The sequence below is a fragment of the Apium graveolens genome, chromosome 5, assembly GCF_009905375.1.
Source record: "Apium graveolens cultivar Ventura chromosome 5, ASM990537v1, whole genome shotgun sequence".
Taxonomy (NCBI): domain Eukaryota; kingdom Viridiplantae; phylum Streptophyta; class Magnoliopsida; order Apiales; family Apiaceae; genus Apium; species Apium graveolens.
Genome location: NC_133651.1, coordinates 186,005,374 through 186,077,462, shown reverse-complemented (window position 1 = coordinate 186,077,462; position 72,089 = coordinate 186,005,374). Strand labels below are relative to the sequence as shown.

Genomic DNA, 72,089 nt, shown 5'->3' with positions numbered 1-72,089 from the left:
ATGATGATAAAGAAGCCATCTAATATACATAAAAATAATAACACAAAAAACAATCAAATCACAATCCTATAACTCATACTTCTAATCACATAGACAAACAGTCCTAACACTCTCACTCTCATCCTATCTTATTTTCCTATCTTATCTTAATCCTAACATTCTTGTTTTCCAAGGTCAATCCTAAGCTCTGATGCCAACTATAACACCCTCCAAATCCGGGGTATAGATTTGGGGCATTATTAACAACAACTACCAACTATACCTGCACAAGCGGAATATAAATATAATAATTACCCCGAACTATCACTACTCAGGATCTTTTAAGGTTTGAGTTTGAAAAACAAGAATCATGCACTATACTTATTACAAACCCAACTAAATAAAACCTGTCTTAAGAACTCTCTTTATTATAAAACTTTATTCTATCTACAATTTCACTACACAATCTTTTATTCAGACTACACAAAACTTTTATTCAACCCAACATTACTACTTATCCTGCTACACCTGATCTGGCAATTCAAAACTCTCTTCGGAAATAGGAAGGAACACTCTTGGTATAAGAGGGTCCCGCTGCTTGACTCGCTTCTTGACAATGCGGGTCCTGATGGGTTTCATTCTCTACCTTAACTGTAAAACAATATGAATGACAATAAAAGAAATGAGCCAAAATTGCTCAACAAGCCTGCAACAATATATATATATATATATTATAAAAAGAGAGAAATAAATGAACCAATAAGCTGTTGGTTTGAACAACCATCTGTATCTGTATATGATAATAATTTGCCAACACTGGCGAGTGCCAAATGAACAAGACTGGAACAAGAACCAACATATGCACTATAACCTGCTGATCAGTCAGAATATAGTGCGGATCTATACCCAACTGCATAGACCCAACCAACATTAGGAGTACTCAGGCAACTATGGCCTATTAAATAATGGTCTGGGTAAAACCCAGCCCGTAAAGTAACCATCCAGTCCAAGGCTTAGCATCCGGAATAATCGAAATGCTATTGATATATCCCAACACCAGGATATACCAGACTATATGTAACAAGGGTAAAGGAATTGAAATATGAACAGGGAATTCAATAAATTGGGTAAATCAAGAATTGAAATGAAATGGAACAAGTGATAATAAGTAGGTAACAGTGTATATGAACAATGATTATCAAAGAGATTCGATACGATAGAAAGGAAATATAAATCACTATTCTGAATTTAGAATAGGGGAGAAACTTGCCTTGCGCGTACTTAACCTGGTTTATCTCACTGCCTTTTGACCCTAGCTTGTTCTGCCTTGCTAACACTGAACAAATCATGGAAAGATAGGTGTTTAGATAATTTACTACATACGTGTATCTTGAATTGATATCACGCAACCTTATCAGTCTACCCATGCGTTTCTATCTGATTCGCATATATATATATACATACATTTATACAGCACATCTATTCACATAATCACATAAAGCACGTAGCACGTAAAGCACATAATTAATTTCTAGATTTATAATTATTTTTAGAATCAATTCTGGGCTTATACTTGCATTACTAGTCGTATCTGATTTTATTATAATTTTTCGGGATTTATTCAACTCAGTTATACCCCTATTAGGCCTATGAACTATTAATTATCACAAGATCACTCTCTTCCGGAAGAAATTATAACTTACAACCATTTTTATTGGATTCGTCTCATTTTTCTGAGTCTAGAGGTCTTCGTTTTGCTCAAATCGGACTAACGGTTTAATTATTATGAATTAAACAAGATTTAATTAATTAATAACTAATTATAAATAATGAATTATAATTAAATAATCCTTAATTATATTTTTAGATAATTATTTAATAATTATTGCATTTTAAAATAATTAATCCCTAATTATTAGGATTAATTACAATTTATTACACTAATTTACTAATTATTAATACTTACTCGATCAGATCGATTATTTACAAATAATCAATCGATCTATTAACGGATACGCTATTTATCGAATATCTACTATGTGCTCGAATTATAATCTAACTCAACGATTAATTACTCGTATAAATACGAGCTACTCGTAATCCTCACATAATTATCGAACTATTACATTATTACTGAAACTTATACGATTCGTTAATTAATTAACTATCGGTATTTAATTATACGATACAAATAATCACTACAATATTATTCGAATAACTATCGCTCGAATACTAATTCTAATTATCGAATTACTATTCGCATTATTAACTAATTATTAGATTATTAATCATATCACTTCATTATTTCTAATTCTTATTTGTTAATTAATTACCTAATTTATTAATTACCCAATTATTAATTAATTAGATAACTAATAAATAATTAGATAAATAATTAAATAACTAATTAAATAAATAACTAATTTTGAATTTCTAAATTAATAAAATAATTTAGAAATTATTAATAATAATTTTCAGAATTTAAATCTAATTTTTCTTAGATTTATGGAATTAATAAAACTGATTTATGTTTTTATATAAATAAAATAAATAATTAAAATTTCAGAAACATAAATCAGGAAATTAGATTGGGTTTTATTGGATCAAACCCGGGTAATTTTTCGGGTTGGAAACCGGGTTCACGGGTCGAAATTCGGGTTATCGGGTTTTCAAGAACAGCCCACCGGCAACGACGCCGGTGAGTTTTCTGACGAATCAATCCGGCCAAAACACGGCGATTCCAGGTCAATTCTTCTGGGGTTTCCTTCGCTAACACTCACAGGCCAACTTCCTTTCCTTCTTCATCGTCGTTCCATCGAGAACTTAGCCGGAAAGCTCAAGAACACAGTGGCGGCGTTAATTCTCCGGCGAGCACGAAACAGGGTCGATACAACGTCGTTTGGTTCGATTCAAGCCTCTAATTCATTCAAAATTTCATCAGCAATCCAACCATATCAATATCATGATCTAATAACCCTCGTAACGCATTCTCCGACCAAACCAAGAACTATTCCGGCCAAACTCCGTTTTGCTTCATTCGTACACAGAAATTTACAATCCATAGCTCAAAATAAAGCTTAAGGTATAAACAATCAAACCCCTATAACCACAATAACCTCAGATTCATACAAATACAAAAACGAACTAATTAAAACTTACATAAACCCTAGAATAATAACTAACACCTAGAGCAATCGTTTGTTCAATTAAATAGCACAAATCAACTGTAAACAAGTATATGAAACTATACCAAGCATCAAATTCAACCCAGAACCCCATAATCAAAAATCCCCAATTTCAGTCCAAGAACCCTAAAATACAAATTGATAATCTAAACAACAAAACATGAAATTGATGGTAGGAATAGAAAGTACAGATCAAGAGCTTTGTTTTGGTTACTCACATGATTGAATTGGACAACAGAATCACCTTCAAATCTAGAGATTAATTCTGCAGTTGTTCTTCACCCACAAACTAATTTCTTGATTTTTTTCTGGATTTTTAATAATAATTAACTAATTAATTAATAATAAAACAGCTATTTATAGTACTGAAAATAATACCCCTAAATAAAATTAAGGGGCTAATTACACTCCTAATAAAAATATTTGGCCCCAATTTTTATAATTTTTGGGTATTAATATTGAATTTTTAAATATCCAATAAATATAAAATAAATACTAAAAATTCCCAAAAATTATGAAAAATACAAAAATACAAAGAAAAATGATATATGATAATTTCATGATCATATAAAAATAAAAATGTGATTTTTGTGGGGCTTTTGGTACCCGAAGGGGTCCGGAAAAGTCGTTTTTCGCGAAAAAGGTCAATTTGTAAAACGTCTAGGGGTTCAAAATAGCGATACGGTATAGGGCATTTTTGGTAAAATAGGGCCAATGATTTTGTTTGAAATACGGGCTTTTAAAACATAGTTTTGAGCTGTACAGGTTTTGATATAATATATATAACTGACGATAGAACACTCAATAAATATCCACAACACGTTTGTATCAGAACAAACAACACGTAACACATAGCAGTTAGGGTTTAATGACTTAACACATTTAATCACATAATAATACACATAATTTATCATTATTATAATATAATACATACGTAATTCCTCGGTCGTTACAAGAATCATTATCTATATACTTCTGAAAAATTTCTCCACTGATCCTTAAAGGCTGTTGTTACCTTAATCCTTTCCAATTCATACTGTCAAAACTCATACTATCCCTTTTAAGGGTGAAATGCCAACCTTTATGCATTCCCATAGGATTCATCTCAAGTTATTGAGGTTATATCCTTAATTCCACCTTTTAAAAAGGTACTTGCTTCCTTGCATGGATAAATAAAGTCATATATCCCTGATAAGGGTACCTTATTCAATCATTTCCACCTCGATAGTCTATACCAAATTTCACAATAGCATCCTTATTTAAGTTGAGGTTAATCCATATGGCCTCCAAAAGATAAAAATGGTTATCCGCTTTTCTTTCCTGATTTGGTAATAATCACATGGATGTTATGGAAGATATTGGTCGTGTTCAACGTGAACTTCTTCTTAATAAATCCTTATTTTCTTTTGTTGTTTATCTCAACAGTCATCTCAATGTGGGGATATCTTTCATACCTGGCGTCTCCCTTTCTGGGTATCATGCCACCGGTCTTACACTTCACATTCTTGAAGGTCACTTCCTTCATCCAATTTTCCTAATTTCTTAATTTCTTGTCTCCTCAGTCTATCCGTGTGTCATTATTTATCCTTCAAACTATCTCAAGGTTTCCTCGAATCCTCCCAACTTATAGGGGATAAAATATATGTATCTCTTATGCCTTTATATTCCTTTCCACTTCAGTTTCTTTTTATTTTCCTTTCTCTTACAATCATTTCATGAACCCACTAATCATTGACTTCAAACATCACGTCGTTCTGGGATTCTTGTCCTCAGAATGAATCCCTACAACTTTTAAAACTTAGATTCATAATTCATCATACTCGTCCGCTTTTGTTCTGGCTCTAAAGCTTTTACACTACCTCCATAACCTTGGGAAGTACTTTCCCGAAAACAATTGAGTGAACTTTAATCAGTTTATTATAACCTCTAGCTCCGTGCCTTTCTTGGCCTTTCACCAGCGGGTGGCCTCTCTCTTAGGAGGGTAAGTGACAAAAACAGTCTTTTGTGATTCGTCCATCATTTAGAATCTCAAATGATTCCTATATTTCCTTTAGCCAGGCTCTCACCTCTACTGGGTTCGCTTGTTCCTTGGAATTCTGAGAGCTTAGTGACTTAAAGGTCCTGAAAGAATTTCCCACCGCACTGTCTCCTCAGGGTGGTGGTTGGGGATAATAGTCTAAGTTCTTTTTAGACAGGTCCATGAATTGCCGTATACGAGTACCATCTCGGGTCTCCTTTCCTTACTCGACTTTTGTTTTCTCAGTCTAAAATATTTCTTCCTACTCCCCATAATCGGGGTCATCCTATATTTAAAATCCTCATTTTCTACTTCATTATGTTCCGGGTCCCTTATATCTTAATTGCGACCTCCCTGATTATCACATTCAGGGTTTGCCCTAAATCTTATTCCTCGAACTATGGCTTTCATCTAAGATCTCGTCCTTAAGCCCTTGAACGTTTGGAACCCAAATTCTGTAGGAATACCTCGTTATTCCCTTATCATCTTTCTTGGTATTAATCTCTTCTCCAGTCATTGACTCTCTGCCTTCATTCATCACTTTTTCCTGGCACAATATGATCTTTTTCGATAATTCGGGCTGTATTGCAATCTCAAACAACATTTCGGTACCGACTCCGGTTACCTTCACTTCTATTTCCATTTTCTCAAAATCTCTTATCAACTCTCCCAAAGACATTTTCATCTTAAGTCTCTCCTTTATACTAAGGGCATTAGCCACTATTTTGGCTTTCCCTGGATGATAAGGAATCTCATAATCGTAATCCTTGATTAGCTCTAACCACGTCCTCTGGCGCATGTTGAGCTCTTTCTGCGTGAAAATGCACTAGAGCACTTATGGCTTGTGTAAATCTCGCACTTCTCTCCATACAAGTAGTGCCTCCAATCTTTAGGGAAAAACTATTGCCACGAGCCCAAGCTCATGGGTGGGGATATCAAATTTTATATTCCCTTAATTGTCTTGACGCATACGCGATTAGCTTGTTGTGCTGTATAAGATCACCCTAATTCCTTATGCGAAGCGTCAATACAAATCACAAAATCTCCTTTTTCCATCCGGCAACGCCAACATAGGGGCCTTCACCAATCTTTGCCTCAGTTCTAAAAAGCTGTTCTCGCATTTCTCTGTCCATTCGAACTTCTCAGTCTTACGAGTAAGCCGCGTTAAAGGGGCTACTATCTTTACAAACTTGAACGAACCTCCGGTAGTGACCGGCCAATCCTACCTCTGGTAGTTTCCCTAACCATGGTCATCAATTCCTCAGTGGTCCTTTATTCATTCTCCATAGGATCCTCCTCAGCAATAATCCCTTATAGGACAACATCCTCAACCGCTACATCCTTAATATGAACGTCATCCGGTCCTGCGTTATGACGCTCTATCGGATCCACAATGCGATCTCCAATTACTAATAAAACATCATCGCGTTGTTGCTCCTTAATCTCAGGATTCGGAGTCCCGCTACCATATACGATAACGAACTACGCTTCTATCACGATATTTATAAAGGTTCCCATAAGGGTTTTAACTGTCAGTACTACGTTAGGTAGTCCGACTATGAACTTGGCAAGAGTTCTTATTATCTTAGTGAACTTATTATCTTAACGTCACATCATCTCTGAGGTTTATAACGCTTAGCTCTGATACCATTTCTGTAACACCCCCAAATCCGGGGTCGGGGATCCGGGTTGTCACGAGTTCCATTTCCCTTAATAACACTCAATCTTTATAAACGACCAACGACTGCGTACTGTGACCCCAAAATATACACACACACCACAAGTTATAGTCTCAGAGATGAATACCAAAAATAACACAAGTCATTTTATTCCACAATTATAAACCATTACACCTTAAAAGGGTTTCTGAATAAATTTACATATTCTTTGCCATTATTACAATTCATAAGTATGCATAAGTCTGGTACATCAAAAGTTGAAAGCCTAGCCTATTGGTAGTTCCTACCTCAGCTACAATGGCATCAACGCCTACAGGAAACTGCAGAACGTTTCCTATCCGCTCACGAATTGGGAGCTTGGTCATGTTCATCTTGTCTATCTATTGTTGTGTGATGAAAGAAGAAAGCAAGGGTGAGCAACAAGCCCACCAAAATAATATGTATAATGATTTATAATATCTGAGCATCCTCATAGTACTCATGAAAGTCTTGTTCAAGTAAAAATGAACCAAGTTTGATATCTTATCGCGACCAAGTCGCAAAATATTCAGTATATATGTATATATACTTTTCAAAATCTTGGAAGTCCTCTTCCATGCATAATATACACAGAGTTCGAGTTTATAACTATATAAAAATATCATTGCAAGGTGATCTCATATATCTAACCTTGTCTCAACATTTTTGTGAAAATCTTTGTCATGCATAAGAATATCATTAACCAGATATAAGTTGAAAAGATGAAGTTACAAGATACTCCAATATACTTATATCTTTTCCGAATACTACTTGAACTACCACCGTTCAAGATATAATCAGTTTCAAAAGTTCATCACATAGATGAGACTACAAGAAAAGACTTAGATAGATTCAATCTTTGAAATATCATTATAAATAATGAAGTTACGCGATACTTCATTAAGTCCCGATATATATATACACCTATATATATATACATTTCATACACTCCTTGAAAACCTCTATTATGAAAATTATAAACAGAGTTGTAATATCCAATGAATTTGGAAAGGAGAAAACCTTGGCATAAACCTGTTATCTTGCTGATCAGGCAAAGATACCAATAAGTAACCTTTTCTACTAGTAGATGGACGAATTCCCCACTAGTCATCACCCTGGCCGCATTAAGACCTATGATGGACTGCCACTCAGCCACTTATGCATTGATGGACTCCCACTGAGCCGATTACACTTTCATGGACGCTCACTGAGCCCGTGTTGCTTATGCCGACTCAAATAAATGGACTTACTTCCCGAATGTTGGGCAAGTAATCAAGATGTTTTCTCAAAACAACAGCCTTGTTGTGAATATATAATACACCACAGAGCTGGATCCCTCAGGTTTTGAGCGAGTATTTAAATCCCCTTGAAAGGAAGATCTTAAATATAAAAATGAGTTTTGGGATCCGCTCTAACTTTTAAAAATCATTTTGAAGACTCGAAAACATTTTTAAGAATGTTTGGAGTAATGCTGATTTAATGAAACAAATCAGTCTCGATATATTAGAAAATATATGAATATTATTATTTAAATAATATTCCCATAAAGGATAATCTCTATATAAATAATTGAAGTAGAAGTTTTAAAACTCATACTTGAAATGAATAATAAATAACCAAAGATATACTTATACGAAAGTACGATCTTTATTTGAATAATCGAAAATAAGTTTGATTATCGAACATTATTCTTTAATAAAATAAAGAATTTTACTTAATGAATAAGCGGAGTCATAAGTCCTCGAATGAATATTCAAAATAATATTCATTAACTAAAATAAACGGAGTCATAAGTCCTCGAATGAATATTCAAAATAATATTCATTAAATAAAATAAACGGAGTCATAAGTCCTCGAATGAATATTCAAAATAATATTCATTAAATAAAATAAACGGAGTCATAAGTCCTCGAATGAATATTTAAAATAATATTCATTAAATAAAATAAACGGAGTCATGAGTCCTCGAATGAATATTCAAAATAATATTCATTAAATAAAATAAAGTTATCGAATAAACCTTATTCGATTAATAGTTTTGAAAACTATATTTATATATATATATATATATATATATATATTAAACTCGGGACCATCGACTCCCGGTTTAACAATATGTTCACCTTTGGGTCCCCTATACTAAGAGTATACGCAACTACTGCTTATCTCTAGCATAGGTATTATGCAACTTATAAACAATCGAATCAACAATTAGATATCAAGATTACAAAACAGACATGCATATATACCATATCAGCTTGCTCCAATATATCGCAAAATTTGCTAATAACAATCATGCACTTATCACAAGATAATGTATATACATATATTTACATCACAACAACAGTATAATGGGTAGAAAACTTGTCTGAGTGTTCCCGGGTTCCCGGATAGACTTAAGCTTAGAGTGGGTCCGATAACCTATGAATAACAACATAAGTCGGAATTAAACCTAGGTCGCTTAAGAAACTAGACTTTAACCAATTGAACCCTAACGTTCGCTTATGGTCACTCCTAAGCTTCGCGAATCACATAAGTCTTTCGAGTACCCTCGGCTCCACCATTTTTAATAAATTAACCATTAAGAATTTTAAGGCGATTCTTTTGCGAGAACTCTACCAACTGCCTAATCCACTTTACATAATTGTTTCATACTCCAATTAGTCATTTAAGGGCCTTAACCAAGGTTTCAAAGTAAGGCGAGGGGTAATGATTCGTTCACGAAATGACGTTACTTAAAATGGTCGTTTCTCCTAAACCGTACATCGGATTCAAGCGAATCACACATCAAAACGAAGCTCGTAACATGAACTATCTAAACATGGCAATGGTCAAAACATAACAGTGAGTTAACAGGTCCTGATGTTAAGAACAAAAGTAGTCTAAGGTAAATCGGGCATTACGACGACTATGTTTACGTGATTACCAAAGTTTAACTACTCCAATCATCCACAAATCAACCACAATTCAACCCATAACCACCAATACAAAAAAACTTCATCCAAACCTTAATATATCAGTCCATATCCTCAAGATTTTCCAATTTATTCAACCACAAACATGAATTACTAACTATACTTAAGTTTCATTGACTATAAACAAGATTCAATCATCCAAATCACTACAAACCCAACCAAACTTTAAACACGCAAGAATCATGCTTCTCATGAACTATATTAATCAAAACTACTCCTAAATATTCAAAGAAAAACTAGGGTTTGAAGTTTTATACCTTCCTTGAAGCTTTTAATCCATGAAAGATCCTTGGAATGCCCATGGAAGCCTTTATCTATGCTTAAGCTACCTTGAATTACAAATAAAATCAAGAATCAAAAATTTGTTCTTGAAAGTTACTATTCACCCTAAACTAAAATGATTTGTTTGAGATAGAAAACCTTTGATTCAAGCACTCAAACTACTTGCTCTTCTTAGTTATAAAATATAGGATCCAAAGAAACAAACCTCTTGAATTATGATTGAGTGGAGCTTGGGTTTGGAAGTTTTTCTTCTTGTTTTTCTTCAAAAAACTGTGAGAAAGGAGATGGGGGGAAGAGAAATGAATGTGTTTGCTTGGTTGCTTCCTTTTTGTTTGTTAATTAACCTTTTACCATGGTAAAAATTGTGTGGCTCACAACACTACAAGAAATTTGCAATCAGACAACACTTGACAAACAACGGTTAAAAAAAAAACCGTCGTCCTAAAAAATCATACAACGGTGAATTGATTTTACAGAAAAAACAGTTGTGTGAGCTCCAGAACAAACAACGGATATTCATCTTTTTTAAACAGTTGTACAAGTTGTATCCTCTCATCGAGTCAAACAACAGTTTTTTAAATATAGTGTTGTTGTAGATCTTTAACATAACGATTACAAACCGTTGTTACTATGTTAACGTATAGGGATATAAGACAACGGTTTTGACATTACATTGTGTAGTTGAGACAACGGTTTTTTAGAAAGGTTGTCCTCTAAACCATCAAACAATGGAATGAAACCGTTGTCTGAGGAATTTCAATGGGTACCACGTATTGAGGTGGCAGTACGTGATAGGTGGTAAATCATTCACAAGGATTGCTGACGTGGCGAAATGAGAGCCCTTCATTGATATGAGATTTGATATTGGCCGTTAGATTGAAAAATAGCCGAATTCTTATACAACGGTTTTATGTTAAAACAAAAGTGTTGTCTTAGTTGGTCTCATACAAGCTTTTAGATATTACGTTGTGTAATTCACACAACAGTTTTTACAAGGGTTGTCTTAGAAAACTTCATACAACGGAACAAAACAGTTGTGTGAAATAGTTATTTTATAATTTTAATGGGCACCACCTGATGAGGTGGCACCCCATGATTGGTTGTAAACATTTTACTCGGATTGCTGAAGTGTCTGAATGATAGCCCTTGATTGAAATGAGATTAGATATTAGCCGTTAGATTGAAAAAAGCTGATATGCTCACACAACAGTTATTATAATAAAAAAAGCGTTGTCTTATTTTATCTTTACACAATGGTGTTTCAAGGAAACCATTGTAAAAGTATTACTCTATAAATGAGATTTCCGGTTTACAAGATTAATTTCTAAAATCGACGATCCAACCGTACGGATGTTAAGATATATCAATTTTAGTCATATGAAAAAATTATTAAAAAATATGAACTTCATCTTGCATGTCAGGATTAGAAAAATCCGGTAAAAGTACCCCTCCCGACAACGAGACTCGTTCCCGATTTACAAGATTAATTTATAAAATGATTTTTTCGATGATCCAACCGTAAGGATGTTAAGATATATCAATTTTAGTCATTTAAAAAAATTATTAAAAAATATGAACTTCATCTTGCATGTCAGGATTAGAAAAATCCGGTAAAAGTACCCCTCCCAACAACGAGACTCGTTCCCGATTTACAAGATTAATTTTTAAAATGATTTTTTCGACGATCCGACCGTACGGATGTTAAGATATATCAATTTTAGTCATACGAAAAAATTATTAAAAAATATGAACTTCATCTTGCATGTCAGGATTAGAAAAATCCGGTAAAAGTACCCCTCCCGACAACGAGACTCGTTCCCGATTTACAAGATTAATTTTTAAAATGATTTTTTCGACGATCCGACCGTACGGATGTTAAGATATATCAATTTTAGTCATACGAAAAAATTATTAAAAAATATGAACTTCATCTTGCATGTCAGGATTAGAAAAATCCGGTAAAAGTACCCCTCCCAACAACGAGACTCGTTCCCGATTTACAAGATTAATTTTTAAAATGATTTTTTCGACGATCCGACCGTACGGATGTTAAGATATATCAAATTTAGTCATATGAAAAAATTATTAAAAAATATGAACTTCATCTTGCATGTCAGGATTAGAAAAATCCGGTAAAAGTACCCCTCCCCACAACGAGACTCGTTCCCGATTTACAAGATTAATTTTTAAAATGATTTTTTCGACGATCCAACCGTACGGATGTTAAGATATATCAATTTTAGTCATACGAAAAAATTATTAAAAAATATGAACTTCATCTTGCATGTCAGGATTAGAAAAATCCGGTAAAAGTACCTCTCCCGACAACGAGACTCGTTCCCGATTTACAAGATTAATTTTTAAAATGATTTTTTCGACGATCCGACCGTACGGATGTTAAGATATATCAATTTTAGTCATATGAAAAAATTATTAAAAAATATGAACTTCATCTTGCATGTCAGGATTAGAAAAATCCGGTAAAAGTACCCCTCCCGACAACGAGACTCGTTCCCGTTTACAAGATTAATTTTTAAAATGATTTTTTCGACGATCCGACCGTACGGATGTTAAGATATATCAATTTTAGTCATACGAAAAAATTATTAAAAAATATGAACTTCATCTTGCATGTCAGGATTAGAAAAATCCGGTAAAAGTACCCCTCCCGACAACGAGAATCGTTCCCGATTTACAAGATTAATTTTTAAAATGATTTTTTCGACGATCCGACCGTACGGATGTTAAGATATATCAATTTTAGTCATACGAAAAAATTATTAAAAAATATGAACTTCATCTTGCATGTCAGGATTAGAAAAATCCGGTAAAAGTACCTCTCCCGACAACGAGACTCGTTCCCGATTTACAAGATTAATTTTTAAAATGATTTTTTCGACGATCCGACCGTACGGATGTTAAGATATATCAATTTTAGTCATACGAAAAAATTATTAAAAAATATGAACTTCATCTTGCATGTCAGGATTAGAAAAATCCGGTAAAAGTACCCCTCCCGACAACGAGACTCGTTCCCGATTTACAAGATTAATTTTTAAAATGATTTTTTCGACGATCTGACCGTACGGATGTTAAGATATATCAATTTTAGTCATATGAAAAAATTATTAAAAAATATGAACTTCATCTTGCATGTCAGGATTAGAAAAATCCGGTAAAAGTACCCCTCCCGACAACGAGACTCGTTCCCGATTTACAAGATTAATTTTTAAAATGATTTTTTCGACGATCCAACCGTACGGATGTTAAGATATATCAATTTTAGTCATACGAAAAAATTATTAAAAAATATGAACTTCATCTTGCATGTCAGGATTAGAAAAATCCGGTAAAAGTACCTCTGCCGACAACGAGACTCGTTCCCGATTTACAAGATTAATTTTTAAAATGATTTTTTCGACGATCCGACCGTACGGATGTTAAGATATATCAATTTTAGTCATATGAAAAAATTATTAAAAAATATGAACTTCATCTTGCATGTCAGGATTAGAAAAATCCGGTAAAAGTACCCCTCCCGACAACGAGACTCGTTCCCGTTTACAAGATTAATTTTTAAAATGATTTTTTCGACGATCCGACCGTACGGATGTTAAGATATATCAATTTTAGTCATACGAAAAAATTATTAAAAAATATGAACTTCATCTTGCATGTCAGGATTAGAAAAATCCGGTAAAAGTACCCCTACCGACAACGAGACTCGTTCCCGATTTACAAGATTAATTTTTAAAATGATTTTTTCGACGATCCGACCGTACGAATGTTAAGATATATCAATTTTAGTCATACGAAAAAATTATTAAAAAATATGAACTTCATCTTGCATGTCAGGATTAGAAAAATCCGGTAAAAGTACCCATCCCAACAACGAGACTCGTTCCTGTTTACAAGATTAATTTTTAAAATGATTTTTTCGACGATCCGACCGTACGGATGTTAAGATATATCAATTTTAGTCATACGAAAAAATTATTAAAAAATATGAACTTCATCTTGCATGTCAGGATTAGAAAAATCCAAAAGTACCCCTCCCGACAACGAGACTCGTTCCCGATTTACAAGATTAATTTTTAAAATGATTTTTTCGACGATCCGACCGTACGGATGTTAAGATATATCAATTTTAGTCATACGAAAAAATTATTAAAAAATATGAACTTCATCTTGCATGTCAGGATTAGAAAAATCCGGTAAAAGTACCCCTCCCGACAACGAGACTCGTTCCCGATTTACAAGATTAATTTTTAAAATGATTTTTTCGACGATCCGACCGTACGGATGTTAAGATATATCAATTTTAGTCATATGAAAAAATTATTAAAAAATATGAACTTCATCTTGCATGTCAGGATTAGAAAAATCCGGTAAAAGTATCCCTCCCGACAACGAGACTCGTTCCCGATTTACAAGATTAATTTTTAAAATGATTTTTTCGACGATCCGACCGTACGGATGTTAAGATATATCAATTTTAGTCACACGAAAAATTATTAAAAAATATGAACTTCATCTTGCATGTCAGGATTAGAAAAATCCGGTAAAAGTACCCCTCCCGACAACGAGACTCGTTCCCGATTTACAAGATTAATTTTTAAAATGATTTTTTCGACGATCCAACCGTACGTATGTTAAGATATATCAATTTTAGTCATACGAAAAAATTATTAAAAAATATGAACTTCATCTTGCATGTCAGGATTAGAAAAATCCGGTAAAAGTACCCCTCCCGACAAGGAGACTCGTTCCCGATTTACAAGATTAATTTTTAAAATAATTTTTTCGACGATCCGATCGTACGGATGTTAAGATATATCAATTTTAGTCATATGAAAAAATTATTAAAAAATATGAACTTCATCTTGCATGTCAGGATTAGAAAAATCCGGTAAAAGTACCCCTCCCGACAACGAGACTCGTTCCCGATTTACAAGATTAATTTTTAAATGCAGCTACTTGTAAATTTGATATTTTTTTACTAAATCATGACTAAGATTAGGTTCCCTCCATCGGCCAATATTTATAATACGATACGATAAATGTATAATACGATAAATATAATAATATAATAATATTTATAAATTAAAAAATTTATCAACAAATTTTCACATTTTCACCCAATTTTCCATTTCCCTCTCATTAAATTTTTTCCCCCTTCTTCCAAATTTCATTTCCCCCCCTTATCTCCCCCTTCATTTCCCCCTTATCTCCCCCCCTTTTCCCAATCAGACTACTTCCTTCAATTAATTTTTTGTGTGCTCCTCTCCTCTCTGTGGTTGTTTCTCTGCCGCTCTTCATCTCCTTTCCTAATTATTCAACATCACTCTCCGCCAAAGTCACAACACAAGTGAAGGGGCGTGTAAACAGCTGCAGTCCCGCAAGGAGGTCGGCAAGGGGCAAAACAGAGACGCAGAGAGAGGAGTTGAAGAATTGGTGAAAAAATACAAGGTGGATGGGAGAAACTAAGCAAAGATTGGTGAAGATGACAAAGGGGATTATGGGTCAAAATGAAAACCCAATAACCAAATTTCAAACCAAGTTTAACAAATTGGAAATTGGGTTTAAGAGGAGCCCAATCTTTAATTCGCTGGAATTAGTAAGTTAATTGAGTCCTTTACAATTTTATGTTATATTTTCAGATGGGTTTTGTTTGTTTTTCTGTTTAATGCTTTTTAGATAAATCTTGGGTTGCTTACAGGCTGATTTTTTAATTAGTTGAGGCTTTGATTTTTTAATTACTTTTCAGTAGTCAAGGATGTGGGTCAAGTAGAAGAAAAAGATTGCCTCTGCTCCTCTTCCTGTTTCTATCATCGCTGAAGTCGATCTTTATAAGTTCGATCCATTGGAATTGCCAGGTGATTTATAAATATGTGATTATTTGTGTACAAGGTGATAATCATTTAATTATGAGGATGATGTGTTATGTTATTATATTGGAGATTGGTGATAATGTGTTCTGGTTTGAAAAATACAGCAAAGGCTTCGTTCAGGTAGCAGGAATGATACTTTTTCAGTCCAGGGGATCGGAAGTACCCTAATGGCGCCTGGCCAAATCGTGAAGCAACTTCAGGGTATTTGAAGGCCAAGTTTTGTGGTATGTTTTTTATGACTTGCTTGAATGCTATATGATAGTTTCCGTAACATCTCTGTATAAGGTATTATCCATCTGGATAAAATCATGTATGAGATGCTGAGATCATACTGCCATACTAAAAGGTGAATTTTTCGGAGTGATTAAATCATGTATGACCTTTGTGACAAGTGATTTTGTTTCTAAACTTATGAATTTTGTGTATTAGGCCAAACGATTCTACTGAAATGGTAAGCCTTGCTTGCAGTAGCCTCTCGGGCATGGCCTCTTCAACAGGTATGTTAAAATGATAAACTGTTATAAGTCCTCTCTGTTCTTTGTTTTATTTTTTTTTGAAAGTAAGTCGAATCTCCTTACCAATTCACTCTATTTATGTTCTTGATATTGTTCAGTATTGTATGATTATTGGTGCGCTTAATGTAATTTGTATATTGTGTGTACTTTCAGTTATCTAGAGTATCTGCAATCTCTTGAAGAGAAAATTGATCTTGATTGGAATTAAATCTCATCATCATTGGAGGAGATCAGTAAATGCCTATTTTCAAAGGAAGGCTGCCTGATAAATCTTACTGCTGATGGAGAGAACTTGACAAAGTTGGAGAACTATGTTGCCAATTTTCTTGATTCTCTTCCACGATCTTCCCTTGCAAAATCAGAAAGCTGGAATGCTTGACTTCCTCTAACTAGTGAAGCTATTGTGATTCCTACCCAGGTACGATAGAGAGAACTTTACATGAAAACCATTTTTTTGTCAATCTTTTTTTTCTAAAATTATACTCTCTATACAGGTAAATTGTGTTGGAAAAGCAGCAAACCTCTATGAAATATGATATGAATTTAAGGGGAGTGGATATGTCATTTCTAAACATAATTGTAATACATGCTTACGGGACCGTGTACGTGTCAGTGGTGGGGCTTATGGCGGTTTCTGTAACTTTGACACTCATTCAGGTACCTATTATTGTCATGTGTAGATGTAAACATTGACCATGGCATTCCCTTAAGTGAAGAGCTTCAATGGTAACTCAAAACGAACATTTATGCAATACATGTACACAATAAGGTCAGAGTCTAAGAATCTCAACTGGTTAATGACCAGTGATTATCTACAATTACCCGAAAGAACTTAAGCCATTTTATGTGCGACTGAATGATGATGGGAAAACAGTTGTAGCTTTCGATTTGATTGTACCAAAGGTAAGCTTGAAGTAGATAGTACTCTGACAAGATTTAGTGCATACAACTTCGTTGTATCTTAAAATTAAAAAATCAATTATTTGCAGGCTGGAACTCTGATCAGAGGCAGTTAAAATGAGGAGCGTTTAGATATGCTAGAATCAAGGTAAATACAATATGTATCGTTAGTCATTTACCTTTCCATACTCATCGTTCTATGTAACTTTGATGGTGGTTCCATGTTTGAATATTGATTAGTCTGATGATTTTACATAATGTTTAAGGTAAGTAGCTAGCAATTGAATGCTATTACTGATTTAGCGTTATATTTCAGGATTAACGAGTTAAACTTGCCAAAGCATCAGTATGAGTGGTACTTGGATCTTCGCAGGCATGGTACTGTCAAGAACTCCGGCTTCAGTTTTGTCTTTGACCTCCTAGTTTTATATGCCACGGGTCTCAATGATGTTAGAGATGTTGTGCCTTTCCCGCGGAGCTTTGCCAAAGCCAACTACTGATTAACATACTGTAAATTTCTGCTTCATATGTATGCCTGTAAATACTCAATAAGGTATACTTTTGAAGTGAAATAATATATTGAAATTTGTCCAGAGATGCAAATACATTACAGCTCATGGCTTTACTATTAGTTATCAAGGCTTATAGTTATAATTCTTCACTTAAGGGCTTATAGTTGTAATTCTTGTAGAGAACCTTTGTATTATAAATTTAATTTTAATTTTGAAATAACAATTGAATTAATATAATATTATTTTATTTTAAAATTGATTTATTTTAAATAATGAGATTAATTTTGTAAACAGTTGTGTGAAACCCACTTAAAAAATGATGAAAACTGTTGTATTTCTCATTGCTCATTTTTTTTATAAGAAAAACTGTTGTCTTTTGATATTCTTTGCAATGGTTTAAATCATTTACACCATTGTCTTTTAAATAAAATACATTCATGACAACGGTTTTAACGAGTTAAAAGAAGTTTATAAACTGTTGTTTATGAAAATATCGAATAAATTAACAACAATGGTTTTGACGAAAAACCATTGTTGTTAAGTTAGTTAGACAATAGTTGAATAAAAAAACAGTTGTTTAAAAAAGTTTCAACAATGGTTTGTTTAGAATAACTGTTGTGTCTTCTATGTTAAAACAAGTACTCTAACATGTTGTTTAACCTCTCTTTCTACAATGGTAAAAACAACCATTGTCTGAAGTTCAATCACACGAGTGTTGGATAGACAACGGAAAACATACTTGTCACATAACGGTAAAAAAACAGTTGTATGATTGAAAATATGTTGTAGTGCAATCAACCAACCCTTCCCATTTGGTCATGCTTATACCATCTACTTATGTCATCTTGTTACACTTGTCCTCCTCTTGTTGGTGTGATGACATCATCCTCCACTAACCCCTTTGATGAACTCATAATTACTTGGCTAATGATCGCTGATCTGTTATACGGTTCGCTTAACTTTCGTTCTCGTTTATCGTTTGAGGGATCATACCCGGGATCTTATTACTTGGGTTCCCCTAAACCTTTCTCAATATTTTATATTCCTTTTATGATTCTCTCTTATAATCCTTGAATTTAAATCCTTTTAATCATGTTACCTTATACTCAATTCTTTCGGTATCTGGTGGATTTTCGGGAAAAATCAAAGTGTTCGAATTTGGATTCTGACGATCTTTACATACACTTATATACCATATAGAGTACTAATAAGATCTCAGAATAACAATAAAAGAACCTCTACAAAGTGTGGTATGAAAAGTTTTCTTATTCAGCATAATCAGCAAAATCACTATTCATAAGGGTTACAAAAAGTTCAAAATTTTTGGGGTTATTACAATATCGTTTTCTTGGTGGATACCGCTGGAGTGCTTCACACTTGAGGAGCAGGTGCTAAGGATCTCCGTTCATCGTTTTTGGATCGCCATTAAAGACCTCCATCTTTCCATTAACGTAAAGCTTCTTAAGGTAAACATACTGTACTACGAATTAAATATTATTTTTTGCATGGATCCTACGGAGGGTTTCATTTTTTTTTTTTAGATTTAAATTTACATTTTCGCTGCGTTTATGTGCTAAAAACCCTTCAATGGTATCAGAGGTACTTGCGAAAAGTTTTTAATTCGTTTATGTGTTTAACTGTTTTCGATATATGAGCATGTACGTGATTCGCCATGATTTGATGTTGATATAATATGCTTATATATGTATGGTTTTGAATATATGATATTCATGTGACTTGTATACTCATAAGATGATTATATAATCTGTATATATACTGATATATACATGATTTATGTTTGTTCTAATTATGAGAATCATATTAGATACGGATTCTGAATTGGCTGCTGCAGATTTGCTGAAATCTGGGTTTGGTGTCCGATTTACACAAACGAATACCCTATTCCATAGGTAAACAAGCTTCTGAACAAAACTGATAGCTAAAGCTATCAACGACTCGTCTGTAAGGCGTTTGACGTCGTTTACTGCCCGTAAATAGTGATTCTTGTTTTTCTTATTTGATTCTGATTTTTCTGATTTTTGTCATATTATCTTTTTATGATTAGATCATGGATAATATGATATGTTAAGATCAGATTATATTTTTTAACATGCTTTTATGTGTTGTATGAGCTTGGTGTATGGTTATGGCCTTTCGACCTTAGTGTAATGGTTTTGGTTTTGGTTTTAAATACGACTTGCATGTCGTCAATCTTTGTAATCATAAATCTCGAATGTAACTCAAGTTATTCTTGTAAGTTCATTAGATTAGTTTTACTTTCAATCATGTAATGCAATTGAAGACTCAAGAAGGCTATCCAATGGAGGTGATACAAAGAAGAAGACGAGGCATACAAGAAGTCTAAACAAAGAAGAAGACTTATGTAATAAGTAGTTGTATTTATTTCTATCACCATATTAGATTGACCTTGATCTTTATCATGAGCTTGATAAAGATCACATAGGATGGGGCCATAACCAAACACATTTACTTTATTGCACTTTACATTTACTTGTTTATTTAATTTTATATATGAGATATATGTCTATGTTTACCATGCGATGATAGATTTAGGTGAACTTAAATCAATATAAGGCGTGCTCTAGAAAATCTAGAATAGGAATCATTTCTTGCCTTAAAAATAAATATTATGAATACGATCATGAGATTCTTGTGTTTATGAAACACGTAATTGAATATGAATTTTCAATATTGAGAGAAAGGATGATTCTGTCAACAACATATTTCTATATGTAAGAAAGGGTTATTAAGTGATGCCTCTTGACAATGCTCCACCCGATCTGGGAATCATCTGATTATCGATTATTGATTTGAAATATTTAATTTAAAAGGAAGAATCTCTTTATAATATGATTATGATTGTAACGTAATATAATCCCTCTAAAATTAAATAATATCAAGTAGTAATTGGCCAATGACACAACGGGCTTGTGTCGGTCATAGCCTTCCAACATGGTAGAAAGTGGTTCTTATTTTTAAATCATTGTCATTTCGTGCTATAGCCGAGGGCTTTGATTTCGAAATAAGAAATACTTGTCTATTACATAGAGATGTGGACATTGAATTAGAATCTAAAGGTCGGTACGTGCTACAGCCGTGGGCCGTTGGAGACTGATTCAATTGTACGAAATGTTGGGTTAGACTTGACTTAGAATATTGAGTTTGTCATGCCACAGCCGTGACTCAATTATTCAAGAGGCTAAACTTATATTAGGGAATAACATAAGATGTAATTGACAAGAGTTGTCTGCCTATTGAATATCACATGACGTTTCGTGCCACAGCCAAGGTTGTGTGATGGAATGTAGGATCCCTATTCCCACTAGCATTATGAATGCTTAATTTTCACTTAGGGGTTAAAAAAATTAGATAAACTAGTGGGAGACACTTATGAATAAAGACCCAATTCATATAGTGTTTTGAAATGAAATTGAATATTTGCTAAGTGTTGTTACGTGTTTATCATTTACAGATTTACTATATTCGTCATGTCTTCTGCACTATCACTCCGGAGCATACTAGATGCTCACAAGTTGACTGGTACTAATTTAGCTGTTTGTTTTCACTGTAACAAGTTGGGGCACTGGAAGAGGAACTGCAAGGTTTACCTTGCAGAATTGAAGAAGAAGGGTAGTGAGACTACCGCTTTTGATTCAGGCATGTTCATGATCGAAGTTAATATGTCACTAGGTCAAATTTTTACTTGGGTATTAGATACCGCCTGTGGTTCTCATATTTGCAATTCGTTGCAAGAACTAAAGGGAAGTAGGACTCTTGAAAAAGATGAGGTGATTCTACGTATGGGCAATGGAGCAAGGGTTGCGGCCATATCTGTAGGATCATTTAGTTTACATTTGCCTACGGGCAAAACTATTATTTTGAATAATTGTTATTACGTTCCCTCTATTGTGAGGAATATTGTTTCTATTCCGATGTTGGATGTGGATGGTTTTTCATTTATTATTAAGAATAATGAATGTTCTATCCTTAGAGATAGTGTTCTTTTTGGACGTGGCATTTTAAATAATGGTCTGTATGTATGTGACGTAGAGCATGATTTACTTCAGATTGAACAAACTAATAAAAGAAAACGAGATGATGAAAACCTGACCTATTTATGGCACTGTAGGCTAGGTCATATTAGTGAAAATAGACTGCGGACATTGCATAAGGAAGGGTTACTTGACCCCTTTGATTTTGAATCATATCCTACATGCGAGTCTTGTCTATTAGGTAAAATGACCAAATCTCCATTTAGTGGACATGGAGAGAGGGCTGCAGATTTGCTATGATTGGTACACATAGATGTATGTGGACCAATGTCTACGCAAGCCATGGGTGGATTTTCGTACTTCATTAATTTCATAGATGATAGATCTAGATTCGGATATGTGTATTTGATGAAACACAAGTCTGAAGCCTTTGAAAAGTTCAAAGAATATAAACATGAAGTGGAGAAACAAACCAAACACAGTATTATAACTCTTCGATCAGATCGAGGTGGTGAATACTTGAATGGAGAGTTTCTAGATTATCTCAAAGAAAATAGTATAATCTCCCAGTGGACTCCTCCATATACTCCACAGTTAAATGGGGTATCTGAAAGGAGAAATTGAACTTTGTTAGACATGGTTCGGTCCATGATGAGCTATGTGAATCTTCCAGTATTCCTATAGGGTTATGCATTGGAAACCTCAGCATATTTACTGAATAAGGTGCCTTCCAAATCTGTTCCTCAAACACCATATGAGATATGGAAAGAAAGGAAACCCAGTCTTAAACACGTTAAGATTTGGGGATGTCCAGCTTATGTCAAGAAAGTTGACCCAGATAAGCTGGAATCTCGATCCGTAAAATGTAATTTTGTGGGATATCCTAAAGAAACTTTGGGGTATTACTTTTACACCGATCATCGGATGTTTGTCTCCAAACATGCTACCTTCTTGGAAAAGGAGTTTATCCTTGAAGGAAACAGTGGGAGCAAAATTGAACTTGATGAAGTTCAAGAAGCACAAACTACTACGGATCAAGTGGAAACACCTGTTCAGACTGAACAACCTTTCTTGGAACAGCCCATTCGTAGGACATGGAGAGTGTCTCGCCAACCTGAGAGGTATTATGGCCTTGTCATTAAGAATGATAATGAGTTGTCAATCATTGATGAGGACGACCCTGCGACCTATAACGAGGCTATGAGTAGTGTTGACTCAGAGAAATGGCATAGTGCCATGAAATCCGAAATGGAATCTATGTATACCAACCAAGTATGGACTCTGGTTGAGGCGCCTGAAGGTGTTAAACCTATTGGGTGCAAGTGGGTATACAAAAGAAAGATTGGAGCAGATGGCCAGGTGGAGACCTATAAGGCCAGGCTCATGGCAAAAGGATTTAAACAAAGTCAAGGGATTGACTTTGATGAAACTTTTTCGCCTGTAGCCCTGTTAAAATCTATTCGGATTTTGCTTGCGATTGCTGCTTACTACGACTATGAGATCTGGCAAATGGACGTGAAAACGGCCTTCCTTAATGGGGAACTTGAGGAGGAAGTGTATATGACACAGCCAGAGGGTTTTCTTTCCAAGGGAAATGAACACCTAGTGTGTAAGCTGCTGCGAACCATATATGGTTTAAGGCAAGCTTCTCGTAGATGGAACATCCATTTTGATGAGACAATCAAAGAGTTTGGTTTTATCAAAAACATAGATGAACCATGTGTCTACAAGAAGGTTAGTGGGAGCGCGGTAACATTTCTTGTATTGTATATAGATGACATACTTCTTATAGGAAATGATATACCGATGCTACAATCAGTCAAAGTATGGTTATCAAAGAACTTCACCATGAAGGACTTGGGAGAAGCATCCTACATTCTCGGTATGAAGATCTATAGAGATAGATCTAGAAGAATGATAGGTCTTACCCAGGGTAGATACATCCAGAAAGTGCTTAAAAGGTTTAGCATGGAAAACTCCAAAAGAGGTCTCATACTGATGAGCCATGGAGTGTCCCTTTCCGAAAAAATGTCTCCTAAGACACCTGAGGAAAGAGAGTGCATGAGTAAGATTCCTTATGCTTCAGCAATAGGATCTATCATGTACGCGATGTTGTGTACACGGCCTGATGTTGCTTATTCAATTAGTGTGATGAGCAGATATCAGTCCAATCCAGGTGAAGACCACTGGAAAGCAGTGAAAAACATCCTTAAGTACTTGCAAAGGACTCAAGACATTTTTCTTGTTTTTGGTGGTGAATCTGAGTTAAAAATATAGGAGATGTCAACGTCGAGAGAGTTGACACACATAACAACGTAGAAGACTCACTCACAAAGCCACTTCTCAGAGTCACTTTGATCGTTATAAAGACAAGATGGGTATTAGATCCAGAGTGATTGGCTTTAGTACAAGTGGGAGATTGAAAGAGATATGTCCTAAGTCCAATCATGTATGAGGATTTAGGAATAAATTTAATGTAATCTGTTTTGATTTCATTGATATTAATAAAATACTTGTTTTATTTTTATTGCGGGCTCTATCTATTTATGTTTAAATAAGATATACCACAGTTTAGAGTAAAGCTTTTTATGGATTGTGATGAGACCATAATAATGAGACCTAAAAGATGATAACTCTAAACTTAAATAGTTCCTGGTCGTATGATTACTAACTGGTAATTAATAATCCGCAAAGATCGGTACATACTATGCTTGTTTTATTATGAAGGATGTCTGTTCTCATAGACATTTGTGTGGTGACACTATAGCTAGTATGTAGGTGCTTATTATAGAATAAGTTCACTGAACATGACTCACACAGCTGAACAACTGATGGAGTTCACTCATGTGTCAGCAGTTGTTCACATAGTAATAGTTGTACAAGTATCCTTAGACTTGAGGTCATCATAGTCATCTTGTGTACACTGAACTATGTTTTGGTTTAGTTCTTAGTCTCAAGGGACAATTATAAGGGCTCTACTGGGTATAGGAATTTGTACACGAAGATAGTGTATGATCAATAAAGGATCTACTCCTTCCAGTGTAGGAAGAGAATGTTCAATGCTGATCCACTTATATTAGTTCAGGAATCTTTGGCCAGAGTGAATGAAATTAGAAAGGAGTTTCTAATTTATATTAAATAGAACTAAGCATAGTGAATGGAAAAGCAAGTGATTAAATAAGATAGGCTTGACACAAGTTCCATGCCTTGTATTTAATCGTAACATTGTAGGGTAGAAGGAATCAATTGCACGGTAACTACTCACTGAATAGATTCTTGGTATTCTAAGCAGTGAATTCGTATTATCCGGATAGTCGCGATATGCTGAGAAGTATCCCTCACGATGTAGAATAAATATGATTAATTAATTAATCATATTTAATGAATTAGAGAATTTATATACATAATGATAAAATAGTTTTATTATTATTTATTTCTACTACCGACTTAATATTGAACCTACAGGGTCACACCATAAAAGAGAATGATTTAATGGTGGAGAAATTAATTAATAATGGCTGATAATTATTTATTTATGAAATAAATAATTAATTGGCAAATTTAATAATTGATTAAATGAGATTTAATTGATTATAAATTAATTAAGAAAAAGTTTTTAATATTATTAATTAAGAATTTAATTTTTGGAAATTAAATCAAGTGAGAGAATCTTTTATAAAGTGTTTAGAAAAAGGATTAATAATTAAAAGGTGTTTTAATTATTAGTGAGAATAATAAAGGGTTAATAATAATAATATTTTATGGGAAAATTTTCAGCTGGAAATTTTGCCTATAAATATACTATTATAGACCCTATTTTTGCCTCAACCAAAAAGATTTACAAAACCCTAATTCTCTCAATCTCCTCCTCCTTCATTACATCGTTTTCTTGGTGGATACCGGTGGAGTGCTTCACACTTGAGGAGCAGTTGCTAAGGATCTCCGTTCATCATTTTTGGATCACCATTAAAGACCTCCATCTTTCCATTAACGTAAAGCTTCTTAAGGTAAACATACTGAACTACAAATTAAATATTATTTTTCGCATGGATCCTGCGGAGGGTTTCGTTTTTTTAAGATTTAAATTTATGTTTTCGCTGCGTTTATGTGCTAAAAACCCTTCACAACTTAGGTATAATGATAAACTGTAGAGGTATGACGAGCTCACTTTTTTACTCAAATGCTAATAGATAACATGTAATGTTCTCAAGATGCCAATGTGCAAGCTTCCAAGTGGATCCTAGAGAATCCAATCGTATAGCTATTAATAAGATTATTAGATATCTTAAGGGGCTACCAACTTTTGGAGTAAAGTACCCTAAAGATATTGTGCTTAACATGTTTGGATATATAGATGTAGATTACACAGGTTGTAAGAAAGACAGGAGAAGCATCTCTGAAGCTGTCAACCTAAGTGACAGGGGAAGCATCTCAGAAAGCTGTCAACTTCGTGAAAGAAGATTGATTTTTTATTATGATAAGATATAACATCAAATCCAACAACTCTGTGAACTCTCTATGAAAAGGCACTTTGACACCAGGTATCATTTATTTAGAGAGCATGTCTTTCAGTCAAAGAGTCACTTACAGAAACACTTATTAAATCACTTGTTTAATCTTTCAAGACTGGTTTGTAAGTGTGGGATATCATTCATTGCATATTAGTTGGAAATCCCTTCTGCAAGGAATTCTTCATATAAGTTCACAAGTATTAAATCTTCAATATTTAAAGGACTTGTGAATTTATCAGTAATCCAGTACCTCGTACTTAGTGCTACTATCTTGATTATCATGATTGCAATGTCATATACATTTGTGGTAGTTAAGTATTATAACATCAAGTTTGAATTTTATTTTAATTGATTTAAATTATGACTATAGACAATTCGATTCCATATAAGTATCATAATTTAAATTATATTAAAATGATATGCAACACAGTTATTTGTATCATGTACGAATAATTGTGATACTTTTAGTATTAGTGATATTATTTAGAATTTGTGTTATAAGTAATCAATGCTTATTTCTAAAATCACTAATATTGAAAGTTGAAGTATTTTCTAAGTTTTGTGTATAAAATTCTCAATATTTTATATGCTTAGAATGTATTTCTAAAATTACTAATTATTCAAAGAGTGATTTCCATGTATATAAGTCATATATCCTATTGGTACTTACTCAAGGATAATTATAAATATTTAAGTGCTATTATCTAACTCATAGATATTTAGTATTTATTTATTTAATATTTATTTTGGGTAGTTTGGATTATGGAAATTGAAGAAATTCAATGATTTTATTTGCTCCATATTTCAAACTAACTTAAAATAAATAAGCATCATGATTGATTATAACTAAATTTGTCAATAATTGATATCTAGTATATTGATTGTAACTTATGTGTTAGAAGAAAATTATGAGATTTTGGTTTGAGTGAATTTAGCAATGTTTACATCTCAAGAATTCACTGAAATCAAAATCATGATAGTAACATGATTAGTTGTATGCTAATTTTTGACTTATATCAGTTAATGATATTTAGTTAAGAGTTCAACTGCTAACTAATTGTGAAGTATTAATATTTGTGACATTACTTTGAACTCCTCTAAGTAATCAATGCTTATCCTCAGTCACTTATACTAATATAAAAAGTGTGAAAATCTTTCTTAAACTACATCAATGGTTACAATGTTTGATGCTTTATTATAAGTAACCATATGTTGTCAAGTTAGAATTATTTTTATACTTATTTGCAAATTCCTAAACACTTTAAATAGATGCAATACTCAATGGATCAAAGTATATGGAACTTAGAATATTTTTCTAAGATTGCAAACAAGTTAATGTTGGTTAATGTTGCTTTATTTATCGAACTAATATTGTTAGAGATATTACAGTTGTTAGGAGTTAACAATTGTACGATATAAGAAATTGAATGTTAATGCCTTTTTGATAGATAATTGGTATTTAATTAATTGATATCTTATTTTAATATTTAAAATAGGATGCAGCATAATTATTGGTATCTAAAGTACTTGACAAGTATCAGACAATGATATATAGTTAATATTTTGTTGCAGATAATTGTGAGATTTGAAGTTCTAGTGGATTTATATGAGTCTCTATATCTGACAGATTCACTACAATTTAAAATCAGCAGCATAGTCAGTCTTATTAAGGATATTTATCAATAAACAATTTTGTTGACTATAATCTTATAAAGATAGATTATGGAGCTTTTGATATGAATGAGAATTGCTTAGACTTTACCCTAAGTGATCAATACTTTTATAAAAACTCATTCATCTTGAAAGACAAAATATTTCTTTCTTTTCTTAATACTGCTAGGTCACCAGTCTGTGGCTTAGGCATAAAAACAGACTTGTGCACTCGAACAGTTTTAGGAGAAAATCAAACTTCTTTCTACATTGGTGATTTCTTATTTCATTAAAATCTTTGTGAAATCACTATTGTACATCATTTCTCTCTTAGATTAAATGCATGATTTTCATTCATTATAGATCTTAAATGCATTTTATCTCTATATTACAATATGTTATGTGATACAGGTTCAGCCTCCAATGGCCTTCTTTCATTTGATAGTCATGAGGTTGGAAACCCACAACTTCTATCCCAGACTGTAAAGACAAACATAGAAACAGAACCAACCAACACTCTCTTACCCCTAAAATGAAGTATGAATGAGCGTGAGAGAGAAAGTGCCTTAGTGCACCATATAAGGAAGGTTCTGAAGTCAACCCAACAGCTCTGTCTCCTACAAAGTTGATTAGTAGTTTTAAAACTGAGGCAACTGCTAGCCCCCATACATCTTCTCAAAAAGATGTAATGGCGGAAAAGGCAGAAAACAATTACTAGATTCATCCTCTCAACAGGGTGCGTCTATTGAAATTCTCATGTCGGCCAGGGTATCCGATGTAGTGTCACCGCCTTAAACTTAAATAATTCTTGATGCACAAGGAAAGGTTACACACACAAAGGGTGAGTTGACGAAAACAAGAGTTTCGACCATTTTAAGGTCAAATTCGATTGTTCAAGGTTCTTTAAATGGACCAATTGCCTTTACATGTGTTAGAAGAGGATACTGATCCAATAGCCATATGTTAGTGGTCAGTGTCTACCTCCCCAGGCTTAAATCCCCTAGATGCATCTGCGGATAGTGGATCTGACATAGGTGCAGATTGGCAACTTGTTGACAATGATTCAGATATTACCTGATGAGTCACAAGGAAATGTCTTCACAGACATTAGAAGGGAACTTTGATCTTTATGCTAAATTCTTTGGATCATTGTTTACCTTCCCAGAGTTCAAATCTGGAACCCTAAAAGAAAAACTAGCAACTTGTAGATTATGACTCAGATTCATCTGACGAGTATAACAAGGATGGGGATTTGCGAACTCCCATTGCACCACCTGTGACCTCCTTAAGGATGGCTAAGGTGATTTTCCTTGCAGGTACAACTGGATTTTGGAGCTATGAGAGGAGTGATACACTTGTGAGAATGAGTGTAAACACGAGTGGAGAGAAGAGTGAAACACTTGTGAGGTAGACAAAACAGAATCACACACTCACAGTGAGGAAGAAATAGAAACACCATATTCCATTCCCTATCCCTAAACATGGTTCTCGATACTACGGTTCTCGAATCTATTTATGCTTGGAACCTAACTCTTAGGGACCTATAATTTATAGATTGGTTTTGAATACTTCGGGACCTAACCAGTTGGGACATAACAATTGGTAACAATTGGTGAACTCACATTTGGGAGGTATAAGGAGTTGGGCAGATTGGTGAACATGATGATCAATAGTGAAGTCATTCTTGCAGCATTTAAAGGGACATGGTTGATCATACTCTGACTTTTTATTTCTTTTCCAACCAAGTAACATATGAGAACTCCTTCAGACAACAGCATACATTCCTTCTCTAAGGGGAAGATAAAAGCTTAAGTAATAGTTTGGAGGATTCCTCAACTAAGGGGGAGAAATAGCAGGGAGGAGGAAAAAGGTAAAGCACATGTACACTACACCACACCACTGTTGTTTGTAACTACGGATCCTATTGTATGGGAGAGGTGGTAAAACACAAGGTGATATCCTAGTAATCAGAAGAAGTGGTTTGGTTCATCACTATTCTTCATAAGAGGAGAAACTGTTTTCCTAAAGGGGAGTACCATTAGTTCTTATCTGCAGATCCTATTGTACAGGAGAGGTGGTAGACGAAGGTGATCTCCTTTAAGCGGTTGATTCTCATAGGGGGAGAAGCAAGAGAGACATGCGCTTCTCAATAGGAAATGTGGTTGTACAAAAGAAGCTGCTGATGATTACTTCAAGACTGATAAATGCTATCTGGCAGAGATTTGAAGAACCGAGGAAATAAAGATGAAACTACTTGAAGATCTATTCAGTGCTAGAGGAACAAACATCTTTCATTTCAGTTACTCAAGAAATCTGAAAATACAGTATTTGATCCAGAAAACCAGTAGCATTATATTACTTTTTCTAGTTGTTAGTTGAGTTATCCTCTCTATTTAATTTGTTTGTTAGGTTTAACAATCAAATAGGGGGAGATTGTTGGTGACACTGCATAGTTGTATGAACAGTTACGTGATAACTCAACACGATAACAACACTAGAACATGACAGGTTAATAATACTACGACTACACAAGAAATTAGGAAGAATGAAGACAAGGCAAATACAAAGAATCCGAAGATTAGAAGAAGGCCTGAAGTCTGTCTACAGGTCACTGAAAGAAGTTCATTAATATGATCATGCCTCAGTGAAGAACAAAGGTTAAAGACTTTCAGGGTTTCAGAAATGTTGAAGATTCAGTATAGAAGTGCTACTGGAAGATTTCAGTGTATTGGCATTGATCGAAGATAGATAGTGTTCGAAGTATAGAAATCTGAAGAATTGAAGACAGGGTATGGACAGAGGTTAATAAAGACGTTGTCTAAAGTACCATAAAGGATTCCAATAAAAGTAGAGTTGTTTATTGACAGTCAGTATCCGAAGCGATAAAGTTGTTGCAAGCTTAATAATTTAATCAAGGCTATAATACGAAGACCTACATCGGGGTTAGTCATCTGTGAACCAGACCAGTTGCACTAGGCGTCAACAGCTTGTGAAAGGAATCTGGGTATTATTTATAGAAGAATTATTAAGTTGAGGAATGTACTTGGGTTGAACGTTTATCTGTTAAAGTACGAGAAGAGGAGCGCGGGGTATACAGCTAAACAACTCAGGGGACTGGCGAAGCTCAAAGTTTAATTGGTAAATTAAATAAATTTATTTTGTGGACTTTAATATAATTTATTTAATAAACTTAAAATGATTTATCTTATAAACTTTAAATAAGTTTATTTTATAAATCTAAATTAGTTTATTTATATAAGTTATATTTAAGTTTATTTTATAAATTAATTTAGTTACAATTTAAACTTAAAATGAAAAAAAACAAAAAAAAAGAAAAAGAGAAAAGAAAAACAAATGAAAACAAAACAAAAAGAAAACAAAACCCCTTTTCATAATAAGTTAAGGAAAAAAAGAAAAACAAAATAAACAAATAAACCAACATGTACAATGTTTTGTTTGATTAAGTACATTTACATGTACTTGTTGTTTTAGTAAATGGGGTCGCCACATGATCTTCCCCCCCGGTCTCCACAGATGGTTTAGTTAAGTTATGTTTTAGTTTGTTTTTTGTTTTGTTTACAAAGTGTACTGAGTCGCCACACAAATCAACTAATCTCCCTCTTGTACCTACCCTGGTCGCCATAAAGTGTAAAGAAAATCCTCTGTACTCTTGGTCGCCACAAAAGTGCTTCTCTCCTCAGCCACACAATTTTATTGGATATAAAGTCTACACAATTTGTAGCAGAAAGATTCAGCCGTTCATTTTTGGATTAACTTCTGTTCATCTTCTCTCCCAAGTAAGTAGTGAAATGGCAGCAAAGATTTACAGAGAAGCTCAAACTTTTTGTATATCCGTTTAACTTCTCACTTGAGTAATGTTATAATGCCCGATTTAATTCTTGTATAATCATAGGGGAATTATAATCGTTACCCGGTAATTAAATCCTTAGACAAACAAAAGCTAGATCATTGTATAGGTTTTGATTTGTAAATATTTGTAGAAGCTAGGAACTTTGTTATTCTTTAATTATAGATGGTTAATTTATTTACCGGAGTGTAGCATCACCCCTCGCGGTTTTATATATGAATATATACTTTCCCGAATATCTTGTGTTCCTCATTTTATATTCCCAAACATAATTCACCTCAAGAACACGGAACCACTAACCGAGCACTAAATCTTTTATCCGCTAAAGATTTGAGAGAATTTTTAATTTAGTGATTATCGTATTCAACCCCTCCCCCTTCTACGATAATTCGGGACCTAACACTCTAAGATATGATCAGTCACCATCTGTGATATCTTGTCTTGAGAAAACACGAACAACAACTTTGTTTATTAAGAATAGGCATCTACGATCACTAAGGTATATCTTTAATTTGATGTGATGTTGTCTTTAACTCCTCTTTCTGACATGCCTCACATTTTTCATCCTTCTGAATTCCAGATGAGGCAGTCCTCTCACTAATCCCTTTTTATAAGAGAGTTCCTTGTGTTGATGTTCAAGAGTGAGAGCTTCTAATGCCTTAGCTAAACTTTTGTCAGATGAAACTTTATAGTAGAAACCATGGACTTCACCTCTCTTGAGATTCCAGTCTAGCCATAAACATATCTTTTCCTTACTCTTACAAGAGCAAGCTTCTCAACTTTCCTGCTTGAGATGAGACACTAATCCTTCATTGAATTGATATTTTGTCCTTTGATGCAGAACTGTCTAATAAGAAGATTTGTGCCTTAATTCTTCATCAAGAAAGATGCTTTCAATTGTTATCAGTGACACCAATGATTAGTCGTTATCAGTGTACCAATTGTTGAATCCATGATGACATTCCTTTTTCTGCATAGCTTTGTCCCGTTATGAAAACCTTTGTTGTCATCTTCAAAGATTATTGACGAAATAGCTTTTATCAATCACATTTTATTGTGAGGCTTTTTATTGATCATATTTCTTGAGTGTCAATTACCAAGAATACATATGAATAAATTAACCCGTTATGTTAGCACTCACAAAGGGATTAACAGTTCTTGGTACCCAACTTATCAGTTTGGGTCCAGATAGATTAGAGATTTTGCTATTAATAGAGATAACAACAGCTTCAACCTTAACATGCTAATTCTCATCTTTGAATGGCCATTTTCTCCATTTTTATACCCTTGACAAAATTGTCTCTAGGCTAGGAGAAAAGATTTCAACCTCACTTAAGGAGGACTAGTAGTCTTTGCCCTATTGTAATCCTAAACATGTTTTTTCTACAATTAATGCAAGTACTAGAGATGCATTCATGGCATCTAGATAAGCAAGCATTGCTTTAAGAATACATGGCATTCATTCAGAAATACTACATAAGAATTAAGCAAGACAGACATGATATGGAACAAACAGAATTAAAAAATAAATCTCTAATTCTATCTAGTCCAATCATATAGATGTATCTCATCTAGCTGTCTCAATCCAATTATAAACTAATACATCTTAACAAACAATTTAGATCAAATGAATAAATCACATTGTGATAGAATACAAAAAATAAGCATAAGTGCAGGAAAACATATATCTCACTAAAGCAATAAATCATGTTCAACAAATATTTAAACACATATTTAAGATCATCTAAAGTAACATGCACAAGTTAAACATCAATCCTAGTTACCAGAAAAATATTCTAGTGAACTCGTTCAACATTACCTTTATGTGATGCTATCATGCTTGTGCGAGTGTTAAACATTTAAACACTAAGATCTTAACATGCATTGAATATTAAGAGCAAAATATTACAGTGTGCTAGAAATATGTTGTGAACTTGATGATAAGTTAAACAAAACACCTTAGTAGATTTGACTTATTGAAAATTGTAGCTCTCGACAAATGATCTAATATAGTCCCGACGGATGAACTTTATAGTCCCGACGGATGATAAATTGACATCCATCGAGAGTGTAGCTTATGTAATAAATAAGAACTATAGCACATTTCTGCAAACAATATGTTTTAGTCTAGTAGATTGTGTAGGGTTCTCTAAGTCATGTTGACTACTAGATTGATATGCAGAATATGTTGGCTAATAGTAAATATGAGATGTCTTGTAATTATGTATAAATGACATAGAGTCAAGTGACAGATAGACTCCCGACGGATGATCTACAAGGCTTTCGATGGATTATCAGCATATTCCCGACAGATGTTCAACATAATCCCGACGGATGATCTTATTCAAAATAGTTGTTGATAGTGACAACACAGTCACATGCGTCGGGTGTTTGCAAAAGGAATGTGGCAGCCTGTTAAGCAGGATTTTGAGAACAAAGAGGCATTACCATTTTCATGCAACTAAGAAGATGTTCAAAGATGCTGGAATAAAGTAATGAAGAAGCATGGAGTTACACTAAATATAATTTTGTTTTATTATCTTGTCTTACCGTTATGTAAAGTTGGTGATATATAAACCAAGTGTAGCAAGTAGAACAAATAACCAAGCAAGCTTATTTTTCATAGAAACATATCAAGCTGTATTCTGTAAGAATTTCTCTGTAGTTTTGTTTGTTCAACTTGTAAAGCAGCTGTGAGCTATTCAAAGCTTCATAGAGTTCTCAATCTGATATATATATATATATATATCTCTGTTGTATACTTTCAAATCCACCAGAAAGTTTTAAAGCTTGTGTTTTATTGCTTAGTGCTTTGATTTCTACTATTCTTTTATTCTGCATTTTTGCAAATCAAACACTGTTATATATATTAAGTTAGAACGGTTTTTAAAATCTCAAAAAGAAGCCAGAATTACATTCAACCCCCCTTCTGTAATTCTTGTTGTATTGCTAGGGAATAACACAGTGGTTCAAGAAATTGAAACCTGAGATATGTGAGTTGGATCATCTTCAGAGATTGCTATGAAAGCAAGATACTCATGATCTTCCTTCTCATCATCTGATCCATCCCAACTCTTTCCCTATACACTATATGTTTTGACTGGCTGCTTCCTTAAGAAAGCATTCCACCTTTGTCTCAACTTGTCAACTGAGTCCTCACTCATCCTCACTTGTCAAGCTTCTTGTTCTGTTGTAGCAAACCCCCTGATAGTTACTTGACACATATTGCTTGTCATAACTGTAGCTATCAAATCTTAAATCTGTCACCATCTCAGCCTTGTGACTACCTCTTGAATTGAATCCTGAAAAGTCTCTGCTCCAAAATAGATAGGCTTGATCCTTGGATATAGCATAAGTACTCCTTGTGAATATGATGCGACTAAACTTCCTTGACAAGTAAAACACTGCCCTGTTGTTCAGTCCCTCAAGTATCCTAAAGAGTACAAGTCACTTTTATCTGCTTGAGCTTCCTTTGATTCAACAATCAGTAACCCTTTCATTCTGTTATGAGGTTCCAACTTAAATACATGTAATGTAAGTGAGATGTTTGCATGTCCACACTATTCTCTCTAACCTCCTTGATTCCTTTCTTTATGATCTCTTTGATTTCTGGATAAAGATAGCATTGGTACAAACCGCTGTGTGACTGTATAATCTGGAATTATTAGAGTTGTCTTAAAATTTTTGAAAAAAATCGTATCCCTAGAAACTTCATTCCTTTCTTGCATCTGAAAGCCCAGTGGTACCCTATGGAGTAAGCCTTTGAGGAAATTCCATAATTTTCTTCCGTAGGTCTTTAAATCAGCTTTATTGGAATAAGAAAATCATTATCTTTAATTTCCGTGTTCGGGAATTTTTCATCTGAATAGCACATGATCTTCGTTTTCGTCGAAAGATTAAAATCATCTTTAAAGTCTAGAGGAATCTTGAGTCTACCAATCCTTTGAGAACCTTTAATTTTATGTTTAAGAAAAATTTAAATTTCCAAATTTTTTAATTTTCTTAGAAAATGAAATTAATCAAAAATAATATTTTACGAAAAATTAAAATTTTAAGAATTTTAAATTTTCATAAAAAATAAATAAATCAAAATTAAAATTTTAGCACGCGAATTGATCACTTGTATATAAGGATATAAGGAGCTATGTGCGCAAGTAACCCTCCTCTAGCATCCCCTTAGTCGCAAGTAATATACTTAAACTAAATAAAATTGGTGCCAACTGAGTATCTTGGAGGCAACAGGCGCGTGCAGTTACATTTTTGTTTTCCCTGCCAGTGCATAGCATTGGTTGCCAACACTTAGAATTCTGCTTGGAGCTATTACTTTGTTCTTATAAGAATTGGCAGCTTAATAACAAAACAAAGTAACCACCTGTGAGCTGCCGAAGTGAAAGAAAAAACTGGCAGCTAATAACTTCAAAATGACCCGAAAAATAAATCTAAATTAAAAGTTCTATTTACTAAAATTTAAAATATAAATGTATTTAAATCAAATTTATAAAATAAATTCATTTAAATTAAGTTCATAAAATAAACTTATTTAAATTAAATTAATGAAATAAATTTTCTAAATCAAATTTATGAAATAAATTTATGTAAATTCAAATTAATAGAATAAATTTATATAACAATGTCTCTCGTCAATTGGAGTTCAAAGAACTTCCGCTCACTGAGCTACACCAGACTAAGGATCCTGATTCGTGTATCAAATAGTAAGCTCTGATACCAATTGTTAGGTCCCGAAGTATCGGAGAGGGGGGTTGAATACGATATTCACTAAATATATATATTGGCTTCCTGTGCCAAATATATCTGAATTCGATAAAATATTCATAAATATTACTCCCTCCGTCTCATTCAATTCTCTACATATTTTCTTCAACACTCGATACGCATTTTAAGATAAAGATAAAGCATACTTCCGTAATTTATTTTTAAAATTTTCCTTTTTCGTATTGAACTTTAAAAATTAATTTTTATTCAGAAAAATTAAAATAATTTATGCAACTGTACTTTACATGAACATTAAAATGCTTGTCGAACTCCCCGTCCCCCAATATGGTGATCTCAATGGGACAAATGCAATAGTAATTAAATTTCTAATGCTTTAATGTTATTATGAAAGAAATAATACGATAATTTATGTGATCAACTTTTCATTTTTAATATAAAATAACTCATATCAAATTTTATATTTTAGTGTGTATAAGTTTCAATCATATATTATAATTTCAAATGTGAAAATAATTTTATAACAACATGAAACAATTGGAAGAAGTTCAATATTTATCTTAAAATATTCATATATATTTTAATTTTATAAAACAATATACAATTTTTATTTTTTAATTAGATTACTATCTCAAATTGTTAAAGTCAATTCATTTTTCAAATTATTTAATTGTTAGTTTCCTTTTATTGTAAAAAAAATTAACATCTTTCTTTTGATTCTGCGTGGAATATAAATTAGAGTATCAAATTTGATTTTTAAGAATTCACATGTATTAAAAAATTACATACACACAATTTAAATTTTGATATTATTATTTAATTTATTTTAACAAAGTGGGATATGAGAAAAATATTGGTTGAGTACAGCATCGTAACTTTACACGACCGTGCGATAATGTGGACAAAAGACTGAGTACTTTTCATAAATGGGGTCAAATTCACGACAAATCACAATAAAGTAATCTTGCGATTTTTACATATATTTTTTATTTACATGATCTTATAAAGGTCTCGAACACATTAATCCATGTGGATGTTGTGTTAGGTATGATGTGCAACACAGATGGGGTGAATATGTTATCTTAATTTTCTTGATTTTACTGTCTTAAAAATCATATTATTTTAGGCTTTGGAACTTCAACAACTAGATATAAATTTGTAGTGATAAATAACTCAATATAAAAGACATAAGCAATTTATCAAAACTCACTTGATTTATATTTAAATCAAATTAGTTGTGCTACAAATCCGTGTTCTTGAATAATAAGAACTCAGCTACTTCTCTTGAGAGAATACAAGATTTGTAGATCTGCTTTTTAAACAAAGGACCCATGACATATTTTATAAATCAACATGCACAACTTACAAAGATTACACTAAAATGGACTAAACATTTTCTATATTCTATTTATCTGTTTCCATTTTGAGTGCAGCAAATCTGCATGTAATCTTACAGGTCTGTGACCCTCCTTTGTCCAATTCATCTTGGCCCTTGATCTTGCACTCTTCAAGATGCATTTGTAGACTTTCCAATTCAATGATAGAATGGTTTGTTGACTGATAATCTTGGATCTTTAAGTTTTCTATATTCTGAATTTGTATTATGATAATCTTACAAGAATGGTGATGTAGTCTTTCCGGAATCTTGAGAGAGATTCCTCCATGTCAATAGTTAAAGATTTAGATAACCAAGCATCCACATTTTCATCTCTCTCAACTGCATCCATAATATTTTCTTGTTGGTCTTCACCTTCCTCTCTGCAGTTTAGAAGAACTGCTTGATAGTCTTGATTTAACATGTCAGATGTAAGAAGTTGTTGGGCTATATTTGCAAACGCTTCAATCTGGTTAACAAGCATTTCATCTACAATTTGTGGTTAAGCATGTGTGTAATGTCCGTGAAATTTCGAGTACGTAAATTAGCATACCATTTTATTTTATTTTATGACTTAGCACGGTAAATGAACTTATTGGACTGTTAGATAGATTTTAAGCTTAGGGAACGTGAGAAGATTTTTTTTTTAATTATTGCATATAATCCGATAAAATATTATTAAGAATAACATAAGTTATTATTTGAACATGATATTACAAATTTCATTGCTTTACGCTATTGGGTACTTTGGAAATGCATCAAGAGCATGCGATTAGTAAAATGATTTCGAATTCTATTTCGAAGAATTTTGTTAATTTATTATTAGCTCTGAATTGATATTGATTAGCTAATCATTTTGATGGAAAAAGATCAAAGTACTTTAATAGGTAAAACGACTCCTTGTATTTATTTTCATAATCGTGTAATTTATAACGAGGATCAATACATTTGAATTATTAATACATCAAGTACAGTATTTTTTTATTGATGGGACTTCATTGGTTATAATATTCATAGAATTATTAGTTTTGTGTATTATAAATTATTATTAAAATATAGGATGGACTTTAGATGCTTATAATTATTTATATTTTCATTCTATTATATTTCCCAAAAATTTGTTAAGGTATAAAGAATTGTTTTGTAAATTAAGTCCTAATATTACTTTTAGAATTATGTGATAAATTTCACAAGTAACATTTTATTTTATCTAGACTTGTTTCGTAAATTAAATACTAAGTATTTCTTTTCTTTAAATTATTTTATGGATTTTGTCAGTTAGCAAATATTCAATTTATTCCCTAAGTATATTTTTCCAAAGAAATAGAAGTGTAGACTATAGTATTATAAAAAAATATAGATTAAAAAGAGCTAAGTAATAAAAGACCATATATATATCCTTACTAGTAAAATTGTGATTTTTTTATTATTTAGAAATCTCTAAGGAATTCTAGAATGATCTCACCATGGTTAAATTAACCCATTTTAGTTAATTATTAAATCTATAAATAGGATTAACCCACCAAACACACCATCAATTTTCCAAAACAGAGAAGCTTCATCACTTACTAGCACAAAATTAGTAAATTGTAGTTGAGTGGGTGGTGATCAATCAAAGATCAAGGAGATCACTTCAGTGGAAAGTTAGAAGTGGCAATCAAGAGAGAAGTAATTTGGAATTAATTAAATCCACAAATTTTATTTAAGGTAATTTCCTTGAAATCATTCTCTTATTAATAGAGTTATGATTTTATTTGCTTTAAATTTATAATCAAAGATCATGTAGGATTTGCTTAAATATATCTTTATTTGTGTGATGAATATTCTAAAAATGCTATGAATTGATCTATGTAATTGTGTTGGGTCACTAAAAACCCAATGGGCTATTAGGGTCCAATATCTTGGATTTGGGATTTATTCTCAGATTGTACTAAAATAGGTTAGAAGATTTGGGTGTTTAATTATTATTATGAATTGGTTTAAGGGTGATTGATTTATTTTGTGGAGAATGAAAGGGGAAATGAATGATTGAATGGAGAGAGTAGTCCAAGGGTTGGATGGCCGGAGAACCGCCACCTCAACCACGGTGGTGGCGTTGGTGGTCGCCGAAAACAGAGAGATAGGGGGGGGGGGAGAATCTGTGTGTGTATATTTGTGTGTGTATTTGCATATATATGCAGATGTGTTGGAGGGGGCACTGAAGCCACCATCGTCGGTGGTGGTGGCGGTGTAGCGGCGGGAGAGAAAGAAAGGAGGCAGAGAGAGAGAGGGCGAATAAGAGAGAGGGAGAGATATACAAAGTAGAGGGGGATAGAGAGAGAGAGGAGAGAGAGAGATCATCAGAAAATTTTAATTTGCCCGAAAAATTGATTCGAAAGCAATTTTTGAATAATGACATTGGAAAAATGATTTATTGGGTAGTTTTTAATAAATTTCAGGAAGAAAACGGGTGAAAAGACCCCGCCAGAAAGTGGTCGGCCAGCGACCGGACGACGGCTGCCGCCGGTGGCTGCAATGGCTTCTGGCGAGGTGGCAGCAGAGAAGAAGGATGATGGTGGGGTGAGTGGAAAATATATTTGTGGATTAAAATAATAATGTACTAATAATAATGTAATAATAATAATAAGGGAATTGTATTTGGAATTATGGTGTGTATTTAAAATGTATAAAAATGGTATTTGAAGAGTATTGTGATGGATTTTACTCCGTATTAAAAACTGTATTTAAAGAGTATCTTAAGTGTATTTCACTTTTACCTCAACACTATATTTGGATAATTAAAGAGTATTCCCGAAAATATAAGATTTTTGAATAATATAATTAGCGCGATGTGAATTTATATTTGCCTCTAGATTATTAAAATAAATTAATTCGGTTCTCCTTAAATATTAAATATTACCTCGATACATGAAATATTTATAATTGGTGAATAATTAATTTGGGATATTATCTTTCTTTAAAAAAAAGAACAATTTATAAATATAATTTGAGGACAAGTGTGGCGTTAAAATATTTAAGGGACTAAATAAATCATCCTCACGCATGAATAATTTCCAAGAAATAATAAAAAATTATTTGAGTCCTAGCAAAGAATTAATGATTGAAACGAGTACTTGAGAAATAGATGGTTTATTTAGTGTCAATATTTATTTAGTATTTAAGGGTCATAAAATTATTGTTTTTGGATATTTGTACTAAAATATTGTGTGAATGATTATTTTTAGAAGTAAATGACATTGGAATTAATTAATCCGAGAAGGTGAATTTCCACTGCTAGTGCGCTATCGTTAAAAATAAGGCAAGTTTTCTCTGCTCTTTTCCTGCTTGACTTATATATTTCTAATTTTGGGTGAAAATTACGGATTTAAATTCTGAAACCTTATTTATGATTATTTCCTTTCGAGAAAATTTCTTGAATTAATCCTTTGTTGAATTCACTATTTACAACAAAAATAATAACTTATATTCATGTCTACTCCTATCGCTCAGGACAGTTACCTCAATTCTCTTCAAATGAATATAAATTTCTATATTCATTTTAACATTCTAGAATCTACATCGATTCATCCGTCGGATCGATTGTTTAAACTTTTTTATTTTATCAATTCATTGAACCCTTCCAAAATTCATGAATTAAAAATTGATTAATTATTCTTTCCTTCTAAAACACCTTAAATTTTTGTTATATTCTGGAAACCTTTTTGATAGGAATAAATAAATCCTGATTGTATAATTAAATATTGCATTAATTATACAAGGTATGGGCTGCTGGGCCCAATAAGAAGATGTATGACATTCAGACCAGAAAGGTTAACATGCTGATCATGCCTGATGGACCAGATCAGGCCCGATGAAATAAAGAAGGCCTAAAAACCCTGATTATTAATTAATTTCGTAATTAATTAATAAGGGAAAAATCAGCTATGGAGAAGAGTCCCGATAAGGATATAAATCCTTACAGATTAGCCTCAAGGGGACCTAAAAGGATAAGGAATCAGTTTCCTACTATCTAGGACTCCAAAGTCCATTCTAATTATGAGACTTGCCCACCAAGTCTCCTATACCAAGTCCAATTCAAGGACTCCCAATATCTATATAAGGGACCTCACCCCACACTTCAGAACTACATTTTTTGACTTGATTTTTTAATTCACAGAGATACGTAGGCATCTCGTAAAGGCAGAATTAAGCTACGAAACACGAGAGCAACCATTAAAGGCCTTGAGCTCCCGAATCTTAGTAATAAATACAGCAAATAATAATCTTAGTTTTTTATCCATAACATTTGGCGCCGTCTGTGGGAAAGCACAACAACAACCATGGCGAGAACACGGAGAACAATTAGAGTTTTAGAGGAAGGAACACCATCAGAGGCAACCCAGGTGATTTCGTCGACCGTGGAGATTCCTCCTCATTCAACTTATGCATCTACTCAGGGGGAAGCCCAGATAGGGGCAACTCAACCTCAGCCACAAGGGACAACTCCCTCGACTATTCAAGGTACGAATCCTCAAGTTCAACAAGTACATATACCTGTGAATTCTCGACCCGTCGGGTATGAATATTCAACTATTGTTACTACTGACCCCCCTTATGGGATGCCCCTTTACCCTGAGGTTGGAGGAAGTGGATATGCTGGGCGAAGTGAAGCACGAGGGCAGTCGCCCCCCTATATACAAGGTTTGGCTCCTATCCCCGAGGATCGAGAATTTTCTGGTCCTTACACTGAGAGAGACTCTGTATCTTCAGATGATGAAGTGGCCCCGAGAAGGAGGCGTCCTGGCAAAGAACCAATGGCCGATGGAAGGCAACGCCCTCAAAGCACCCCAGGGGCGAATCCCCAAGAAGTGCAGGAAAGGATCAGGGCTCATGAGGCTGAGATCCAAAGGCTGAGGCGTGATTTAGAGGCTCACCAGGCCACCAGATCCCAGATACCTCCTAGGGGGAGAAATCCTCCTCCTGTCATAGACCTGGATGGTCCGGTACGAAGAAGGGCTGTCGTCCCAAGAACTGATCCAAGCAATCTCCTTCCCCTTGGAGATCCTGATGATCCAACTCCACCCTTCACAGAAGAGATAATGAATGCCCATATCTCAAGGAAATTCAAGATGCCCACTATCAAATCCTATGATGGCATGGGAGACCACGCTAATCATGTTAGGATATTCTCTAATGCACTGCTGCTGCAACCCGTGAATGATGCTATAAAGTGTCGGGCCTTCCCTCAAATCCTGTCGGGTATGGCTCAAAGATGGTACAGTCGCTTGCCCCCAAACTCTATTGGATCATTCAGAGAATTAAGTCAGGCTTTTATTAAGCAATTCATCAGTGGAAGAGTCCATGAGAAAAGTTCAGCATCTCTTATGAGTCTTGTGCAGGGAGCTAAGGAATCCTTGAGAGATTACCTGAATCGTTTCACAAAGGAGGCTTTAAAAGTCCCGGACCTTGATGATAAGGTAGCCATGATAGCACTGCAACAAGGAACTAGGGACGAGTTTTTCAAGATGTCCTTGGCCAAACGTCCCCCTGAAAGCATGTTGCAGCTCCAAGAGAGGGCAGGGAAGTATATCAAAGTTGAAGAAAGTATGAGGAAGACCGTAGTAAGTAATGAGCCCACTGGAGGCAAGAAGCGGAAAACTGATTTAGAATATATTGCAAAGGACAAATATCCTAGAACCGAACAAAACCCTGATTCAACCCCCAAGAAGGGAGGACCTGGGCAAAAGTTCACTGAATACGCTAAGCTGAATGCTCCTAGAAGTCAGATTTTGATGGAGATTGAGAAAGATAGAGATATTCGCTGGCCTAAGCCCTTGAAGGCTGATCCCGCCAAGCTAGATAAGAGCAAGTATTGCAGGTTTCACAAGGATGTTGGCCATGACACCGATGAGTGTAGGCAGTTGAAAGACGAAATTGAGTTTTTGATTCGAAAAGGAAGATTGAATAAGTATGCTGGAGATGGAGGGGACAGAAATAATAATAAAAGGAAGAACTTTGAAGATCGTAGAAGGGACCAAGACGATCAGGGGCGGAATCCCCAACCTAGAGGGCCGGTTATAAATGCAATTTTTGGAGGACCGCGACGCCCTCGAGGACTTGTGATAAACACGATCTTTGGAGGTCCAACTGCTGCTGGATTGTCCAAAAATTCCAGAAAGGCATATACTAGGGAGGTTATGCATATTGTTGGAGAAGCCCCGAAGAGGGCCAGGACAGAAGTAACATTGGCTTTTGATGATTCCGACCTAGAGGGTGTGAAGTTCCCTCATGACGACCCGCTGGTCATAACACCGATAATAGGAAATAGCCCGGTTAAGAGGGTCCTTGTGGATAATGGTGCTTCTGTGGATATCTTGCTCCACGACACCTTTCTAAGGATGGGGTATAACGACTCCCAGTTGACACCAACCGACATGCCGATATATGGATTTGCTGGAGTAGAATGTCCTGTGGAAGGGATAATCAAATTGCCAACCACCATAGGTACAGAACCAAGGCAAGCAACGCAGATGCTGGATTTCGTGGTGGTAAAGGCTAGTTCAACTTATAATGCTATTATGGGGAGAACAGGGATACATGCCTTCAAGGCAGTCCTCTCTTCCTACCATTCAGTCATGAAGTTTCCCACCCGAAACGGGATTGGAGAAGAGAGAGGAGATCAAAAAATGGCTAGAAGCTGTTATGTGGCCTCTTTGAGAGCAGATGGAATCGGGGGACAGGTTCTTCCTATTGAAGATATGGATGTCCGAGAAAATGACGAGAATAGAGGAAGACCAGCAGAAGACTTGGTTTCCGTTCCTTTGGACCCCGAAAATCCTGAGAGGATGACTTTCATTGGAGCCACATTAGAGGAGCCCCTTAGAGGGCAGTTGGTGAAATTTTTGCAAGAAAATAGTGATGTGTTTGCATGGTCAGCAGCTGATATGCCAGGCATAGACCCGGAATTGATTACTCACAGGTTAAACGTGGATCCAAGCCAGAAGACAGTAAAACAAAAGAAAAGAAATTTTGCCCCAGAAAGACAAGAGGCTATAAAACAGGAAGTAGAAAAGCTCTTAGAGGCTGGTTTCATTGAGGAGATTCAATTTCCGGAGTGGTTAGCAAACCCTGTAATGGTGAAGAAGGCTAATGGAAAGTGGAGGATGTGTATAGACTTCACTGATCTGAATGATGCATGCCCCAAAGACTGATTTCCGCTGCCAAGAATTGATACTTTGATTGATGCCACTGCTGGACATTGAAAGGAATATGTCCTAAATCCAATCGTGTATTAGGATTTAGGAATAACTTTTATGTAATCTGTTTTGATTTCATTGATATTAATAAAGACATGTTTTTTTTTTATTACGGGCTTTATCTATTTAAGTGTTTAAATAAGATATACCATAGTTTAGAGTAAAGCTTTTTATGGATTATGATGAGATCATAATAGTGAGACCTAAAAAGATGATAACTCTAAACTTAAATAGTTTCTGGTCGTAGGATTACTAACTGGTAATTAATAATCCGCAAAGATCGGTACATACTATGCTTGCTTCATTATGAAGGATGTCTGTTCTCATAGACATTTGTGTGGTGACACTATAGCTAGTATGTAGGTGCTTATTATGGAATAAGTTCACTGAACATGACTCGCACAGTTGAACAACTGATGGAGTCCACTCACGTGTCAGCAGTTGTTCACATAGTGATAGTTGTACAAGTATCCTTAGACTTGAGGTCATCATAGTCATCTTGTGTACACTGAACTATGCTTTTGTTTAGTTCTTAGTCTCCAGGGACAATTATTAGGACTCTTCTGGGTATAGGAATTTGTACACGAAGATAGTGTATGATCAATAAAGGATCTACCCCTTCCAGTGAAGGAAGCGAATGTTCAAGGCTGATCCACTTATGCTAGTTCAGGAATCTCTGGCCAGAGTAAATGAAATTAGAAAGGAGTTTCTAATTTGCATAGAACTACGCATAGTAAATGGTAAGCAAAGTGATTGAATTAGATAGGCTTGACACGAGATCCATGCCTTGTATTTAATCGGGACATTGTAGAGTAGAAGGAGTTTATTGTACGGTAACTATTCACTGACAGGTTTTTGGTATTCTAAGCAGTGAATTCATATTATCCGGATAGTCGCGATATGTTGAGAAGCATCACTCACGATGTAGAATAAATGTGATTAATTAATTAATCATATTTAATAAATTAGAGAATTTATATAAATAATGATAAAATAGTTTTATTATTATTTATTTCTACTACCGGCTTAATATTGAACCTACAGGGTCACACCATAAAAAGAGAATGATTTAATGGTGGAGGAATTAATTAATAATGGCTAATAATTATTTATTTGTGAAATAAATAATTAATTGGAAAATTTAATAATTGATTAAATGAGATTTAATTGATTATAAATTAATTAAGAAAAGTTCTTAATATTATTAATTAAAGGATTTAATTTTTTGGAAATTAAATCAAGAGAGAGAATTATTTCTAAAGTGTTTAGAAAAAGGATTAATGATTAAAAGATGTTTTAATTATTAATGAGAATAATAAATAGGATAATAATAATAATAATTATGGGAAAATTTCAGCTGAAATTTTGCCTATAAATACACTATTATAGACCCTATTTTATTCGAACCTACATCAAACACAAAACCCAAAAAGTTTGGAAAACCCAATTCTCTCCATCTCCTTCCTCCTCCTTAACATCATTTTCTTGGTGGATACCGGTGGCGTGCTTCACACTTGAGGAGCAACTGCTAAGGATCTCTGATCGTTGTCTCCGAATTATTTTTAAAGGTTAGATTCGATCCCTCGAATTTTTATTCATGATCTGTATGCTTTTATTTGGATTTTATATGTGTAAAAGTGTTTTGCCATGCCCCCGCTGTGTTAAAAATCCAACAATGGTATCAGAGCATAGGTTGTATGCATATAGATCTGTGGTAAAAATTTCAGAATTTTATGTGCTTGTATGAATTAATTATGATTTTTACAAGTTATATTATTGATTAATTTTGTCTGATGAGAAATCGTTTCTCAGAATAATTTTGAATGTTGATCTGGGTTCTACAAGTGTTGTAGATCGTCTGGGTATTTTTTTTCATAATTTTAGGATGTATAGATTTTTTATTATGAATTTTTGAAGTTCTTGTAATTAAATTCGTAATTAAATAAGTAAATATATGTATATATTGTATATATATGTTTGTATTTCTGCATCTGTGTGTGCTGTTGATTGCACAAAATAGTACAGAAAGAAGACAGCATAGGTACGAAAGACACAACAGAAAAGGAAGCTGACAGCCGCCTGCAAACTGTCGGCGCGTGCAGCGCACGCGGGTAGGCCTATTGCGCATTTGTAGAATGCGTTACACTCTATATTGGCTTAAAAGTGGTGTAACGCATCACGGGAATGCGTTACAGGTCCTGTAACGCGTTCCTGTAATGCGTTACAGCCCTCTGTTGATTTTAAAATTGATTTTCTGGGAGTTTCGTAATTCCGTTTTAGGCGTGCAATATACCGTTGGATTCGTTTTTTCAAGACGGATCTAATGGAATGATCAATTTTAGTTTATATAAAAGTTTTGAACTGTTTATATTTCCATGAAGTGTTTTAAAGCTATTTTTAACTGTTTAAGTTGCTTTTAAATGCTTCATGTGATACATAGAGATGTATAATGCTTAGAATAATGTGCTAGATGATATAACATGCCTACCTTGATGTTTATTCATGTTGATATATGTGATATATGCTTAGTTTATCATGCGATGATAGATTTAGGTAAACTTAAATAAACATAAGGCGTTTGTTAGACAACCTAGTATAGTGAAATTGTTTCATAACCTTAATAACAATATTATGAATACAATCATGAGATTCTTGTGTTTGTGAAACACGTTATTGAATATGAATTTTCGATATGAGAGAAAGGATGATTCTGTCAACAACAGATTTCTATCTGTAAGAAAGGGTTATTAAGTGACGCCTCTTGACAATGCTCCACCCGATCTGGGAATCATCTGATTATTGATTATTGATTTGAAATATTTAATTTAAAAGGAAGAATCTCTTTATAATATGATTATGATTGTAACGTAATATAATCCCTCTAAAATTAAATAATATCAAGTAGTAATTGGCCAATGATACAACGGGCTTGTGTCGGTCATAGCCTTCCAACATGATAGAAAGTAGTTCTTATTTTTGAATCATTTTCGTTTCGTGCCACAGCCGAGGGCTTTGATTTCGAAATAAGAAATACTTGTCTATTACATAGAGATGTGCACATTGAATAAGAATCTAAAGGTCGTTACGTGCCACAGCCGTGGGCCTTTAGGGACTGATTCAATAGTACGGAATGTTGGGTTAGACTTGACTTAGAATATTGAGTTTGTTGTGCCACAGCCGTGACTCAATTATTCAAGAGGCTAAAGTTTGATTAGGGAATAACATTAGATGTAATTGACAAGAGTTGTCTGCCTATTGAATATTACATGGCGTTTCATGCCACAACCGGGGTTGTGTAATGGAATGTAGGATCCCTATTTACACTACCATTATGAATGCTTAATTTTTTCACGTAGGAGGTTGAATAAATTAGGAAAACTAGTGGGAGCCACTTATGAATAAAGACCCGATTCATATAGTATTTTGAAATGAAATCGAATATTTGCTAAGTGTTGTTATGTGTTTATCATTTACATATTTACTTTGTACGTTATGTCTTCTGCACTATCACTCAGGAGCATACTAGATGCTCACAAATTGACTGGTCCTAATTATGCTGACTGGCTTCGAAACTTGAGAATTATTCTCAGGATTGAAAAGCTGGAATACGTGATTGACTCACCTAAGCCTACTGAACCTGCTAGTGATGCACATAATGATGAACATGTTATGTATCGTAAGTGGATAGATGATGCAAATGTTGCTCAATGCATCATGCTAGCTTCCATGAACATTGAGCTACAGAAGCAACATGAGCATATGGATGCTCACACTATCCTCATGCATCTACAAGAGTTGTATGATGTGGCAGGGAGGACAGCTCGATATGAGATATCAAAGGAGTTGTTCGGTTGTAGGATGTCTGAGGGATCATCTGTGAATGACCATGTACTTAAGATGTTCAATTTGATTGAACGTCTTGGACAACTTGGTTTTGCCATGGATGGGGAGCTGAGCCAAGACTTAGTCTTGCAATCGCTTCCGAGTTCGTTCTCGCAGTTTGTTGTGAACTTTCACATGAATAAGTTGGATGTCAGCCTGCCTGAACTCCACAATATATTGCAGACTGCGGAATCGAATTTTCCCCCTAAGAAGAGTTCTGTTCTTCTAATTGGTGAAGGTTCCAATCCTAAGAAAAGGAAGAGGAACTCTTCCAAGAAGAAGAAAGTAGGTGAGAAAACGCCGGTTCCACCAAAAGCTGAAGATCCCGAGAGCAAAGTTGTTTGCTTTCACTGTAACAAGGTGGGGCACTGGAAGAGGAACTGTAAGGTTTACCTTGCAGAATTGAAGAAGAAGGGTAGTGAGACTACCGCTTCTGATTCAGGTATGTTCATGATAGAAGTGAATATGTCATTTCTACTTGGGTATTAGATACCGCCTGTGGTTCTCATATCTGCAATTTGTTGCAGGGACCAAGGAGAAGTAGGACTCTTGAGGAAGATGAGGTGATTCTACTGATGGAAATGGAGCAAGAGTTGCTGCTGAAGATGTAGAATCATTTCATTTACATATGCCTACGGGCAAGACTATTGTTTGAAATAATTGTTATTTTGTTCCCTCGATTGTGAGGAATATTATTCCCATGTTAGACTTGACTGGATTTTCATTTATTATTGAGAATAATGAATTTTCTATTCTTAGAGATAATATTCTTTATGGACGTGGTACTTTAAATAATGGTCTGTATATATGTGACATAATTTACTTCAGATTGAACAAACTAATAAAAGAAAAGGGATGATGAAAATCTCACTTTATAGTGGCACTGCAGTCTCCATTTAGTGGACATGGAGAGAGGGCTGCAGATTTGCTAGGAATGGTACACACAGTTGTATATGGACCAATGTCTACGCAAGCCATGGGTGGATTTTCATACTTCATTACTTTCATAGATGATAGATCTAGATTCGGATATGTGTTTGATGAAACACAAGTCTGAAGCCTTTGAAAAGTTTAAAGAGTATAAGTATGAAGTGGAGAAACAACCAAACATAGTATTATAACTCTTCGATTAGATCGAGGTGGTGAATACTTTAATGGAGTGTTTCCAGATTATCTCAAAGTAAATGGTATAGTCTCCCAGTGGACTCCTCCATATTAGTATCTGAAAGGAGAAATCGAACTTTGTTAGACATAGTTCGGCCCATGATGAGCTATGCAAATCTTTCAGTATTCCTATGGAGTTATGCATTGGAAACCTCAGCATATTTACTGAATATGGTGCCTTCCAAAATCTGTTCCTTAAACTTCGTATGAGATTATGGAAAGAAAGGAAACCGAGTCTTAAATACGTTAAGATTTGGGGATGTCCAGCTTATGTCAAGTAAGTTGACCCAGATAAGCTGGAATATCGATCCGTAAAATGTAGTTTTGTGGGATATCCTAAAGAGACTTTAGGGTATTACTTTTACACCGATCCTCGGGTGTTTGTCTCCAGACATGCTACCTTCTTGGAAAAGGAGTTTATCCTTGAAGGAAACAGTGGGAGCAAAATTGAACTTGATAAAGTTTAAGAAGCACAAACTACTACGGATCAAGTGGAAACACCTGTTCTGACTGAACAAACTTTTGTGGAACAGCCCATTCATAGGTCAGGGAGAGTGTCTCGCCAACCTGAGAGGTAATGTGGCCTTGTCATTGAGAATGACAATGAGTTGTCGATCAATAATGATGACGACCCTGTAACCTATAATGAGGCTATGAGTAGTGTTGACTCAGAGAAAAGGCATAGTGCCATGAAATCCAGAATGGAATCTATGTATACGGTATACAAAAGATAGATTATAGCAGATGGCCAGGTGGAGACCTTTAAGGCCAGGCTTGTGGTAAAAGGATTCAAACAAAGGCAATGGATTGACTTTGATGAAACCTTTTACCTGTAGCCCTGTTAAAATTAGTTCGGATTTTGCTTGCGAATGCTGCTTACTGCGACTATGAAATCTGGCAGATGGCCAGATGGTTTTCTTTCCAAGGGAAATGAAAACCTAGTGTGTAAGCTGCTGCGAACCATATGTGGTTTAAAGCAAGCTTCTCGAAAGATGGAACATTCGTTTTGATGAGACAATCAAAGAGTTTGATTTTATCAAAAACACAGATGAACCATGCGTCTACAAAAGGGTTAGTGGGAGCGCGGTAACATTTCTTATATTGTATTGAATTAGAGTTGACACACATAACAACATAGCAGACCCACTCACAAAGCTACTTTATGAAAGTCACTTTGATCGTCAAGAAGGGTATTAGATACCAGAGTGATTGGCTTTAGTACAAGTGGGAGATTGAAAGGAATATGTCCTAAGTCCAATCGTATATTGGGATTTTGGAATAACTTTTATGTAATCTATTTTGATTTCATTGATATTAATAAAGACTTGTTTTGTTTTTATTACGGGCTTTATCTATTTAAGTGTTTAAATAAGATATACCATAGTTTAGAGTAAAGCTTTTTATGGATTATGATGAGATCATAATAGTGAGACCTAAAAAGATGATAACTCTAAACTTAAATAGTTCCTGGTCGTAGGATTACTAACTGGTAATTAATAATCCGCAGAGATCGGTACATACTATGCTTGCTTCATTATGAAGGATGTCTGTTCTCATAGACATTTGTGTGGTGACACTATAGCTAGTATGTAGGTGCTTATTATGGAATAATTTCACTGAACATGACTCGCACAGTTGAACAACTGATGGAGTTCACTCACGTGTCAGCAGTTGTTCACATAGTGATAGTTGTACAAGTATCCTTAGACTTGAGGTCATCATAGTCATCTTGTGTACACTGAACTATGCTTTGGTTTAGTTCTTAGTCTCCAGGGACAATTATTAGGGCTCTTCTGGGTATAGGAATTTGTACACGAAGATAGTGTATGATCAATAAAGGATCTACCCCTTCCAGTGAAGGAAGCGAATGTTCAAGGCTGATCCACTTAAGCTAGTTCAGGAATCTCTGGTCAGAGTAAATGAAATTAGAAAGGAGTTTCTAATTTGCATAGAACTACGCATAGTAAATGGTAAGCAAAGTGATTGAATTAGATAGGCTTGACACGAGATCCATGCCTTGTATTTAATCGGGACATTGTAGGGTAGAAGGAGTTTATTGTACGGTAACTATTCACTGACAGGTTCTTGGTATTCTAAGCAGTGAATTCATATTATCCGGATAGTCGCGATATGTTGAGAAGCATCACTCACGATGTAGAATAAATGTGATTAATTAATTAATCATATTTAATAAATTAGAGAATTTATATAAATAATGATAAAATAGTTTTATTATTATTTATTTCTACTATCGGCTTAATATTGAACCTATAGGGTCACACCATAAAAAGAGAATGATTTAATGGTGGAGGAATTAATTAATAATGGCTAATAATTATTTATTTGTGAAATAAATAATTAATTGGAAAATTTAATAATTGATTAAATGAGATTTAATTGATTATAAATTAATTAAGAAAAGTTCTTAATATTATTAATTAAAGGATTTAATTTTTTGGAAATTAAATCAAGAGAGAGAATTATTTCTAAAGTGTTTAGAAAAAGGATTAATGATTAAAAAGTGTTTTAATTATTAATGAGAATAATAAATGGGATAATAATAATAATATTTATGGGAAAATTTCAGCTGAAAATTTTGCCTATAAATACACTATTATAGACCCTATTTTATTCGAACCTACATCAAACACAAAACCCAAAAAGTTTAGAAAACCCAATTCTCTCCACCTCCTTTCTCCTCCTTAACATCGTTTTCTTGGTGGATACCGGTGGAGTGCTTCACACTTGAGGAGCAACTGCTAAGGATCTCTGATCGTTGTCTCTGAATTATTTTTAAAGGTTAGATTGGATCCCTCGAATTTTTATTCATAATCTGTATGCTTTTATTTGGATTTTATATGTGTAAAAGTGTTTTGCCATGCCTCCGCTGTGTTAAAAATCCAACAGACATGAGATGCTGAGTTTCATGGATGGATTTAGCGGATACAACCAGATCAAAATGCATAAGGATGACATTTCAAAGGTATCATTTATCACTGACTTTGGTGTTTATTGTTATCTTGTCATGGCGTTTGGTCTCAAGAATGCAGGAGCCACCTATCAAAGGTTGGTAAATAAAATTTTTAAGGATCTTATTGGTAAGACTATGGAAGTCTATGTTGATGACATGTTAGTCAAGAGTCTATTAAAGACTGATCATATAACCCATTTGAGGGAAGCCTTTGAGGTCCTGAGGTACCACAAGATGATGTTGAATCCTACGAAGTGTGCTTTCGGAGTAGGATCTGGAAAATTCTTGGGATTGATGGTCTCAAAGAGAGGAATTGAGGCTAACCCCGATAAAATAAAGGCAATCCTGAACATGGAACCACCAAAAACTGTCAAGGATGTTCACTCACAGGAAGGGTCGCTGCGCTAGGACGATTCATCTCCAAGTCAGGAGACAAGTGCTTGTCATTTTTCAAGTCACTGAAGAACATCAAAGACTTTGTATGGAGTGAGGAAAACCAGAAGGCAATCGAAGAGTTAAAGAAGTATATGGCTCAGGCCCCGTTGTTGGCTAAACCATCTTTGAATGAAGTTTTATTCTTGTACTTGGCTGTTTCAGAGAGCGCCTTGAGCGCGGTGTTGGTTAAGGAGGAGCTAAAAGTTCAGAAACCCGTATATTATGTCAGCAAAATTCTTCATGGTGCTGAATTGAATTATTCAACTATTGAGAAATTTGCTCTAGCCTTGGTAATGGCTTCGAGAAAGCTGCGTCCTTACTTTCAGGCTCATCAGATTGAGGTGCTAACGAATCAGCCTCTGAGAAATATCATTCACAGTCCCAAGGCAAGTGGGAGATTGATTAAGTGGGCAATAGAGTTGGGAGAATTCGATCTCAAGTATAAGCCGCGGACGGCAATAAAAGCCCAGACACTAGCTGACTTCGTGGTGGAGTGTACCATACCCAACCAAGAAGTCGGGGGGCAGGAGGATACCGTGCCACAAGACAAGGGAATCGATAATGGGAACAAAGAGAAGGAAGATAAGGAGAAAGAATATTGGGTTCTCTATTTTGATGGAGCATCAAAAACAAATTTCAGTGGAGCAGGGTTGGTTTTGCAAAGCCCTGATGGGTTCCTAATTGAGTATGCTATGAAGCTAGACTTCCTAACCACAAACAATGAGGCAGAATATGAAGCTCTGATAGCTGGTCTTGGCCTAGCTGGGACACTTAGAGTCAAAAACTTAAAAGTCCGTGGAGACTCGAAGCTGATTATATCCCAGGTAAAGGGAGAATTTGAGGCAAGGGATGATACGATGGCCAAGTATGTTCGCCTAGTAAGGGCTGTGATGACTCAATTTAACGAATGCCATGTTGAGCACATTCCAAGGGAGGAAAATGCTAAGGCAGATGCGCTATCAAAGTTTGCTTCATCTGAGATAGAAGAAAGTTCAGGAAGTGTGTACTTCCGTGTTTTGAAGACACGAAGCATAGATGTTAAGCTTGTGGCTCCCATAGGCCTGGGGACGTCATGGATTGATCCCATCAAGACTCACATTCAAACCGGTTGGCTGCCAAGCGATGCAACTGAAGCACGAAAGTTAATTGTTCACGCACTAAGGTACTCTTGGATAGATGGGATTCTTTACAAAAGATCTTTCGTGGTTCCTTACTTGAGGTGTCTCAGGCCCGATGAGGCACGCTTGGCTCTTGAAGAAGTGCATGAAGGTATTTATGGACAACACTTGGGGGGCAGGGCCTTGGCTCATAAGATAACCCGTTTAAGCTTTTATTGGCCAGAAATGATGGCTGATGCCAAAGAATATGTGAAGAAGTGTGATCGCTATCAGAAGCATGCACCAGTTGTTAGACAACCCCCCGAGATGCTGACCTCTATCAACTCGCCTATTCCCTTTGCTATGTGGGGGATGGATATTCTAGGGCCTTTCCCTATGGCCACGACACAAAAGAAGTTTCTGATTGTAGCCATTGATTATTTTACCAAGTGGATTGAAGCCAAGCCCTTGGCCAAAATCACAACTAAGCAGGTTGCACAATTCCTGTGGGAAAGCATTATGTGGCGATATGGAATTCCCCGTATCCTCGTCACTGACAATGGAACACAATTCAACAACGAGGAATTCAAGAAGTATTGTGAAGAAAATGAAATTGAGTTACGTTCACCTCTGTGGCTCACCCACAAGCCAATGGGCAAGCGGAGGTAGCGAATCGAATAATCCTGGATGGACTAAGGAAGAGGGTCGAGAAATCAAGGAATAACTGGGTGGATGAGATACTTCCAATATTATGGGCCTATAGGACTACCTGTTAAGTCACGACTGGAGCAACTCCCTTCATGTTGGCATATGGGGCAGAAGCAGTTGTTCCCGTGGAGGTATCGCATTCTTCTCCAAGGATTCAAGCTTTCAATGCTGGGGAAAATGAGGAAGGACAAAGGTTGGCTCTGGACTTAATTGATGAAGTGCGAGATGAGGCACATGCAAAGATCGTAGAGTATCAGAAAAAAGCTTCATTTTATTATAACTTAAGGTTTAAAGAAAGATTCTTCAAGCAAGGAGATTTGGTATTAAGGAAAGTGGAAGCCTCTGGTGTAGGACAGAAAGGGAAGCTTGCCCCGAATTGGGAAGGGCCGTACAAAGTCAAGAGCGTTCAAGGTAGAGGAACCTACAAGCTGGAGACAATGGATGGTTTTGAAGTCCCAAGAACTTGGCATGCTCAAAACCTGAAGGTTTACTACGTGTAGGGCAATTGAATATGATTCTCACTTGTCTGGATGACAAGTAGGTTGAAAAGCACCTTGAAGCTTTGCTTGCATAGGATTTTATATTCCAGTAGAAAATACATTGTCAGGTTATTATTATTGTTAAGGGTCAAACCCATATTATGTAAGGTTTTGAAAAACCAGACTTCAAATTGAAGAATTTGAAATTATTTCAATCTAAGGATGCTTAAAGTTTAAATGCATATTAAGTATTGTAAAGAAGAAAAAACAAGTAAGGAAAGCAACATATCAAATAACCCCGAAGGGTAACAAGTTCTGACATAAACAAAGTTTACATATTTTCTAAAAAAAATATATATATACAAACTTAGGCCTCGGAAGGCTGAGATTCTTCGGAACTACTATCCGAGGTCTCCTCGGACGTCTCAGTCGTCCCTTCAGAAGTCCCTGTGGAGGTTCCATCAGAACTGCCTTCAGATGCTTTGGAGGATGCGGGAGACACTGGATTCTGAGGCGCAGCCCTTGGAGGCTCTTCGACCCTGATCTTCTTCGCAGCAGGCGCAGGATCTTCTTCGGATGAAGCCTCCTCCTCCCCAGAACTGAACTCCAGTTCTTTCCTCTTGTGGCCTGGGCTCCCTGAAGGGCCGTCTTTGATCATATCAGCTAGCTTGTTAGTAACACCCCCAAGCTCCGGAACTCGCACAGGGCAAGGGAAGGAGGACTGCTCTAGGACTTCCGGAAATTCATCTTAGATGGCCTCCACAGCAGCGTCCCAGCACTCCTTATAGCTAACTGGGTGTAGGAGGGCATCGTGCTCCACCATCAAGTCCTTGAACTCCTGGGTGTCCATCCAGCCATCAAAGGCTTTATCCTTCTGCGCCTTCAGAATAACATTTTCGGCCCGGGCTGTTTCTAGGTCAGAAGTGGAAGAGGCCAGTTGAGCTTCAAGGGCCTCTATTCTCTGGTTGACCTCCTCCAACTTCTTGTTAGCATCTTCCAGGCCAACCTTCCAAGCCTTAGCTTGGTGAATTGCCCCTTGGAAATGGGCGTTAGCCTGCAAGAGAAGCAGCAAAAGTATGAAAAAAGAAACATGAAAAGACAAGTATGAAGGGCATAGGTAAAGGACGTACCGTCGCCAAAGCCTGGGCTCCGAAAAGCTCATTCCCCTCTAAGTCCTGTTGAAGGACAAAATCTTGATAGTCCACCGGGGAGATGGAATGCTTAGACCATTCCTTGGACAGGGCCGTGCTGCCCACGATTGAATCCTTGCCCCGGATCCCCCAAGCAGGTTGAAAATTGGCCCCTGGCCTCTGCTTGGTGCGCAAAACTTGGCTGGGGCCTTCCTCGCTTGGCTCCGTTGCTTGGAGGAGAAACTCAGGGAAGCGGTCACCAAGGCGAGGGTCTTTAAAGACCTTTCCAGCCCTCTTCATCCTGGTTGTCTCCAGGTCCTTTGGCTTGGTAGCCTCCTCAATCTTCTCAGCCACTGCAACAAACGAAGTAAGTTGAAAAATCAATAGAATAGAAAATGAAGGAAGTAAAAAGGAGGTAAGGAAGGGAACTTACTTTTCTTATGGACGGGCGAGAGGCCGCGTTCTACCAGGACCGTCTCCCGGATAAGGTCCCAAGAATGGGAAGTCCCATTGTCTTGCGTAAGGAGGTTGAAAGCTCTAGCCTCCTCCTCAGTCAAAGTTATATCATTTGGGCTCCCATCCACGGCCATCCCGAAGGACGACCGAAACAGGGTGCCCCAATCTCCGCCTTCCCAAACAATGAACAAAAAATCTTTCTTCCACCCCAAGTTGTTGTCGGGGATGGACTTCCCATTCACAATATGGGGAATAGTGGGGCGCTGGTTTAGAGAAACCCAACCCGGACTTTTATCAGGGCTGTTTTTGAACTGGAAAATTTTCCTGAAAACGGCAACGGAAGTAGGGACCTTGTGCTTGGCACATTATGACAGATAGCACAGAATAAGCCTCCAAGAATTGGGGGGGAGTTGGCAAGGGCTGATGCCCACATCAGCCAGTAACAAAGGAATGAAGGGATGAAAAGGGAGTCTGATACCTGCCCTTAGAGTATCCCTATAGACACATAGCGCGTCCTTTTTCCACTGGCAGGCCATGTCGGCCGGACCTGTAAGAACCAGCTTAAAAGGTTCCTTGATTTTGAAGCAGCTGCTCAACTTTTCCAGCTCCTTGGGATCCCTTAAGGCACTAATATGATCGTGCGCGTCCAGATGCACATCAGACGGGTACTCGTCCCCTCGAGTATTGATCATGTCGATTAAAGAAGTGTACCTCGATCGGATAGGGAACTCATTGGACTTTCTAGCCACGTTCATCTTGGCCAAGCGAGTCATTTTCTTGTCAGCCATCTGCAAAAAAGGACACATCCAGGATATCTTAAAAGGGCACACAATAGAAAAATAGACGCGAAAAGTAAAGGGAGGGATTTTACCTGAAGAAACGCTCTTAAAAAAGGCTTTGAGCTCCGACTTGCTGTTATTGCTCTGAGAATCTTAGCAGGAGGAGAAAGAAGAAAACTTAGGAATGAGAAGGTGAGGAGTAGTAGCCTCTCCTCAGTCCTTTATATAAGAGGAAAAGGAAGTTGAAGGGACGAAAGCCCATTAAGGACAAAGGCCCATAGGAAAAAGCCCAGAAAAAGGAATATTCTAGAATATTCCTAGGAATTCTAGAGGATTCTAAAACAGGGAATATTAAGCCCAATAAAAGAGGCCCGGTAAGATTTGGAGAAGCCCAATAAAAGAGGTCCAGTAAGATTTGGAGAAGCCCAATAAAAGAGGCCCAGTAAGATTTGGAAAAACCCAATAAAAGAGGCCCAGTAAGATTTGGAAAAGCCCAATAAAAGAGGCCAGTAAGATTTGGAAAAGCCCAATAAAAGAGGCCCAGTAAGATTTGGAAAAACCCAATGAGGCCCAATAAAAAAGGCCCGGCCCAAATCCAATTAGGATTTGGAAAATACAATACCTTAAATTAAAGCCAAATAAAGAAGGCTAGTAGAAGACCAGGATTCAGGTCGAAATCCAAGTCGTGAATCCTGCCCAAAAACTTTCGAGCAGGCACCCGAAAATAACAGGTAAAAAAGACCAGGATTCAGGTCGAAATCCAGGTTGTAAATCCTGCCCGAAATTTTTCGACTAGACACACGAAAACAACGGAAATAATAGGACTGAATTGAGGTTGAAGCTTCGACCAGGAATGAGGTCGAATAAACCAAGCATCTTTCAAGAATGGGGATTAAAAACCCAGGTCGAAGTTCGACTAGGATCCTGGTCGAATTCTAGGTCGTGGATCCTAGTCGAAATCCTTCGACCAGGAAGCAAGAGAATCAAAGAATTTTCGAGCAGGATTCAGGTCAAAATTTCGACTAGAATCCTGGTCGACATCCTAGTCGATAGACTCGAGTCCAGGAATAAAAAAGGGGGTATGTATTCGACCTAAATCCAGGTCAAAAGTTTGACTAGGATCCTGGTCAAATTCCAGGTCGTGGATCCTAGTCGAACTCCTTCGACCAGGATTGCAAGGCTGCCCCTTACTTCGACTAGGATCCTGGTCGAAATTTCGACTAGGATCCTGGTCGAAAAAGGGCTGGAAATCTGAAAAATCCCAGAAAATTAGGGAAAAATTCAGAAAATAAGGATAAATCCCAGAAATTAAGGGAAAAATCCAGAAAAATAAGGATAAAACCCAGAAATTAAGGGAAAAATCCAGAAAAATAAGGATAAAACCTAGAAATTAAGGGAAAAATCCAGAAAGTTAGAGAAAAATCCCGGAATTAAGGGAAAAGTTCCTTGAAATTAAGATAATTCCTGAACAAAAGGAACAATCGTTGTAAACGTGTAGGTCGCTCCACACTTTACGCAAAAACGAAACCCTACAAGGGAATGAACAGACTTAACTTTTGCGAAACCTAATCAATGTTTCCCAAAAGTTGGGGGGCAAATGATAGGGATAAATAAATCCTGATTGTATAATTAAATATTGCATTAATTATACAAGGTATGGGCTGCTGGGCCCAATAAGAAGATGTATGACATTCAGACCAGAAAGGTTAACATGCTGATCAGGCTTGATGGACCAGATCAGGCCCGATAAAATAAAGAAGGCCCAAAAACCCTGATTATTAATTAATTTCGTAATTAATTAATAAGGGAAAAATCAGCTATTGAGAAGAGTCCCGATAAGGATATAAATCCTTACAGATTAGCCTCAAGGGGACCTAAAAGGATAAGGAATCAGTTTCCTACTATCTAGGACTCCAAAGTCCATTCTAATTATGAGACTTGCCCACCAAGTCTCCTATACCAAGTCCAATTCAAGGACTCCCAACATCTATATAAGGGACCTCACCCCACACATCAGAACTACATTTTTTAGCTTGATTCTCTAATTCACAGAGATACGTAGGCATCTCGTAAAGGCAGAATTAAGCTACGAAATACGAGAGCAGCCATTAAAGGCCTTGAGCTCCCGAATCTTAGTAATAAATACAGCAAATAATAACCTTAGTTTTTTATCCATAACACTTTTGATATGATATTTTAATGGACATGATTATTCTCATTATTCAGAATAATCCCTATGTTTGGAATGTATCGATATATCATTCATATCGATGATATAGTGATGCGTTTACAGAAACAAGAGACTGGTTTATTGTTCGAAACATAAAATATGATGTGATTTTTGAAACAATGTGATGTGATGTGAACTGAAATTTAATCGGGATAAGTTCATCTATACTGGTCAACGTGGGATTTGAACCACAAAAATTATTGTGACAGTCCAATGTGCGGACATGTTATTCGGCTCGAGTGTAGCCGAGGGTTAAGACGTTAACCCTTCTTTTATGCTAGAAAGTGTGTTTTAGGCATTCTTACGATGCGCCGTGATCGGGTGAGTGTAAGATTCGCAGGAGGACGATACACTATGATAGTTGATCGCATCGTTGATGTATCGGGGATGGAAAATGACTAGTTAACTTGAATCATGTGGTATTATGCCAGATAAGAATTTCTGTATACGATTGTGATGTGCTGGCTATTTTTCTCTTGGCATTTCGAATTCTTTTTGCTCTTGAAAATTGTTGTCATTATTTTAATTTGATAGTCAATCATACTTGTTGAGCACTCGGTTGCTCACTCTTGCTATTCTTGTATTCTCCAAAGCAGTGAAGAATGAAGTTGAAAGGTCATCAGATCGGTCAAGGCAGAGAAAAGGGAAGAAACATGTTCGTGATGACATCCTCTAGTGGATTGCTATATAAGTAATATAATGTAATAAAATATAGCTTCTATCCAGACTTGTAGTAAGTTCTTGATTCCTATGTAATAAATAGATTGCGCGGGAGATTCGATCTTGAGATCTGTGGAGTGGTGTCCACAATGAATAATATATTTGGATATGGTTTGTAATAATAATACAGGTGTGTGAAGTACTTTACTTTTTATCGTGACGACCTGGATCTATGAAAGGGTGGATCCGGGGGCGTCACAATGTGTGTCTTGAAGCCAAGTGATAAGAATATGTGTTTGTTGGGTAGAGGTGGAAGGTTGTTCAGTGTTTGGCTGCATGATGGCTGATGTGGATGGTGCACATGTGACAGATATCACAGTTTGACTCACAGTGAGAACTGTGGTTATGATAGTGTGTTGATCGCCTTGAGAGTGATCCTGCATTTGAATCGGAGGGGAGTTGACCAAGTTACTGTCATGTACTTGCCTCCCCTGTAAGTGGATCATTGACAATTGGACTCCTAGCTTCAATTGTCAGTGCAATTTCAGCTAGGGTTTTGAGGGGATTTGTTCCTGTATGAGAAACCTCTAATTAAATTAGATATGCTTTGAGTTGCTCCCCCTCAAGATTACTACCCTCAAACCTTGCAGTCTGTGAAGTCTGTTGTGCACATGAAGGTGCATTGGTGACTGTAACCTACCTCAGCATGTTGCCTCTCACCATCAAAACGTGAGTTCTGAGTGGTGATCACAGTTTCATGAACTGTGTCACTTGATTTAGGCAGAGTTTGAGAGGTGGATTTAATCTATTCATTATATGAAGAAGAAATTTTAGAAATAATATTTGATATTTTAGAAGTGAGTGTTGGCAACCCCCCCCCCGTGGAGTAAATGAGGGAGTTTCAGTTGATGTGCTCTCACTCATATGTGTGCCATCTAGAATTCTACTTTCACCCTATTGAGTTGAGAATGCTCAAGAGGGGGGAACAGACTCATTATAGGGTGCATTTGGGAGAATGCTTTGTTCAATAGTGACACCTTGTTGAAAAGGTGCCACTAGAGTATGCTTTAATCCCATATTTACAACTGTATCTTTTTGAGAAGATGTTGATGTGCTCAAGTGAGTGGTCAACTCTATTTTTTCTTCTTCTTTGGTTTCTTGACCAAGGGGTACACATTCTCACTTGGTTTATCTCCACTCTCACTAATTACAACTAGGTTTGTTTGCTTTCTCTTTTTTTACTAACTCCACCCTTTTGAGAGGATGAAGAAGTTGGTTTGCTAGCATCTAGAGGTTTTGAAGAAGTGGCCTCAGCTGTGGTAGGCTCCTGTAGATGTTCCTGCATTTATGCTGCTACAGGACCATAAGCCATAGTGGTACTAGATATTGCACTACTCCTCATGTCAAGCATGGGGTAAGGGTAAGTTCTAAACTTTTCCAACATATAGTCAGTGACATTTAGGCTTACCTTTACCTGATTCTTTGTATTTAGTGATCCGAATAGAATTTTGGACATTGACTTACAAATGCCTATTTGACTAATATTAATTCCTTCAAGTAAATATATATCATTCATTTTATGATTTAAAGCAGATATAATAAATCTAGGATATAATATTTTTTTACCTCTATTTTCCAAAGGCATGGTTATCCTTGTGCTCAGCTCTCCAATAATCAGACCTCCAATATAAAGGTGTTTCTCATAGGTCATTGAGTACACCATCTTTTGGACCACACTTGAAATGTTATCATAACCTGTCTTCCTGCATGTGAATTCCCAGATGATAGTGTCAAATACAAAGGTCCATTATTTAATCAGATACTTCTTATTGAGCCTGGCCAAATCAACTTTGTCACTGTAATTGATAAAGCTTATGAACTCAAAAAGTTCCTCTGAGCTAGGAGTTGTACTCATCCTTTCTATAGAGATTCCTAGTTCCTTGTTGATGTCAGCTGCATTAAACTCCACAACCGCACCTTTGATTGTGCAAGAGACCGTCATGGAGATTGTTTGATTATTATCTATATTGGTGTGAAGAATTGCAGTGTTCTAAAATTTGTTGTGAACATCTAAGTATAGTAGAGGGTTTGCTGTTACGCCTCCTACAAGTTAAGAATCAGTCATAAATTTCACATAGCACTTGAAATTATCAAGTGCCTGTGTTGGGTCAACAAAGGCTAGATAGTTGGTTTCATCCTTGGGAATTATTTCTCTTATAGTGATGGTGTTTGATGCCTTTGATACTATTTTGAATTTGAGTGGGTAAGTATTTGTGAGAGAGAAAATTTGAAAGTTTTGAGAATTATAAAAAATTGCAGTAATTAGGTTAATTGAGATCTCGAAAGTGTAAAGTAGAGTTATGTCGAGATGTCTGGCTATTTATAGTGTAGAGGTGTGACTTATAGATAAGAGAATAATAAATGGTTGAAAAGTTATGTAGAAAAGTCACGTAGCTTATAGAGATCTCATGTTGAGATGTCATTTTCTTGACTCTTAATGAGAACTAGATAGTGACATATCGATATGTTGTACAAATACTCAGTTTGTCCTTTTGGCCTAATTTATTCTAATTTATATTGAAAAATTAACATAAAATTAGAACTGATTTTATATCAAAAGTATTTTACTGAAATAATTTATTGAATTAAATCATTTCAGTTATGAGTTATCGAGAAGTCTAAAATCTGAAGTGTAAAGAACTCTATATCAATAAGTATATCTAGATCTCTACTATGCTTATCGAGAAGTCATGAAAAGACTTATCGAGAAGTCTATCGAGAAGTCATGAAAAAGACTTATCGAGAGCTCTATTGAGAAGTAATTAAAGACTTATCGACAAGTCATTTAGACTTATCGAGAACTCGGTTCTCTACATACCTTTGTTCTTACTAGACTCTGTCTTATATCAATTTCACATATCAACAATATGAATCAATATTTAGACAGTTTTTTTAGAATTAAAAAAAATTCCAAGGTAAATTTATTTTGAGAAATAAATATACAGAGAATTCGGAAATATTTGTAAATCATATTCTAGTTAATTATTAATTAAATCAAATTTATTTTGATTTATTAAGACTTAACCTTCTGCAACATGTTAGCTGAGTTCTTGCCTTAGGATGAATAATTTAACATACCCGTTTCACTTACAAGCCTTGTGAAGGTTGTTTCATCCATAGGTTTAGTAGAAATGTCAGCTAACTATTTTTCTGTTGGAACAAAAATTAGCTCAATGGTACAATTTGTAGCATGTTCTCTAATAAAATGGTACCTTAAATCAATGTGCTTAGTTCTAGAATGATTAACTGGATTAACAATAATGGATATTGCACTAGTATTGTCACACATGATGAATTTTTTTTGTAACACTAGGTCATAATCCATTAGCTGATTTATAATCCAAAGCACTTGAGCACAACAACTTCCAACAACTATGTATTCAACCTCAGCTATGGAAGTTGATACAGATGGTTGTTTCTTACTATACCATGATACAAGCTTTTGACCAAGGAATTGACAGCTTCAACTAGTACTCTTTCTGTCTACCCTGCATTCAGCAAAATCTGCATCTGCATATCCAACAGCTTCAAAACCAGTTCCCTTAGAATACCATAATCCCAAGTTTGGTGTTCCCTTCAAATATTTGAAATCCTTTTGAAAATCATTAGATGTGATTCTTTAGGATCTGCTTGAAATCTTGCGCACAAACATGTAGCAAACATGATGTCCGGTCTACTTGCAGTCAAATAAAGTAAAGATCCAATCATTCCCCTATAGCTTGAAATGTCTACGCTCTTTCCTTTCTTATCCTCATCCAATTTGGTGGCTGTAGATGTAGGAGTAGATGCAGGTGAACAATCCACCATTCCAAAATTTTCAGAAGATCTTTGACATAGTTGGTTTGACTGATGAAAATTCCATCACTTCATTGACTAACTTGAAGGACAAGAAAAAAACTTAGTTCTCCCATCATGCTCATCTCATATTCACTTTGCATGAGTTTAGAGAATCTTTGACACAACTTCTCATTAGTAAAAAAAGATGATATCATCCACGTAGATTTGAACTAGGATAATGTCATCACCATGTTGCTTGTAGAATAAAATTTTTTCAATTGTGCCTCTAGTGAATCCATTCTTGATTAGAAATTTTGACAAGGTTTCATACCATGCTCTTGGTACTTGCTTCAATCCATAGGGATCCTTTATTAATCTGTAAATAAAATCTTTCAAAGCCATGAGGCTTTTGCATATAGACTTCTTCTTTTAGTTCACCATTAAGAAATGCACTCTTCACATCTATTTGATATACCTTGAAGTTTGAGTGTGCAACCAATGCAAGAAAATTTCTTACTGTTTCAAGTCTAGCAACTAGAGCAAAAGTTTCATCATAGTCAATTCCTTCTTCTTGTGAGTAGCCTTTGACAACCAGTCTTGCTTTGTTTCGAATAACAGCATCATTTTTATCCATTTTATTCATGTACACCCACTTATTTCCAATGATGCTTCATTTTCTTGGTGTAGGAACCAATTCCCAAACTTTGTTTCTTTCAAATTGATTTATCTCTTCTTGCATAGCAGTTATCCAGTCGGTATCAAGTAGAGCTTCTTCATTTTTTTAGGCTCAATTTGAGATAGAAAGCATACATGTACGCATTCATTTGCAGTGACACTTCTAGTCCTCATAACAGAACTAGGGTCACCAATGATAGTATCTATTGTGTGACTCATATCCCATTTTCTGGTGTGATGATTTTGATGACTAGAGGTGTCCTCATTTTTTTCATTGTTGGCATGACTTGCAGAACTATCATCCCTTTCTCCCCCTAAGTTTGTGCTATCAAATTCAGGTGATCTTTTGTCTTGAGATGAATTTTCATTTACAGAATTCACCGGTTCACTAATTTCCCCTCCTTCTCTATTTTATGCACTATTTTTAACTTCATTTTCAGAATCACGGTCATGGTTGAGATTATCAAATTTTGAAGCTTCAGCCTTATTGTTATCAAGGCATTCCAAGTCAGGATACTTGTCACCATCAAATGTCACATATGTACTTTCTATTATCTTCTCTTGCTCTAGCACATAGACTTTGTAAGCAGTCCTTTCCAATGAATATCCAATAAAAATAGCTTCAAATATTTTGGAGTCAAATTTGCCAACATATTCAGAGTTGTCTTTTAACACAAAGTACTTGCTTCCAAACACATGAAGATGCTTAACTGTAGGCTTTCGCTTTGACATATTTGAATAGGGTGACTTGCCAATAATTTTGTTCATCAAATATCTATTCTGAGTATAGTATGTTGTGTTTACAGCTTCTTCCCAAAAATTGGTTGGCAACTTGGCATCCTACAACATTGTCCTTGTAGATTCAACTAGAGTTTTGTTCTTTCTTTCAACCACACCATTTTGTTGAGGTGTTCTTGAAGCAGAGAACTCTTGAGTGATGCCTTTGTCTTTATAAAATTCATTAAATATGCAATTTATGAATTCAGTACCATTGTCACACCTCAATCTTTTCATAGAATTTTGAACTTCAACCTGCTTCTAAATCTTCTTTATATGTTCAATGATAATGTATGGAGTTTCATCTTTTGAATGCATAAATTCCACCCAAGTGTATCTCGAGTAGTCATCCACATTACCAGTGCATATCTCTTCCTGGAAATGGACATGACATTTACAGGACCAAATAAATCCATATAAATAAGTTGTAGTGGAGCATTAATGGAATTTACAGCTTTGCTTTTGTGACTTGATCTCTTCATTTTACCTTTTTGACAAGGTTCACAAACTTCATTTTGATCAAACTCCAAGGCTGGCATGTCTCTTAACAATTTTATTTTCACAAGAGTATTGATTGCTTTGTAGTTTAAGTGATAGAGCTTCTTGTGCCATAGTTTACTTTGTTCACTTGATGCATTGATGTAGAAGCAACATATCTTGTCCTTGTTTGATTAATTCATGTCTGCAACAAACATGCTTCCTTTTCTTACTTCTTTTAAAGAAACTTTACCAGTCTTCTTGCTTGTGATTGAGCAATCTTCTTTGTCAAAAATGACCTTGAAACCCTTATCTGTAAATTGACTGACACTTAAAAGATTTACTTCAAGACCTGCAACCAGTGCTACATCCTGAATGACAACATTCCCACAAATTAAACTTCCATATCCCATTGTGAATCTTTTGTTGTTGTCTTCAAAGGTCACCAAAGGGCCAATCATCTCCTCAAACTATGATAGCAAGGATTTATCACCTATCGTGTGCGTGGAGCATCCACTGTCAATGATCCACATGACTTTATTCTTCTTTCCCTACAGATAATGAGGTTTAAATGTTTTTAGCTACCCAAGCAGTATTGGGCACATTTTTTTTTGATAGAGGTAGCAGGAGTAAAACTTGAACAATCAAAAGAGGCAGATTTCTTAGTTTGATTAACACTCTCTTCTTTGATCATAGATCTAATGTTAACTTCTTTTAAATCTTTTCTTAAGTAATGATAGCTAGTCATAACTTTCATGTTGCATATCTTATCTTATCAGTTTGAGCTTCATTGTACTTGCAGGCTCCATACTTTAGCTCAATAACAATATTTTTATAAAGATGAGTTAGGTGATTTATTAAGCCACATCTTTCACACTGCTTTATGGGAGCATCTGCAACATAGGCATAGTTGTTGCTGTTGTTGACACCTATCTTTTCATTTATGTTCTTCTTTTTCTTTCATGTGCTTTCATTTTTTATTTCAGTTACTGGTGTTTTAATGACTGGACGATCAGTGTTGATAATTGATTTGACATTTTTCTTTTCTTCATCTGCAGTTTCTTGCTTGATGATGATCTCCTCTTCACTGAAATTCACACCACAGCCTTTGAATAAGGGTGCATTCACCTTTTAAAGCACAATAGGAACTTTTTTCACACTTTCCTTGCTTTTGTCATTTTGACTTTTCTTTTGAGATGAACCAGCCTCATAGTCTAGTCCAATTGCTATGTTATTATAGGGTTTGTTCTTTTTATGGTATTGACCAACATGCATTTTTAAATGACTTAAGCTTAAGTTCATGTTATTTTCCAACAATACAATAACAGAATTACAGAAGGAGGGTTGAATGGAATTCTGTTTTTTTTTATTTCTGAAAAACTCTTTATAAATATACAACTGTGTTTTTGAATAAGTAAGAATACAGATTAAGCTATTGAAGTATTCTACTAACACAAAGTAAATAAACACACAGTTTAAAAACTTTATGGTGGATTTGTCTTTCCACCAGAGATGTATATTTGAAGAAATCTTTGTGATACAAAATGCACACAGCTATTTACAAGTAGTTTTCTACAACTTAGAACTTGAGAGTATTTTCTAAAGATATAACTTGCTAAACTCATGAGTTTTTACTTGTTCTACTTATTACACTTGATTTATATTGAATCAAGTTTACATGTGCAATAAGACAAGAATAATATTCCTCTTATCTAGGTCCAAGCACATGCTTCTTCATTTCTCTGTCCAATGCAATCCAAGTAAGATTTAACATCTTTGAACGTCCTTTTTTTGCATGGAAATGGAAATGCTTCATTTTCTTCTAAAACCTATAACCAGGCTGCCACATTCCTTTTGTGCACTATCAACTCATGTGACTATGTCAGCTTCTATCAAGTCAATATCAGCTGCTATCTTCTTGATCATCCATTGAAGCTTTATTATTGTCATTCGTTGACACTATACTAGTGTCATCCATTGAAGCTTTCTTGTTAACATCTGTTGAAGCTTTGTCTGATATCAGTTGAAGACCTCTTGACTAGCTTATCTGTTGAAGGCATATTGAGTTACTCGTTGAAGCTTGTAGAGTCATCAGTTGAACTTTGTAGTTTAGCACTTGAAGATATTTCCTTAACAGTTGATACTCTTTCACCTATACAAAATTACAAGGCATTTTATATTTACACTTAGCCCACCTATTTTGTGTACCTCGCTAGTAGTCAACATGACTTAGAAACTACAATAACTACCAAATCCCCCAGCTATCATAGTGTATAGAATGTGCTACATACTTATTAATATAAGCTACTCATTTAACAGATAGATAAACTGTGGTTATCTGTTGAAGGCTTCTAAATGACAGAAAACAAATCTACTTAAGGTGTTTTGGTGAGTTATCATCAAGACTACAACAAATTCCTAACAATCTCCCCCAATTTATGTCTAATGGAATTATAGGTATAAATTCAGGTTGACTTGATGATAACAAAACACCCTATAAAGATAATACATTGAAAAGTAGAAAATTTGTGAAGTGATATATTATGATAAAAATATACAAAGAAGGTTAAAAGAAGTTTACATGCGATTATCAAGGTGCTCCTCTAGTCTGAGCAGATGATTTGCTTTTTCTTGATTCCCTTGTTTTCCTTTCCAACTTCTCATTGTTTTCCTCAATCTGGAGTTGAAGTTGTCTGTAAAATTCAGCTTATTTTCTTCATTAATATGCAGTATCTCCTGCATCTCTTTGAGAGTTTCATTACTTGAGATTTTAAGATGGTCTTCAATTCTAAAAAATCTTCTGACAAACTTCTCATCTCTAAACTCCATGATCCAGTAAGGTTTCATGTGGACTTTAGCTCCAGTATTTGGAATAGTTAGAACCCTTGGTAGTACACTAGGATCTCTCTAGATTTGTCTGATTTGACTTATCTACTTGAGTATTTCTGATTTAGCAACCTTTGTTTATCCAAAGTCTTTCTTCATTACAGAAAATACCTTGACTAATACATTCTAGATTTCCTCAAGAATCCTGTATAATGGCCATATCCTCTCATATCCACCCTTGTATTTCAAAACCAATCTCTCTGGAAGTTTAGTAGAAGCATCAACTCCTTTTACTTCTTCTAATTCATCCAAGTAGAGTTGAATATCAGTGAATTATTTGATGTCACAAATGTAGAGTTGGTCATCTTTGTTGACAATAGGCTTATATGTTTTTGAGATAAATTTGGTTGGAGGTAGGGTTGACTTCTTCTTTCTTCTTTGAGTTCTCTTCTAGGTTGGCAAAGGGATGTTCAAGTCAGGGATTAGTAAGCTCTCCGAATCTATAGGTTCTTCCTTGGGCACTACTGGTTCACCATGATAGTTTACCATATGATACACCTTGATTTCAACTGGTTCCACATTGGGCATAGTTGATTGTGTTGTAGGAATAGATTGAGATGGCTCACTTTTCTCTTCTAAAATTTTTCTTGGCTTTTTAGCTCTCACCTTTACTCTTTTGCCTGTTTGCCACTCAGGATTCTCTTTCTTTTCATCAGTCAATTCCTTTTCAGTGTCATTAGTAGGCCTTTCAATCTTCTTTTGAGCTTCCTTAGCAGCCTGCTTTTTCTTTTTCTTTGATTGTGACTTTAACCTTAGGGTTTCCTCTTTCTGTGCTTCTACAAACTTTGGATGTCCACTCATTATACAAATCATTTCCCCATGTCTGTAAATTCTTGCTATTCTCTTTCTCAAAGCTTCATCCTTGGTTGTCTTGTATCTAGCAATTGATTTGCCCATGAGTTTCTGCTCATCAGGCCTAGAAGGTGAATAATCTAGCTCCATTGGGTGTTTGCTTGAAAATCTGAAAGTTGAAGGTTTAGGCTTGAGCACCACAATGGGTTTGAGTTTATTTTCACTTGATGTTTCTCCCTTTACACCCTTTCCCAACTTCATTTCATCTAATGTAAGAGGCCTCAATTGTATGATTTATTTCACAGATTTTGAATGTTTTGTAGTTGAGCCAAATACTTGAGTTATTCTTTGATCTATCTTCTTTTATTATTCTTTGAGCTTTATCCCAGCTGCAGATAGATTGATCAAGTCTATACTGTCCAACTATCCCCTTACCGGTGGCTTTGGAAGAGTAATAGAAGAAACTATTACCTTAGTGACTTGTACATGCACATCCTTCCCCCTTTTTTTATTATCATCAAGAAGAAATATAGAGGTTAAAGTTTGTGCAGCCACCAGTTGTTGAAGCAACTGAGTATGGGTTTCTTAACCTTGAAGTATCTTGGCCAATGATGCTTCAACATTAGTCATTCTTGTACCCAAGGCCTCAACTTTTCTTGATAGGTCACTTTCATTCCCGAGCTTTTGCTGTAGATCCCTCATTGTAGTTTCAGAAAGATTCTCATCTATCTTGTTGTACATGTCCTTTTTGACTTCATCAATTAATAGTTTGAGATCATCCAAATCTAGAGCCTATTTGAGTTGTTGAATTTTATGAAGTTGTAGAGACTCTAGATGTGCTTGCAAAAGAGACTGTTGTGCAAGACATGCCTGAATAATAACAAGACTAAATCATATTGACAACTTTAAGATTTAGTTATTTGATAATCAATTTTGTATTTTATATTGTATTACTTGAGCATGTAAAAAGGTTAGAATATTAGACTGGAATATTTTTCTATGAACATATTCAAGCTAAGGAATAAACTCTGGAAGAAGATCAAGCCATGATCATGCCTCAAAGAAAAGTGTAGAAGCTTGGAGATGAATAAAACTATTCCAGGAAAAATGTTCTAAGTCAAGAAATCTATAAGACACAGATCAAGCAATATTGAGAAGTCATTCGAGAAGTCCAGAATGACTTATCAAGAAGTCTAAAATGTCTAATAGAGAAGTCTTAGAGATATCGACAAGTCAAATGAAGATGTGAAGATTGGAGATATCGACAAGTCATTTCTGTATGTAGAGAACTCAGAGATATCGACAAGTCCAAAGAAGA

The 72,089-nt window shown here is 35.2% G+C and overlaps 1 protein-coding gene and 2 long non-coding RNA genes across 3 annotated transcripts; all 3 read left to right on the top strand.

Annotated features, from left to right (window-relative positions):
• Window positions 1–17,323: 17,323 nt before the first annotated feature.
• Window positions 17,324–18,117, top strand: LOC141723364 (uncharacterized). Its single transcript, XR_012576255.1, has 3 exons — window positions 17,324–17,444; window positions 17,531–17,589; window positions 17,758–18,117. It is a non-coding gene; the product is annotated as an uncharacterized LOC141723364 (long non-coding RNA).
• A 21,503-nt stretch (window positions 18,118–39,620) lies between these two features.
• LOC141661528 (uncharacterized) lies at window positions 39,621–40,789 on the top strand. The gene is made up of 2 exons (XR_012550006.1): window positions 39,621–39,808; window positions 40,540–40,789. It is a non-coding gene; the product is annotated as an uncharacterized LOC141661528 (long non-coding RNA).
• Window positions 40,790–49,241: 8,452 nt separating this feature from the next.
• LOC141724784 (uncharacterized) lies at window positions 49,242–49,948 on the top strand. Its single transcript, XM_074527050.1, has 2 exons — window positions 49,242–49,660; window positions 49,746–49,948. The coding sequence occupies exons 1-2, from the start codon at window positions 49,276–49,278 to the stop codon at window positions 49,760–49,762; spliced, it is 402 nt and encodes a 133-aa protein (XP_074383151.1). The 5' UTR covers window positions 49,242–49,275; the 3' UTR covers window positions 49,763–49,948.
• Window positions 49,949–72,089: the final 22,141 nt, after the last annotated feature.

Bases quoted from the DNA above. Each gene is read 5' to 3' on its own strand.
- LOC141724784 (XM_074527050.1), top strand. From the start codon at position 49,276: ATGGATGGGGAGCTGAGCCAAGACTTAGTCTTGCAATCGCTTCCGAGT.